Source organism: Zingiber officinale, chromosome 8A (assembly GCF_018446385.1).
Source record: "Zingiber officinale cultivar Zhangliang chromosome 8A, Zo_v1.1, whole genome shotgun sequence".
Lineage (NCBI taxonomy): Eukaryota > Viridiplantae > Streptophyta > Magnoliopsida > Zingiberales > Zingiberaceae > Zingiber > Zingiber officinale.
Window position 1 is genome coordinate 61,040,784 of NC_056000.1, and position 72,089 is coordinate 61,112,872.

The 72,089-nt window shown below is 34.6% G+C and overlaps 3 protein-coding genes and 1 non-coding gene across 4 annotated transcripts; 1 reads left to right on the forward strand and 3 right to left on the reverse strand.

The window, feature by feature from the left end:
* Window positions 1-2,766: 2,766 nt before the first annotated feature.
* LOC122009227 (AT-rich interactive domain-containing protein 6-like) lies at window positions 2,767-18,936 on the reverse strand. Its single transcript, XM_042565306.1, has 13 exons — window positions 18,687-18,936; window positions 17,097-18,090; window positions 16,969-17,008; window positions 10,969-11,021; window positions 10,306-10,351; window positions 8,198-8,290; window positions 5,346-5,468; window positions 5,246-5,285; window positions 5,086-5,164; window positions 4,011-4,077; window positions 3,812-3,862; window positions 3,605-3,697; window positions 2,767-3,302 (listed from the first exon to the last, which is right to left on the reverse strand). The coding sequence occupies exons 2-13, from the start codon at window positions 18,074-18,076 to the stop codon at window positions 3,198-3,200; spliced, it is 1,770 nt and encodes a 589-aa protein (XP_042421240.1). The 5' UTR covers window positions 18,077-18,090; window positions 18,687-18,936; the 3' UTR covers window positions 2,767-3,197.
* A 2,506-nt stretch (window positions 18,937-21,442) lies between these two features.
* On the reverse strand, window positions 21,443-29,304 carry LOC122009228 (RNA polymerase I-specific transcription initiation factor rrn3-like). Its single transcript, XM_042565307.1, has 16 exons — window positions 29,153-29,304; window positions 28,813-28,962; window positions 28,175-28,279; window positions 28,028-28,099; window positions 27,853-27,924; window positions 27,527-27,766; window positions 27,349-27,459; window positions 27,170-27,265; window positions 26,963-27,079; window positions 25,641-25,709; window positions 25,416-25,522; window positions 24,147-24,230; window positions 23,968-24,064; window positions 22,534-22,656; window positions 22,216-22,400; window positions 21,443-22,019 (listed from the first exon to the last, which is right to left on the reverse strand). Exons 2-16 carry the CDS (start codon window positions 28,924-28,926, stop codon window positions 21,683-21,685), a joined length of 1,929 nt encoding a protein of 642 aa, XP_042421241.1. The 5' UTR covers window positions 28,927-28,962; window positions 29,153-29,304; the 3' UTR covers window positions 21,443-21,682.
* LOC122010893 (exopolygalacturonase-like) lies at window positions 29,160-32,054 on the forward strand. The gene is made up of 8 exons (XM_042567361.1): window positions 29,160-29,321; window positions 29,684-29,828; window positions 30,034-30,107; window positions 30,342-30,482; window positions 30,599-30,775; window positions 30,856-31,145; window positions 31,255-31,483; window positions 31,573-32,054. Exons 1-8 carry the CDS (start codon window positions 29,160-29,162, stop codon window positions 31,795-31,797), a joined length of 1,443 nt encoding a protein of 480 aa, XP_042423295.1. The 3' UTR covers window positions 31,798-32,054.
* A 1,637-nt stretch (window positions 32,055-33,691) lies between these two features.
* Window positions 33,692-33,763, reverse strand: TRNAQ-CUG. The gene has a single exon. It is a non-coding gene; the product is annotated as a tRNA-Gln (tRNA).
* Between the last annotated feature and the right edge of the window lie 38,326 nt (window positions 33,764-72,089).

Genomic DNA, 72,089 nt, shown 5'->3' on the forward strand with positions numbered 1-72,089 from the left:
AAATCTAATTCATGTTTAAAAAATACTACTCTCAACAATTTAGTCAAACTAATATTTGAGAGCATGAAAATAATCATAAGAACTAGAGAAACTTATAGGACACAATTTTATGTCATTTTGAGCCCTCTAGGTTTATCAATCGATTTTTACTGAATAAACCTAAAAAGTTTCGGTCAAGATCGATTGATGAATCTAAAAAGCTCGGAATGACGTGAAACTATGTCTTATGAGATTGTCTAATTCTTTTGATTATATTCATATTTTTAAATATCAATTTGACCCAATATATCTAGAGCAGTGATTTTTTAAACATAAATTAGTTTTTTTCAGATATATTCGTGTTCAAAAAAATATTGTTCTCTATAAAGTGGATCAAATTGATGTTTGAGGGCATTTATATAATTAAAAGAATTAGACGAAGACATAGAATCTGATCTCATGTCATTACGAGCTCTCTAGGTTCATCAGTTGATTTTGATTGAATTTAGCTGATATGTCTAGAGAGCTCGGAATGACAAAAAATCAGTTCATATATGTTCGTCTAATTTTTCTGATTATATAAATACCCCTAAACATCAATTTAATTTACTATATTGAGAGTAATTATTTTTTAAATACAAATTGATCAATTTTTTAAATTGTTAAATTAATCAATTCAACTACTACAATTGCAGTAGTCAACTAGAAATAGTAATAGGGGTAAACATGGGTATATGATTTGATAAGTTTAAAATTAGAATATGTGATTTAAATATTTCAAAAACTTTCTTATATAGTTCGGTGAAAAGCTTTATTATAAGCAAGCATATGGGTAAATATTTTGAGGTCTTCTGATGGTTTTAAAAAAATAGATTTTTTGTTCATTTTATTAAAACAGATGAAGTTGACATCTTAATGACTCCTTCAGATCCTCATACTCTTCAGAAAGGGATAAATTATCAAGACATTTGTCCTAATAGAGCGATTTTTTATATAGGAAAGTTTGAGACACCCAACTAAATATTTTACATCAAATTAATTTTAAGATCTATTGGAGTCACTACCCGTGCATATATCAATTTCGTCAATATGTGAACACCTTTTATTCTAGAATGGATAAGTATATGTACTCATGAGACAAGCAGATAGTCATTGAATAGGGTATTGTCACCATACGGTTTAGGAGTCAATTTATGGTAGCAAAATAATTACTAGGTTTTTGCCCTCCCGTTCAATAATCACTGTGATAAAATCATCCATCATTTATCCCTCTCTCTATAAATGACTATGAGATGAATCACATGGGACGATCAACGTATAACCTTTCTACCATCTAGGATAAGTATACTTATTGGTGACCGTACATCGTTTAATGGTTTAAACTCTAAAGAAAAGACCCCGTTAATTATTTTTGATCGATTTTACCTCGCCTGATGCTGGCATTATGCTCCATGTAATCACAATAAAGCATATTGGTTTTTTTATTTCCTTTTACAGATTTAAATATTTTAATCCAATGAGATTTTTTTTATATATAAAAATATGAAAAAACATCTTTTTTTTATTAAAATTATCAAAGAGGCTTCTTCTAAAATTATTATCCAAAGACGTTTTCATCCCACGTCACTACATTATTTTTATTTTTTATTATAATAACTAGTGATCGTGCTAAAGTGATGGTTGTTAAGTAATTGGGTTTGTGATATTTTGTAAAATACATATGCTTGGGACAAGGAAGATAAATCGTAATAAGTATTTGAATTATTACTAGGATTAGAAAAGTCCTTTTCTTTTTCTATATTTTCTATAGTCGAAATAAAGTCGCGTGTGTAATATACCCTTTATAATGAAATTATATTAATTAAAATATTTTAATATTAAAATACTAAAGTAGAGTTAGGGTAAAGTACCTGACTTTTGAAATTTTAAATTATTTAGATTTTTGAAAATCTGAATTGTTTGGATTTTCAAGTGTTACCCTTACGGCTTCTCTATGAAAAAAAAATAATTTAAATTAATATTATACTTCTCTTAGTAAAAAAACTAAGAAAAGTATATTTTTTAACATTGTCGACCTAAAATCTTTATAGAAACTTCTTTGATAATAGTGTTATCAATTCTAAGATGTGGAACTAAAAATAACTATATTTTTTATATAAAACAACAAAAAAAAATTAATGATGAAAAAAATTCATATTAATATAAAATAGCTGAATCTCGAACTCAAAATCACTTATTATTTCGCTTGTGAAATTACTAATAAACTTTGAAATTATTTTTAATGTAAATAGAAAAAAAAATATTAACGTAAATTCATTTTAAGTTTCACCAAAGTTAGTTAGTAAAGAGGGAAATTTTTAATAAAATAGTAAGATTACTAATAACAATATAAATCAGCACCATATTATAGCAATCACAAAATCATCACTGTTAAAATACCACGGACAATTTATTTCTGATAAATGTTAATCAACATTATATCATAACTGAAATTGTAACCGCTAATAATTAGGTAGTGATTATAATTTTATAATTGTTACAATAAAATCAAAAAAAAAAATTCAAAACATAACATGTACAAAAGGAAGATGAAGTAATTTTGAAAAATAAAATGTACGAAAGAAAAATGAAATGTCATTTTGATAATAAGTCAAAAATAAGCGTCTTATTTTATGATTTCAATAAAAAAAATAGTATAAATAAATAAGATGTCATTTTGATTTTTACCTATCCCTCATTCGAGAATCCCGATGCATCTAGAACGCCAAAATAGCACCACTAAATGCATGCAACAGAATCAGCCAATCCATTAGATTAACACAAACTAGGAAGAACATGAGAGAAATAGAGCTGACTCAAGAGCCTCTAATAATCTTCTACAATGACAATCACAAATAGGACATCTGATGATGAATACAGCAACGCAATGATAATCATAACTACATTACTACATCTACGTTAGAGGAGTGACACAAAGGCAAAATCTTCACTCTTCACCTGCAGCCTATGAACCAAACTGGAGCTCGAGAAACTCCAAAGACAACCCTTTCCGAGCGACGACACCAGTTCGGATAGCCGAAGATTTCTCATCATTAGACTGATTTAGATGACCGGAGAATATAAACAAATGTGAAACCTGTAGTAAGCAGCCCAGTTTCTTTCATATATTAGACAGTTACATGAAGAGGTGATCTGAGAGGACGGCGATATCTTGAGCTTCAAGCATCTGAGAGGTCGATGGGCGCACGAACAAATAGCTGGCCGTGCAAGGTGACTACAGCAGATGTTTGATATGGGTCGATCCGAGTAGGCAGTGTTATTACCTATGAGCCATAGATCAAACACATGGATCATTGTCCATAGAAATTGTCGATTGCTCACTTAATCTTTAGGCACTGATTTGAATTTAATCGTACCGTGGATAAGATATTGGGGAAATAACAACTTATAATGAAATATAACATCAAAATTCTGATAAACAAAGATAAACAGGTAAATTCATCCGACCCATGATTTTTGAAATTAGGGCACGACTGAAACCAAAAACACAAATCTAGCGGCAAGGTTGACAGAAACAAAGGTTAAGGAGAAAACAGAAAAAGCATAGAACTTAATTTATACCAACCTTTTTAAAAGGGGTCACACCCCAGGGATTATCAGGATGCTCTGGCTCACCGGATATAATCAAACGACCTGCAGGATCCGACTGAACTTGAACCTAAACACACCGAAACAAAAAGAAAAATGACTTATCACACAAAACACAAAGGATTTCAAATCAGGAAGCTCAGAAAGATGGCTGAGGAATGATGAGAAGAATGGCATCTTGTACCTCTTCACGCAAAAGTCCAGGAACTAGCGCGTAGACTTCAAAGAACTCGTTCTGCAAAAATCAAAATTAACAATAAAGAGTGCAACAAAATGGCTACTTATAAGCCATTGTTAGTTGATTCAACTATCTCTCCGTGCGAGAAAAGATCCAATAAAACTGATGATAAAGACAAGCAAACAATTACACAGCATGAACTTACATTTCTTCGTACATTTATCTTCACCCAGTCAGCAGGAGCACCTACATCAGCAACCACTACATCTCCTCTGCATAAAGAAAACCCAACATAACATCTTCTGAGTGGAGAAATAAGATTCCTTAATAGAATGACTCTGATTCAAGCAAATCAAGTCCTATTATGTTAGTCCAGAATGGATAAACTCCTATAAGAACTTTCAATTGCAAATCAATTAAACTTAGAACACTGACTTCATCAAACTCAAACAGTTGAGACAAAATCAAACGTAACACAGATTTTGTGATCACAATACACCTGTTCAATGATGGCACGGAGCCCAACCATGGTTGAATTCATCGTTAACATGCCAGAGAAGTACATAGAATCATTCCCCTGAAAGTTTGCTTGTTCACAAACTTTTTTTTAATTTAAACAAAGCAATTCAGATATATGTTTTTTTTCCTGATGAGAAGAGCCCTCTAAGCAAGATCATTGTCAAAAGCAGGAAAACAGATATTTGTCAAGAGAAAGAGGAAGAAGGGGATTGCTTTCAACTGAAGTATGAACAGGTAGCAGAAAAAACAACATCAAGGGTGTTAGCTGATGATGCCAGAGGTGATTTTTTGCATGCAAAAGAGAGACACGACAAGGGGGATTTGATCACAAAGAACAGGAGACTGCTTGCAGCCATGCACGGACAAAGCAAACCGCACATGAAGGAGACTACATGTGTTCTTGTATTACAGAGATAATGCACACCATGTGTCATTCTAAATAAGCTACAACTTCAATAGAGATCATTGAGGAGTTGCAGCAGGTCACTACAAGGATCTTCAGGCAGTTTAGATGGGTCACCAGTGAAATACTTGAATCCAAGTTGTCCGGGGAAAAAAATGGTATGTCATATAAAAATTTTGAAGGATTCAAGTGAAATCAGGAATAACAGGAATCTGGAGAAATACAACATAAATTCACATTAACATGGTTGAAGCTAACTGATCAAGCATCAACATGCAAAATAAAATAAAATACAGCAAATATCGGCAATGTTAAGTACAAAGTCAGAAATAAGACCCAATTCCAAAACAAACTTAACTGTGCCTTAACAGGATCTGTCTTTGCAACTCTTCCAATCTGTTCTAGACTAGAAGAAGGCTTTCTCTTCTTCAATTTGCCTGGATAAAGTCTAGATAGATGAGTAAATCAAAGAATCTTCTTTTCTGAAGGAGAGTGGGTCTTAAGCAACAGGAACAAACCTTGTTTATCCTTTGCAGAAAACGGAGTAAAATTCTTGTCCTAAAAAGAAAAAGAGCAAGTCAGCACATGGAGGGAAAAACTAAAAAAGACAGAGAATACCTTAGCCATTGGATCCCCAGCCTCCCCAGTATCAAGTAGCCGCTCAGTATGCCATACCTGCATTGCTCGTGCTGCAGCATCCCGTTTACCTCTAACAGAACCTGATGCTTGGTTTACACCCACCTATAAGGAGATACTAGAAACATCACATCGACTAAACCATCACTGGAGAAGCATGGTAATTTTCAAAAATAAAAACTCATTTAAATGTTAGGTAATCTGAGTGATACCATCAAGTAATCAGATCTCTGGGCTAAGAATAATTTACAATAATAATATAAGAATATATCTACTAATATTTCATTGCTTAAGAAAGCTCCGAACAACAAAGAAGAGACCAGAGAGTTGTGCATGAGACAAGTGATGAAAAAGAAAATAAACAACTTCCATTAACAGAAATGAAATAATTAAAGTGGGGAAAAAATAAATGACTCCTATTAATAAATTTAATAGTTTAAGTGAAGAAAAAGAATTACATGAACATGTCACTTAAACTAGCTATTTTGGACAATCAATTCATAATTATTGTAATTTTAAATTTTGACTATACTTGTATAAAGTTAAAAGGTAGTCCACATGCAGCAATTAACCTATTAAATTATTAGCCATTCAGATGGGATAGAGATATGACAACTATGATATCGCAACATTACAGTCCTCAAGTAGAACCTGTTAAGCTGGTTTGGCAAGATTTCGTCTCAATAGCTAAAACTATTGAGAATGATATCAAAACATACATCCAGTGTTAACAGTTTCCAGTGAACTAAACCAAGGAAATACTAGTTTAAATGGATTTAAGATTCAAACACGTGATTTCATTCAGATATAATGTTGAATTTGACTAGTTAATCACTTATTCCAAATGCATGACCTAATAGCAAAGATATCAATATACAATTACCTATGATTAAAAATCTATTTAAGATTTGTCTTAAAAAGATGTATGCTTCTGTTTACTTCAAGGTGTGGATTGAAGAAGGAAAGGATTCCAAGGTGGAAAGGAAAAGGAAAGTAAATGAAAAAAAAATGAATCCCACGTCCAGTGAGTTCACAGCGGTTGGTGGCCGCCTGGCTAAATCTTGCAACGAGGCAGCTCGCGGCCCCCACAATCGACCTCGCAGCGCCGCTGCAAGAGATTTGAGCAAGACCAAGGCCACAAGTTTGCGGAAGGGAAGAAGAGTTCGTTCCACCCAATTTAAAAAAATAACAAAATGTTGATTCACAAACGACTTTTTAATTCATGCGCCCATTATTTTACAATGTGTACACAGAGGAAAAGATCTTGATTTCTATGTAATACATTCTTTCTCTAGTCTACACTTCCAAGTAAACAAAAGCACTAATGTAAGTGATGCTTCATAAAAGAGCCAATAACGTATTTAATGTTAATTGTGTTACAAATGCATGTCAAAGTAAGATCATATAAAAATAATATATGTTCATATTTTTATTGAAAACTCTATATGATGTAAGATTAGAAATAATACTAAAAATGAATTTATATAAAGAAAATAAGTATTAAAGTTTCTATTAACAAAAACTCTGCTTATTTGATAGATCAAGTCAACCTATTTATCATAATAGTGTTGTGTTATCATCTTTGTGTCCTCTTATCTGTTAACCATATTTCAGTGAGTTATGTAGGAAAGGGTTACCATTATCATGCCTCTAGCAAAAGGGCAGTGACCAATTAGGTGGATAAATTTGGCTAAAACATATATATTCGCTAGGCGCTAGTCGGACGCTAGACTAGCGCCTAGGGTACCTACGCAAGGACTAGGCACCACTAGACGGATTCTGCGGTATCAACATAAATTACATAATAAATCACATTCTATAACTCTACACTAAATCAAATTTAAAATGAGTTCAAAATTATACAACTAATAAAATATCACAAATTTATTCCACTTTTTCTTCTTCATAATTTTCAACAACTTGTTTTTCATCGGACACAAACTCAACATCATCATCGGACACAAACTCAAGGTTACATTTCAGGTTTTTTTTTAAATTGGGCTTTAAATTTAAAAGCCCAAACTAACAAAAAAATCATGAAGACCCTACACTATTTCCGTGCCGCCTAGACGATTCGACCAATTAGTCGGCGCCTAGGGCCGCCTAATCCTGCCTAGGCTCCAAAGCCGCCTAATCCTGCCTAGGCTCCAAAGTCGCCTAGGTTGGCCAATTAACATATTTTTGATGCGATTGGTTAGCGCCTAGGCAGCCACCTAGGCGCCCTGGATCCGCGTAGTCACGCAGCAACAAGTCCGCAGCAGCATAGCAATTTCATATATATATATATATATATATATATATATCAGGCTCAGTCACTGAGTTCAAGCACCAAACAATTAACAACTGAGTTCAAGTACCACAACAAGCTGCATGGCCCAAATGGATTATCCTTTCAATGAGCTCTAACCAAGGCTTTTATCAGAATGAATATTCTCAAACACTTTAGCAAAATCAATGAAGTTACAAAAATTCTATAATAATCTTCTAGAAAATCTTGTTAACAAGAGAGAACAAACACGGAAAAGGACAATCATTGATCATCATTATCGAGGTAGTTCTATCTTTTTTTCTTGACTATGTATGTGGCAAAAAATGATATGACACCTAGGGAACCCAAATAGTTGGGAGTCATAGCTTGTAATAGTTGTTTTTATAATGCCAAATCTTAGTGAACAACACAGATCATTGCTCTTCATGGGAGACCTAGATTATGAATTGGGTGTAATAATGTAGCATGATTTTGAATAGCCAGGCATGAAATTGGCAAGAACAGATAGGGACAAATTTATCCAGTCACAGTGCACTGCTTCCGGACAAGGCAAAAGTGATGGCACCTGATTGTCATCGCTGACAAAACTGGAAAGATTAATCATAGAAGTTTTGAGTTCACCAGTTTGGATCTTGTGCTTCTCATACTCAAGGAGCGCCTGCATATGGAGAAAACTCAAATAAAAGATGATGAAGAAAAAAAAAAATCTCAGATGATCCATTCTAACAGAAGGAAAATGAAGTAAATAAAAATTACTGTCAATTGAAGATCAACATAGAATTCTATGATTTATGTTGATTATATGGTACATAAAACATAATAACACAACACAATCACTCTATCCTTCAGTGCCACATAGGTATGCAGGAAATATAAACCAAGGTACGCAATCTAGCATTCAGTGTAGGCATAGCTCCGCTCCACACTGATTAGTACGTCACAAATCACTCAATGTCGAGCAATTTTTTAGCACAACCCATACCACCTCGCATGAGGTGTGAAATGCAAAGTCTCTCATACAACTGTCAAAAATAATTAATGTTATCGTTTTCATTTTTTTTATTTTACAAAAATGTATTTTAATTGATGATGAAAAACACATACTAAATTATAGAAAAATCATCAGGAGGAAAAAAAATTAGTACTATATAAGGAACATGGGTCTCCATTTTTTGGTAAAAGGATAATTTTTTTAATGAAGTGAAATTGTTAATCATCCTCCAGCACTGCATATGTAAAATTTTAGAATATATGGTAATCAAATGAGGAGAGAAAAGAGAGTATTCAAATTAGAAAACTGTTGAAATTCCAAAGATTATAGTGAGGATTAGAAGAATGAATCACAAAATGTAAAAGAGAGAAGATAATCCAGATTACGAGAACAAATAAAGTAAATTTTAGTTAGGAGTGTGATTCAAAGTGCAAAGCAAGATGTGCAATTTGACTCTAGAGTGCCATTATAAACTTGATAATCAAATATTAGCAGCAAGGAAATAACAGTAATGTCTTATTTCACATATTTACTAAGCCAAAATGCCTATAATTCAGAAATAAAACATATAATTTAGTCAATCACATGTCACTATATCTGCAAAAATACATCAATTAATATTGGACAATTATAACCAAGCTAACCAGGGATGGATACAAAACAATATAATATTCCATTTAGTAGCATAATAATAAATAGACTAAGTTGATGTTGATTCATAATAAAAATATATAAGTTCATATTTTCATTCAAACCAAATATTATTTATTTCATTTCACTGAGACTTGAAATGAATGAGCAATATGAGACTTTCTTATCAAACGCATTTAACATAAAAAAAATCATCAAATGGAAATCAACCTAGAGATGATATAACTTCTAATTCATTCTCAATCGATTTCGAACTTATTGCCATTCTATGTATTAATGTAACAAGACTTAAACTTCTATTAGGTCATTCTATGTCTTCAACTGACAAGGTATTTTTATATGTTACTACCAAACCAACTTTGAGATTTTATTTTTGTTTAATTATACTTCTATTATATAATATAAAATTCATCAATTTTTCTTTCTTTTATCATATATTCGCTTAATTTTTAGGATATTTAATTTCTAATTGGTTAAGATTTATTTTCAGTTGATTAGATTTAACTTTTAATACTCTTCTAATTTATAGATTCGTATAACAAGATTGGTATCGCATCATATTGAATTGTATGGTATCAAACTACTCATCATGGTTCTTTTCACTTCCAATTCACATGTACGAACCATATCATTTTATATGTGAAATGAATCATATCTAAGGAACAAGTCATGAATTGTTCCTGATTTTAATAACTATGATCATAAGTTTCTTACTCAGTAGAAATCATACGCAAATCTTTCAATTTTTCCCTATATTTTTCACTGGTCTTATTATAAAGATTAAAAAATACAATATCTAGCTTAATGCTAACAATTACTTGTAAAACCAAAGCCGCAAACATTAGTTTACATCAATTTCATTTTGAAGTGAAAGGTTCTAATATTGAAATATAGACCAGATAAATAACCAACAATTTCATCAAGCTCATTACTCAGCCCCTAGGTAGGAAAAGCCTGATTTCAACGTAGATGGCAAAATGTTGAGAAAATATGATCACATATGATGTAAGCATTAGTTCAAATACAATTACCTTCTCATAAAAATTTCGAAATGACCAAGAAATGGTTGTACAAGTCCTGCATAAGACATTCATTAATACAGAATTGTCATCTCTTAACAAAAAAAAAACTTTTATAGGCAGTGCAGCAACAAAGAACTTAAACAAATATGTAGCTTTGTTGTCCTTGTGGGTTAGTATAACACCATTCATATTTCCTCAAAGGAAGGTCAAACAAACAAAGACATTTAAATGAGGATAAATGCATCTATGCTTTTCAGCATTACCTTACATGAAAATAAATTAAAGTAGTTTAAAACAATTAAAAATAATATTCAGTTCCATTTTCTTTGGCAAAAATATTACTCAAGTGGGAAGTCATAGCTAACAGAATCATAAAAAAAAAAACTGATACTTCGAAATTGATGTTCCGTCTGTTTATTCAATTTTCCAGTTTTTATTGCTGATACTGAAAAACTACAACACTCAACTAATGCTCAAAGATTTTTCTTTTCAGAACTTTACAACAGGCAGCTACTTCATGTGATAACATTAGAAAAATGTGACTTTCTCATATGCAATAACATCAGTCCTCCAAATCAAACAAATAATCAGTTAATGTCTTCTAACTTATCGATCCATTAACTGTCTTAAAGTAACAAAACTGATACATGTAAAAGGTAAAGGATGTCTCACTTGGGAGGTTTAAAAGACTCTCCAACTTGACGCCAAAGCTTACATGCTGTCACCTGGCAGAAGTAGATCAACTATATCAGACCAAATTAGGGGTGTCAACATAAAATAAAGTCAGATGGAAAACAAAAAGGCTAGGTGGTGCAAAATGTGAATATATATATATATATATATATATATATATATATATATATATATTAAAAAACTACATGTCTTGTTATATCAGTAGTAATATTCAAGCAGTTGAAATTGTACCATCAACATGTTTATTAACTATATAAATTTTTGACAGTTTGGCTAAGATACAATGATCATTCATTGTATTAATTTATGTTAAAACTGTATTGATATATCCCACCAAAACTTTCTAGATCACAAAAACAGATTATCTAGAGCAAACAAGTCAGCAAATCCCAATAGGTAAACCCGTAATAAAAAGTAATTAAAGTTGATATGAATATTAATAGGGTGCAACCTTTTGTATAATTCAGCAAGGGGATAAGAGGGATGGCAATGGGTTGGGTATTGCAATTTTCCGTAGTACCCATACTCATTTAATTAATTGGCAATCTGACCCACTAAGTACCCCCAAAAATCTAAATGTTAAAATTCATACCCAACCCACCCTTTAATTAAGAGGATACCCATTGGGTACCAATACCTGCCATACAGTGAGTGAGTAGTTTATGAGTACCTGAATAAATGAGTATGTAACAACAATTACAGGTGATAAACCTTGTTTATTAACCAACTTACTAGTATTATAAATGGGCAAACAATTAAATTTTAAACTTTTTTTATTATAATGCTCAAACAATTGTGCATTGCAAACTATTGCATTAGATTGTCAACCAATATCAAACAAGGACAAGACAAATGTTATAAATGGATTCATCAAACTATTGTATTAATGTTATGTTGTTCCTCGCATTGTAGGATCCAATGTAATGTATCAGGAAGGATCACTACATCTCTATGAAAATTTGGGTATCGTATTAAATATGCAAGAGTTTTTACAACCTAAGTTGGATAAGAACAAATAGTATAGGAATTTCGATTATCTTAGATTTGGAACCGGTTTAAAATCTCGACCTGTATCAAGGTTTCGATCCTGGATTGGAAAGATACGATTTCGAAATCGTATACATAGTTTCGGTATTTCTTTAAATTTTAAATATAAATGTATATTAATTTTATTAATATTTGATTATTAAATATGCTTTATATTTTTGAGATGTTGAATTTATATTTCAATATTATCTCATAAGATAATACCGATTAAATTTTTATAAAAATTATTTTAAAAAATAAGTAATTCTCAAAATTTAAAATTATAAAATCATTTGAAAAACTAAAAATAATTTGAAAATTAAAAAAAATAAAAGAATTTGTAAATTTTAATTTAAAAAAATATATTTGAAATGTATAAGAATTATATTTTTTAAACAATTTTAGATTATTTAAAAATTTTGAAATAATTTTTAATATTTTATAACTATTATTAATAATAGTTTATTTATAAAAAAATGCATATTTTTAAAAAAAAAAAAATAATAATTAAACCAAAAAACTTTTTAAAATGACCCGCGAAGGTCGTCGCAGCAGACCCCCACGGAGGGTTTAGGAATATATAAAATTTTATTAGAATTTTTATATATTTTAATGGGATAATTTAATTAGGTTTTTAAGAAATATGTTTGGCTAGGTTGATTGGATCCATTAAAAATAATAATATCATAGCTAAGAGATAAATAAATAAAATTTATTATATATTTTTAGAATTAAAATAAATAAAATATATAATTAATTAGATAATTTTATTAGGGTTTAATTAGCCATTTGGATTATCCCGATCATAGCTAGGAGTTGATTGAGATAATAAACCTAAATTCAGTTTTCATTTAGTTTTAATTAAAAAATGTGACATCAATACCTCCCGCGCTGCCGCTGGGGTCGCGTGACCCCTCCAACGCAGCCGCAGGGTTTAGGCAAGCTTTTTGCGACGACCGCAAGGTTTGCGTGATACCTCCACAGCTGCTACCGGGCTTGGTGCTGGGCGAAAGGAAACATTTCGCCCATTTCAACCGGCTCAATATTTCAATCCTTATTTGGAACATAAAATATCGAAACGGTCACTGGTAAAGCAATAGATGTAGTAGATTGTAGCAAAGATAATTACGCTCACCTTAGGCGTCCCTCACAGTCTGTCTCCATGTTATATGAAGAGAGGTAAATCACGGAGTCAATTTATAACTGACCGCCAAGTGACTAGAGAGTGGGAGGGGTATTTTTTTACCCCAAGGGCATACGCCCGCCGGAAATTAACCTCTTGCCCCATTGTAGTAAAGTTGTTGTGATTAGAAGAAGAATTAATGTTTTGGGCTTACGAGAGACAAAATAGACAGGGGGATGATAGAGAAATTAGATTGCACACAAGAAAGAGTAAAATAAAGAATAGAGCAAGTATTATTCTAGATAGTTCATTTGGCGACAAAGAATTAGGTGTAATTAAGAGGGGAGATAAGATTATAACTCTCAAGATAGTGGTAGAAAAAAACTATTAATATAATTAGCATATATGTATCTCAACTAAAATCAAATAAAGTCACCAAATAAAAAATTTAACAAACGAGAATTTTAATAGATTTAAATGGGCATGTAGGAATAAGAAATGAGAAATATAAAAAGGTACAAAAGGGTCATGATTGTAGACTAAGAAATTTTTTTTTAAAAAAAAAGTCATTGGATTTCACAATAGTATATGAACTTATAATAGCTAATATGCAGGGAGCCTTGGTGCAATGGTAAAATAGCTACCACATGACCATGAGGTCAAGGATTCGAGTTGCTGAAATAATCTCTTGCAAAATACAAGGTAAAGTTGTGTACAATAGACCTAATGTAGCCTAACCTTTCCCTGGGACCCCATATTGGCGGGAACTTCATGCACTGAACTACCCTTATATGAACTTATAATAGCTAATACGTTTTTCAATAAAAGAGAAGAATATCTGTTTACGTTCAAAAGTGGAAATAATGTCGCAAATTGACTTTCTTATGAATAGGAAGAAGAATAGAAAAAATTATAAAGATTACAATGTCATCTCTAAAGAAAACTTAATCACCTATCGTACGTTAGTGGTGTTAGATACGCACCTCAAGCATGAATCAATAGAAAGAAAACATGTATGGCTCTTATGATTAGGTCGTGGAAGTTAAAGGATGGAAAATAAAACATCTTTAAAGAGAGAGTAGGAGCACAAGTGTTAAGAGAAATACATGGCGACTTAACTATGACATAGGATAAGATAACATCAAATTTGAAAACAATGACCAAGGTATTCAACAAGTCAAAAGATGACACCACTAAATAAAAAATCTTGGTAGTGAAATAAGTACAAGAGAAAGTGGGAAAAAAAACAAAAAGCAAGTTATTGTATAATTGTAAGAACGAAGAAAAATTAAAAACGTTATATAGCAGCCAAAAAAAATGCCAAGAAGACAGTGAGTGAAGCCATAAATGAAACTTTTAAACACTTGTATCGATAGTTTAATATAAAAGAGGGGGAATATACAATAGCTAAAGGGAGATAGAAAAAAAAACAAAGAATCTTACTCAAATAAAATGCAATAAAGATGAATTCAATAGTATATTAATGAAGGATGGAGAAATAAACGAGTGATGATAGAGGTATTTTCATTAACTTTTTAATAGAAATTTAAGTGACCAACTTAGCTTAGAAAATTGAAGTACCAAGGGTATACAACAACAGCAACAACAACCAAGTTTTATTCCACTAACAAGAGTATAAAAATTTAAATTTTTATCGGAGATTTCAAACTTCAGAAATAGAACAAACATTAAATGTGATGCAAAATGGAAAAGTGGTTAGACTGGATGATATTCAAATACAAGAATGGAAATGTCTAGAGAAATAGAGTATTGAATAGCTTACAAAGTTATTTTGACATTGAAAATGAAGAAAATGTTCAGTACTCTAATCGTCTTGGTAAAAAAAAACCAAGGAGATATACAAAATTGTGTTAATTATAGAGGCATTAAACTAATGAGTCATATGAAGGGCAAGTTCATTATAATAAAAATATGTTGCACCAAATGTTGCTACAATCGGTAATTTTAATATGTATATAACTACTAGTTCAAAGAGAGAAAGAAAAGTTACTACTTCATTGTACGATAACCTTTCATAAGCTCTTCCTTCGGCCGTTGAGTTCATTTTAATTGTTCAATCGTTTGAGCTTAGGAAAGAGTGATAGAAAAATATTAAGGATATGAGACCAAGATAACCGAAGATAATTTAGATTCGTGACTAAAAAGTCAACGATGGAAGTTATACATTTTCTTAAACAACTGATTGAATAGTATTGAGAAAGAAGCAAGATCTATGTATGATATTCATTGACTTAGAAAAAACTTATGACAGAGATTCAAAGAAAATTATATAGAGAATTCTAGAAAAGAAAAGTATGAGGTTGTAATGACAAGAGTGGAGTCCATGCACATTAATTGAAGTGTTTCCTATAATGATAGGATTACATCAATGATCGATTCTAAGTCCATGCATTGTTGTGGTTAATGAATGAAGAAGTAAATGCAAAGCTCGAATCTTGGTGGGAAACATTGGAAATAAAAGGTTTTAGGTTTAGTACATTAAAAAAATAGAATATATATAAAATTTAAATTTAATAGTAGATGTAGCAAGGTAATTGTTAAGGTAGGATAGGACGAATTACCTATAATTTAGAGCTTTAAATATTTAGGATTGGTTTTGTAAAAAAAAAAAAAAATAGAAGGGCGGTTAATAAAAATGTATTACATATAATACAAGTAGGATAATTAAAATGGAGAAGAGTGTCAATGTTCTTTGTGATCGTAAGATACCTCTAAAGCTTAAAGGGTAATTTTACAAAATGACAGTTAGACCTGCTATGTTATATTGAGTTAAATGTTAATATATGAAGCGAACACATGAGCATAGAGGTGTAGAGATGAGGCTATTAAAATAGATGTAGAGTTATACAATGATAAACAAAATGAAAAACAAAAGCATTAGAGAGAAAGTTGGAGTTGCGCCTAAAAGACACATTTAAGATGGTATAAACACGTAATTGGCATCTAATAAATGTCCTAGTTAGGCTATGATAGACTATGACAAATATGCATATTAACAAAGGAAAAAAAGAGACTAAAAAAGACTTGGTTAACAACAATAAAACAAGATAGAACTCATTTGAATATAGATGAGGATATAGTAGGAAATTGAATCCAATGGCGCAAAAGGATTCATATAGCTAATCCCATTTAGTGGGATAAAGGTTTTTTGTTGTTGTTGTTGTTGTATTATAATAAAATTAGTAGGATTGGGTTAGTATAGACAAGTTATTTACAATTTAAAAATTATCATAGTATTTATATATTTTTTTGTGCCTGCAAATAACTAATCTGGTCTAAGTATTTGCATATTTACCCACAAATACCAGGAGTATCAATATCTAAACCTGACTTGTCACAATATACAAATATCCAAATTTGATTCATTTATGTCAAGTATCAAGAGGTAGTAGTTTAAAACGGAGGGACTAGCACGGATGGCATTGTGCAGTTAAAAAAAATACAGTTAGGAATGAAACTAAACCTGAAAGGATCTCTTTGTTTGCTTGCTTGCTTATTCACATTCATGATAGAGTGTCTGACAGTCTCAGGCATATACTTCATGAGTATGTTTTATAATTTACTAATTAAATTCAACAAACTCAATTGTTGAATGCTTATCAAACAGATTTTTTATTCTTCCTAAAGATGAAGGAAAAAAAAAAGGTTCTAAGAAATAACATAAGATGACAGTTTGATCTATGCAAGAACCAAGAGAAAAAGCTGAAAGTAACTCCTTTTTTGTGTACAAAATTATCTCTTAAGTCATAAACAGAAGTATGCTCTAGAGGCTCAGGGAGAAAACCCACGGATGAAAATAGTACACATACCTGATCATAACCACCCAATCTAGTAACTGCTCTCCATAACCTGCCATAGAAGAAAACAAAAAACACTGCTTGCAGCTTGAATGTCACAGAAACACCAAGAAACAACCAATAAAAGATGTTCAATTTACTTGAGACAATTTAGTAGTTCGCCATAAAACTTTGGTGGTTTATATTCCATGTTCCTTTCCCGGTAGAAATCCTCCAACTCCTTCACAAAAGCAGCTTGTTCTTCCTCAGAACCAGATTCATCACCATCAAAGTAGGGTACAATGGTTAATGAGGTACTGGAACCTTCTATAGCCATTGAATCCTCTACTCCCATAATTTCCTCCTTTAATGGTGTTTTGCTAGCATTATCATTGGGGTAAGGCCCCTTCATATCATTATCTATTGGTCCTGTATTATTTTGAGACAATTCTGCCAAATCCTCTTTCATTTCTACAGCCTTGAGATCTGTAGCACTTATCTTAGTTGAATCAATCTCCATGGATGTAGCAGGCATGGTAGCATCATCATCAGTTTGTCCTCTTATGGGAATTAGATCAGTTTTCATCTCAAACGGCGCACAACCAGTTTGCATCTCCAATGGTGTGCCACCAATCTTATCTGATTCTGTAACCAAATTGTTCTCTAAAGATGCCTGGAAAGATTCAGACGAAACACCATCTTTTTGATTGACTAAGAATGTATCATCAATTGCCTTCTCTAAAGGTGTGCCATCATTTTCCTTCTCTAACAGGGTATCATGAGCTTTCTCAGAATTCTCGGCCAAAATATGTTCCGCAGATGGATGGATAGTAGTGGAGTGATCAGAGGATAGCACATGGAATTGCTCGTATGTTTCATTCTTTAAAACGGTACCATCAATCTTGTCATCCACGAGGGTGCCGTTAGGTTTCTCCTCCAAGGACAAACCATTAGCCTTGTCTGATTTCTCAGCCAAATTGTGTTCTGAAGATGGATTAACAGATCCAGAGTCAACAATCATTGTCACAGCCATTTGAGTATCAGTTTGCTTCTCCATGAGTGTGTCATCAGCTTCCTTCTCCAAGGGTGCACCATTTGACATCTTCTGAGGGCCCTTATCGCGATCCATATCTGTTTCCATAGCCAAATCAACCTCTGCAGATACATCAAAAGATTTCACGTTAGCAATAAAATAAGCTTGTTCATGCAGCAAAGAGCTCTGTTTTCCACATGTTTTCCACTCCAACGAAATCAATAAGCCTCGTCATTAAGTTTAGATTTTGTGTTTTCAGCAAGCTCATTTATTACATGCTCCCGACCAGCATTAACCAACAACACAGCATTGGTGACGGCATAAAGGCATGTCAGCAGATAAATAGTTAACTTACAATGCAATAAAATATATTGACCATGAAATCTGTGAGAAATAGAAAAAATAACAAAACCCGAGTTTTTGATGTAACCTATAATTATCTAAAAAGAACTAATTTAGTTCTCGGTAAAAAATAAAGTCTGGATGCTCCAAAGAGAGGAACTTAGAAAAGGGAAATAATGTCCATCCACAACATATAATATCTCGGGCTCAGATGATGACAAGAATCCAACCTAATCAACTTGATTTTTTCCGATAACCATGAAAAGGCCTACGCAAAAATCAACTTTGTTCCGTGACATAATGAACAGATAAATAACGCATCCTCAAATCCCTCAAAATTGCAACATGATCAATTCATTGATGCGACGGATCAAACCTGGAGGAACAAGGTAGTCTGGAGACGTCGGCGTGAGACTCACACCGCACCGCCGATTCTTCGGCGACGCAGAAGCGATATTTAGGAAGAACGTGCGCCTGTAGGTCACAGAAGCGTCGGAGGAACTCCAATGGCGAGGAAGCGCTTCGATTCGCACCAAAACCCTAGGCTTCGCAAAGGAAGAGAAAGGGAAGGGAAAGGAACACAAACTAACGCAAAACTCGAATCAGGAAACGGACGGGAGCCCAATTTGGGATACAAATACTATGCGTGTACTTACCGCGCGAGGCTTAGCAGTCGTCCTTGCTCAGCCGTAGGATTTATATCCAAACTGAGCCCCGAGCGTGTTAGATCGAAAGAACAACCACATCGCCACCGTACCACGATCTATCCACCACCAGTTCAAGATCTTATGTTTCATATTTAACTGGTCCCTCGAGACGTTACGATAATTAAGATATATATTATCATATGTGATATTAAGATTAAAATTTAATATATTTGATCATGCCTTTTTTTTATATCTAAGTCACTTGTATTAATAGTTATTAGTAATTTATCTCTTTCCTATTAATCTATGGATGGATTGATAAAGACGAGTGGATTATCTTTACCACGTATGTTTCATATTTAACTAGTCCCTGAATCAGATTGAATTGATTAGTACAAATCAGAATTATTATCATAGGATAAAATTTTGAATCTCAAGAAAGCCGAGGGCAAAAGCTCTTTCCGTACTTGTCAATTACAGTTTTTTAATTTATTTTCTCATGTATGATCGTAGAGTCGATCGTATGAGACTATTAGAATGACGGATTTCATCTTGCTATCATATGTTTCATATTTAACTTGCCTGGCATGTTGATACTTTGATGATTGTTCTAAGAAATTTTTGGATCAACTTTTAACCTATATAAAATGTGAATTAAGTTTTGTCGTGCTAAAGTTGTTTACTAAGATATTCGAGCCTAAAAATGAATTAAGCCAAATAGTTGAGCTTAATTATGATTTAAGTTTATCTGGAGCTAAAATGAATTAAGCTCTCAATTTAAGTTGTTTTTTATTATTGAGTTTGATAATATAAATTTATTTATTTATTTTAAAATTTTATTTATTTATTTAAAATTTATTTATTTATTTTAAAAATTTATTTATTTATTAATAAATATGGTTAAAGAACAATATTAATATGGCTAAAGAATATTATTTATGAATGTTATATCTATCAAGTTTATTAATTTAGTTTAACAATTATTTAAACTTGTTTATTTAATTAGCTTGTATGAATTGAATCGAAGGAATATAAATAAATTTTTACTAAATAAAACATAAAACTTGTTGAATGTTCCATTCATTATAGTCTTAACTGAGAAATAAAATCTCCGCCTAATTCAACCCAAGGTGGGTTGAGAAACAAGCAGTCAATCTACAATTTCATAAAAAAATATACACAGAGAGAAAAAATGTTGAAAATGTTAAATTTAAATTGTAGATTAGGTAAACGTTTAATGAGTTTTCTATTTTAGTTTTGAATTTTAGCAAAGAAAAAATATCTTCTCAACCAACGAATCAACCCGACTCAGTTGAACCCACAATCTACCTTTAACAAACTTTTTTAAAAAAATCTACAAAATATATCGTGTTACAGGGTGTTAGTGAGAGTATAACTTGATAACTTCTCATCACATATTCAATTTAATCCTAAGAATAACCGACTTTAATAAAATTTTCCACTTACGACCATTAACCCAATATTCTTAAATCAATATTGATTAAGAAAATTTTAACTGTTAATTCAGCTCTAATCTTATATACTTAAGAAACTGTAAAAGTAAATTACTGCACCATTGCTCTCTAATAAAAATATTAGAGAATTAAGATTTAAAATTGTACCGTTGCTACAAATATATATTAATATAAAACTATGATAAATATGTTCCAATCTCTAATAAAAAGATTAGAAAATCAAAATTTTAAATTATGCCATTGATACGAATATATATTAATATAAAATTATAATAAATACGTGTATTAATCGGAAAAAAAATAAAATAAAAAGACTAACTATAATAAATTTGTGTATTAATCGAAAAAAATAAAAGAAAAAGTCTTAATAGAATAAGACTTATTATTGTAATCCGAATCAACCCGACTCAGTTGAACCCACAATCTACCTTTAACAAACTTTTTTAAAAAAATCTACAAAATATATCGTGTTACAGGGTGTTAGTGAGAGTATAACTTGATAACTTCTCATCACATATTCAATTTAATCCTAAGAATAACCGACTTTAATAAAATTTTCCACTTACGACCATTAACCCAATATTCTTAAATCAATATTGATTAAGAAAATTTTAACTGTTAATTCAGCTCTAATCTTATATACTTAAGAAACTGTAAAAGTAAATTACTGCACCATTGCTCTCTAATAAAAATATTAGAGAATAGATATTGTACCGTTGATACAAATATATATTAATATAAAACTATGATAAATATGTTCCAATCTCTAATAAAAATATTAGAAAATCAAAATTTTAAATTATGCCATTGATACGAATATATATTAATATAAAATTATAATAAATACGTGTATTAATCGGAAAAAAATAAAATAAAAAGACTAACTATAATAAATTTGTGTATTAATCGAAAAAAATAAAAGAAAAAGACTTAATAGAATAGGACTTATTATTGTAATCGTAATGTCAATAAGTCATGCACTTCTTACATATTAGTAACTTAACACAAAATGGAGATAGAATCTCATGTGGTATTAAATAATTGGGACAAACATGGCTCAATGACGAGTGTGATTACAAGGACACGACTAATAAATTTTGGAAGGATAAAAAACAAAATTGCACTAGTTATTCAAACTATACATGTATCGTCTTATCCTAACCAATCTCAATGGACTCACCTAAAAATATTTAACACTACAACAATGATGTAGCAGCATACAAGATCTGCAAACTTTAGCGTCTGCTGCCTCAACCCCTCCACTCCCTCCTGGATAAAATCCCTTGTCGAGGTGATGGAGGGCTTTGAGACGGTCTTATTCTTGCGGGCATCAGCGAAGGCTGGCTGAAGTTGGTGGCTATCGGGTGCAGAAAGCTAGGCTTTGGGGTGATTGACATTTTGCTCATCGGTAGTTCGATGTCATCTTCATTGTCAAAGTCAATATCGTTATGCACTTCGTAGCCCCCTGCATCATCAGGGAAATTGGGAACATCAAGGTCCTCAAGCTCATCATCCACTTCGTCCCCGTCGAAGTTGCTGTATGTTGTCCTCACATTGTCCCAGAACTCAAAATTGGGGCGCATAAATCTGCAGAACAAAGATGGAATAGGATAGTGTGCCTCACAAGTATAAGATGACCTCGGTAAAAGAACGATCATGTTCTGAGTCGATCTCAAGGATGAATTAGTGCAGAGATACAACAATATTTTCAAACGATTTTTCTGGAGAGCATGTAAAATAAGCAGATCTAATGAATTTTTGTCACTAGGAATGAGTAATGGACCTGTCGGATTCTTTAAGAAGATATGGATCGAATGGGAAGAACATGTCCAAACGCTCGATTCCTCCAAAAGCCTTTGAGAATTCAGATTCAAACGAGTCGTCGTAGAAATAAGGCATGGGTTTCTTAAACAACCGGGCAGCACTTGCTTGTCTGAGGAACTCTTGAACGATCAAGGGCAAACACACCTGCATAAATGCACAAGCAACTGGCATCAGATCAATGGATGATTACTATTTTTACAAAAATAGTATTCCTTCCGCAGGACTCATAAGTCAGTTCAATATTTTGCTAAGGGAAAAATAAATTCTGTCCGCGTACCTTAAGAGGATCCAAGGTTGGATGGCACAGGATAGAATCCAGTGGCAGGTGAAAGAGCAGCTGCTTCAGGTGAGGAACATCTGAGATTGATCGCAATCGAAAACATAGAATGTACATCACAGCCTACAGACAAGAAAGAAACAGAATTTACAAAAATTAATAAACTACAACAATTGGCTATGATGATAGTATGTTTTACATGGCAATATAGTAAGCTACCCTCCCTCGAAAACTAAGTTATAGTGAAGGCTTAATTTTGGGTTATGAGAACGAATTTGCACACCTTCCAAGGTACAATATATACTATGGTTTATTCAAACCATAGTTTTTGCAAACTGACCGATATTGAACCAGGGCATCCAGATCGGTCAAGCTGAATCAAGAAAGGCCGGGGCCAATCCATAGTTTCTCAAAAGATTGGGGTAGGAATACACTGTAACAGGGAAACAGTTGGAATTGAAGAAAAGATGCTGTAAACTGTAATCTGAAAAAAAAAATACAAAAATACCAGGTTGATGGTGTTTTCTTAAAATTTTTAAAAATTGGTCAATTTAGGGTGGATCTGTGTAGCGTTTCCAATCATGGAATGATATGGAAAACAAGGCAGGTACTTTGTCAAATACGACTATACAACAATTTGATATATAGGTACAGTGCGCTTGTTTTAGTCAGAAAATGTCACAGATATAAATTTATAAATCCTATCAATACTAAATTTTATCATATTATTTTTTTCATTTTAAATTATTTTTTAAAATAGCATAAGTTGATTTATTGTTATTAAATTAGTGTATGATATTATTAAAATTAAGTTATGATATTATTAAAAAAATATTAGGATTTATTTTAAAGGCAAACCTAAACCTTAATTATTTTCCTCTTCTTTTTTTTTTCCTTTTATCATCTGATTCCATGCCACCCACCCATGTTGCCCAAGCCACGTCGCCTGCCTATTATCGTCGCTTGCGCCATGGCTCGTCGTCAAATACCTGGTACTCCATGCCTATCTCTCCTCTCTCCTCTCTCCTCTCGTATCACTTCCACTTCTCCCTCTCTGTTTACTCTTCTGCTGCACAAAGTCAGTGTTAAGGTTGTCTTGTGTGCAAGCAGAACAGTAAATTTTGTGGATGCCAACTGGCACGACTCAACACCGGAAACCATGAACCTATCATCTATATCGACAGGTTTAAGCGGTTGATAGGCGAAATTGTAAATTCAAACCTACGTTGAACACCCCAGCTTGAAAGTTTAATCCATGGTTTTAGTAAATTATAAATGCTTATAAAAGTAAGATATAGAAGAGCTAGTAACTCATAAGATCACTAACCAATCAGATCACCCATAAAATGGAAGATAATAAATAGCATTCTTAGCATAAAAGCTGAGGAATATTACACTGTCAAAGAGAGTAACAAGAAATAACTTATAACTGACCTGACATCCAGAATAAAAGATTCGGTCTGCTTGAGGGCTGATCATTTTTTCCCGACTCTCTTGCAATTGACAATACTCAAAACACCAATCCACCAATCTGAGTTGGGATTCCAAAATATCAACAAGATGAACATAAACACAAATCAATATAGAACAAAAGACAAGGAAATTAATAAAACCTTTGAAGTATACTTGTGACCAGGGAAGAAGAAATAAACTTAGCCCGGGATAGATAACTTGCAAGATACGCAACAGCCTTCATTCTGTATTTGAAACCAAAAATATGATGACACATTACAAGCATTCCCACTAAAATGAATCAAGAGAATTAGTGTATTTCGTAAAAAGGGCAGCACGAAGCTCCCACCAATGCGGGATCGGAGAAGGGTATATTGTACACAGCCTTACCTGCTTTGCAAATTGTTTTCGAGATTTGAACCTGTGACCTCTGGGTCACACGGGCAACAACTTTACCATTGCACCAAGGCTATTGTACACAACCTTATCCCAATTTCCGAGACTCGAACATGTGACCTCTCTAGGTCACATGGGTAACAAATTTACCATTGCACCAAAGTGCCCCTTCGAATCAATGTATTCCATAATATCTTAAAATGTGGCATTAATTTTTAGACAAAAATCCATGGTCAATAGCCAACTTGTCTAAGCAATGCCAAATAGTGTGTAAAAATGTATAAATAACCAAAGCAATAATATTGTGCCCTCCAACCTTATAAAACAAATGTACATGGAAAACCAATTGCATCTATGAAAATAGATGTGAAGCAACCGAGCATAAACCTTCATGTTCAAATACAAAAAACACCTATCAGATTCTAACAAAGATGATGATGGATGCCTGACAATCCAACAAATAGTTGATAATCAAAACCCTTCAGTCATACATAAAGTCAATGTACAATGTTTTAAATCTTTTCTGTGCTAGTGGAAGGCTACCACCTACTGGCAGGAAAATAACAATTGTCGACATGCTCATTCATTATGGCCCACACAGGTTGTCAATAGAACACCATGACAAACAAAGTGGAAGTTTGAATGTCAAAATCTAGGAACAACAATAGAAGCAAAACTTTGTACAGTTGGGGGGCACCTTCAGGGAATTAACAACTATAAGGTGTTGATTGGGTGAGACTACAAGTAATTCATAACAATCAATATATGTTTCTCTGACGTGATAGTCAATGGGCATCCTTCATCCCATAATTTATTCTAGCAGAAGAATTGCATTAAATCAAGATTCAAAATCTCAAATTTTGCCCTCATTTTATTCTGTTCCACTGCTACAGACAGATTGGACTTTGGGTTGCAAAATACAGCCAAAAAGGCAGTAACAAACATTTACAATGAAGTTTAAACAAAGTAACTAGAAAATACCCAGTTCATAGTAGGTTGTTAAATGGTAATTTCAGTATCAATCTCGAAATTACCTGGAATCTGGATCTTCATCTTTTGAAACAAAAATATCTGTTAGTAGAATAGCAAATTTCAAACCGCATGTGTCAGGATCCAACGAACAAGCATAAAATATCAGGAACTGTTCATTTAAAAAAAATCAAGATTAGCCTAGAGAATCAATTAGAGATACTAGAACAAAGATTCTAAGAAAATCTTAATAAATCAAAAAAGACAAAAGAAACAGAAAAGAAAGCTACCTGAGTAAATTTTGACTTGTGAAGTTTTAGCACCGCCCTTCGAAAGATTTCTGAGAGCCTATCAAATCCCTATTTCACAGATAGGGATGTGAATGTTTGCAAAAGATATTCCCAAAGTGTTCAAACGGAAACTATCACTAAATCATCATACAAAGGTCATCAAACAAGCCACTTATAGTTCTCTTGTTCCACAAATCTAATGAATGTTAAACACCTATTTCACAGGATAGGAATGTGAAATGGTTTGCAAAGTGCTCAAAGGCAAACTTCCACTAGTTCATCATACAAGGGTCATAAAACAAACCACTTATAGTTATCTTATTCTTGCCACTTAATAGTTATCCTATTCCACATGTCTAATAGACTGTTGGTTCATCTATATAACCAAGAGATAGAAACATAAGTTTGAGTTAATTGTCAGAGAATGAGCTTTCTGACTACAATTTGGGCAGCTGGGGATTACCTTTATGCCACCACTCATATTTTGTTTTCTTAGTTTACATAAATATTAACATACAATGAATTCCTACCGAGGGCCTACTTTAGCGAAATAGGAGGAAGAAAATAAGGAGAATATGAAAGTGTCTCTTGATGTGACAAACTTCTATATGCATAACTAACTTCTGTATTCTCCCTATTTCTTTCTACCATTTTTCATTAAGTAAATAATTTAATTGTGGAGCTGAAAAGCATTAGGATTGAGACTTGTTTGTATCAACTTGTTTAACTCTGATGATAAATGATAAGCAAGATGTCTTGCTGCATAAACATAAACTTCACAAGTAATCCTATAACTCTACAAGGATGCAAAAAAGAAGGATATTTCCATGCAATAAGTAATATAGTCGACCTAGAAACTCTATATATTGGAAGTTTCTACCTGACGAAACTTTTTTCCCTTTTCAAATCAAGTGCTTAATAAAATTTCAATCACCAAGAAACAATACACAAAACCTACAATAAACAATTCTCCAGTGCACTTAAAATCAGAACGGCATAATGACACCTTCAAATTTGCTGCTTAAATGGTTATAGAATTGCTAATATCTTTAAATATAGCATGTTTTTATCTCCTGATGCATATTTAATGCTTTGGTGCCTAAAACAATCTAAAAGGTAGATTTTTCATAGTCCAGGCAAAGAAACTCTAACATTAATATATTTATAAAGGAAAAGACACTTTTTCTGTGTACAATTGATCACATATTTTACATTCATCTTTAAAGAACCAAACATAATACAGAATTTCTATGTAAAACACTGATATATACTTATAGAAAGATTTCCAGTACTTCTAGAAGTAAAGAGGTTTAGAAGCTCACCTCTAATAAACAACCAGTGTCTGCACAGGATTTAAGATGCTCACAAACTACCACCATCAAGCCATCCAATTTGTCGGCAAAAACATTGCACTTTAAAACTCCATTTTGTTTGATGGACTAAAAATTAAGAAAATAAAAGGAAAACATATAAGTACCAATTTAAATATGGAAAATTAAACAAAACATATGTGGAATATCATATCCTACAGAATGCTCATCATCTTGATTAGAATCTCCAAGTTCAATCACAAATACACTTTTGTTCTGTTCTTCCTGTAGAATGTCTTCCCAAGGTATGTTTACCTGCCACACGAGACAACGAGAATTTTGCACCAATAATTTTATCATAAAAAAATGAAGAAAAAACCAAGATGAACAAGACTTACATCCAAGTCTGTGAGCAAATCTACTACTTTTGCCATTACTGTGCTTCCAAGGAATTTTCCAATTTCATTTTTTTCTAGTCCAAGCAAACCCTCCACATAAGTTACCATAATCTGCAAATTGTGACATTTATCAGTTTGTTTGACATATAACATTTCATTTCTCTGGTTGATAACTTACATATTTATCTTCAGTGACTCTGGACATCAGTTTTTCAATTAAACATTTCAGCCTCACTGGAGCAAGAGGTACTAAAGTAGTAATACAATGCAATGCCAAATGAAGTTCGCTATGAACTTCTTTCTTCCTCATAAGCCATCTTTTTGAGTGACAAAATGGCGCCTTTAGCCAATTGGGTGGGCGAAAGTTACACAAAAGCACATGTAAGCAATTTTCAAGAAATTTATCAGGTAGTGTAGCCTGGTATCATCAAACAAAATAGATAACATGAGCGATGCATATGGATTAAATTGGGAAATTTTTTCTCTCTATTTACAGATGCATACCATTGTAGTGATCAATTCCAAGAATGCATTCCTTGTCTCCAAATCATAGTCCCATATGGATGTTAGAAAAATCTTCAGGGGCATGCGGTAGAAAAACATAAGTTACTATTAAGTTTGGAGCATAGGGAGTGAGTGAAAATTTATATATTGATTCTACTTGACTATGTATACATACATTATTTAATAGAGCGCCATGGTACATAATGTCTATCTTGAAGACGGCTCTTGTTAGTGCCTTCAATGCTGTCTGAAAAATCAAGTGAGAAAATATCAGACTTCATAAAGTTTAAGAATAAATATCTGTGCGCATAAAAATACCAACCACTGTTAAAGCTTCATCAACTGGTCCAATTTTCCTTCCAGGATTCACCACAGAAACCAGGTAATAGTACTGCTCCTTATCAACCTGAGCAACTAAAGATGGAGCCTAGAAAGAAAATAAATGGGTTAATCACCATTGTGTAACTTAACAAATAATTTGAAGGCCAGAAGTACTAAAACTGGAGCATGGTTAAAAAGAAAAAAAAATAGATGGGCTATCATCTGTTGCTAAACAACTTTTGAAGTAATTAGATAGTTAAATGGCATAACAAAATACTACTCCATTAACAAAGATAATCCACAATGCCCGTAAAAATGTGCCAGTTAAGTCTTCCGTAAGACAACACAGAATGAATGTCTCTCTACAAAAGAAATATCAAATAATATACAATATCCAATGAATTAATCGTCACCCATCCTATACATATAAGGAAAAACGCTTTAGTAAAGGGAGAAGTTAGTTAATCTTAAATAGAGGCTAGAGGCGTAGCACCAACCTTATAGATGACTATTATGTTTAAATTATTTAACCATGGATCTTTTCCCCATTTCAAAAAATAATTGGTAATACATTGATTCTTAATAATTATTCTCACATAAAAATTGCAAAAAAAAAAAAAGGGAAAAGTTGCTCCTTACCATCCGAACACCATCGAGAACATTTATAACAGAAGCAAAAGCCTCAGAATCACTGATGAACCCCTCCTCTGCACCATCTACAGAAAATCCGTTTCCTTGTGGTTCCACCCCCATCGTCGAAAGTTCAATTCAACAAGCTCCTCTATTCAGCTGATTAAAACACCAAGAAATCAAACAATCGCCGTTTTAATGCGTGGATGCAGAAATTTAGTGAAACAAAAGCTCTTGATCCTACTAATAGACTGAAGACAGCACAAAGAGAATCCTTTCAAAGCAAAATCTAATTGAAATCGTAACCAGCTAACGAGCCAAAAACATAGGGGGGAATAACTGCTGCTACCTCGACGATGGAACAGAAGCAGTCGGCGCCGGTGAAACGATCTCGATGTCTGTGGGGAGGCAACTACGGCGAGAAGGAGGCGCGAGGGACGGAGTCAGAGCCGCAGGGGATTAGGGTTCTTGCCTTCTCGGTGGGAAGGCTTTTAAAGCGGCTATTGGATCACGTGGAGGTTGCTATCGCTCGACTCCCGAAGGACCGGAACGGAACCCTCGGTTCAGGCAAACAACTTGGTTTTTTCTAAACGCAACCCGTGACGTTTTCAAAATGCATGTTCGTCCTTACAAAGTTTTTCATTCTGGTCCTTAAAGTGTGTCCAATTTTACAATTATCCTCCCGAAGTTTCAAAATTCATCAAATTATTTAGGATAACTTTAAAAAAACTCCCATATTATATTAAATTCTAAATCCTAAACTTTACAACCCTAAACTTATCAAGAGTTAAAGACTTTTAATGTATGAAAATTCAAAATATATATATATATATATTTATTTATTTATTTATTTATTTTATTTAACTCTGGATAAGTTTAGGGTTGTAAAGTTCAGAGTATTATTAATAATACTTTTCCGCAGGAAGAACGGAGGGGAGCGCCATGTTGTCGCCATGGCGAGGAAAGCGTTTGCGATGATCAAGCAGCGCCCCCTACTCGCCTCTCAATTCGAGGCAGCCGAGCAGGTATAAAATCTCTCCTTTACGATCGATTTTATCACAGCTTCAACTCTCGATTCGATAAATAAAGAAATCGTAGAGATTTCAAAAAAAATAAAAATAAAAATAAAAAAGGGAAAGAAGAGGAGAGGAGAAATCACAGAGATGGTAATGGAAATGAAGCTAATCTCTCTTTGCCTCTGCTTCTACTTCGTGTGCCATGGAATTGCAGTGGCGAGGGCGAGCGGAACTTACAATGTGAGGGATTTCGGTGCCAAGGGCAACGGCGTGACTGATGACAGCCAGGTTCGGTATCTCTGCCCACCATGTGTTTGTGGTTTTGCCTAACTCAGTAGCTTTGAGCAGGATGCAAATTTCTATGATCTGAATTGTGAATATTGCTATAAGCTTTGGTTTCATTATAACTTTTACTTCTCTCTTTTTTTTCTTCTATCATTTAAATTATGGTATCAAAGTCTAGGAATGTGCTTGAATTCTCCATCAGGAATGTGTTTGCTAACACTTTCATGCTTGATCTAGGCATTTATGGAAGCATGGAAAAAAGCTTGTGCATCATCTGGACGAACAAAGGTTTTGGTTCCCGCTGGAACATACTTCCTCAACCCTATCGAATTCAGTGGCCCTTGCAAAGATGTCAATGACCTGATATTCCAGTTTCATGCAAGCTCACTGTCACCTCTTAAAATTCATTTACTTTACATTCATGATCCATGAGAAGCGCTTTAACTATGTAGCTTGAGCTAATTGTCCTGGCCATTGCTTGTTTGTGAATGTAGGGAACATTGAAAGCGTCGACGGACTTGAACAAATACGTGAATCGTCGTGGTTGGGTGGCGTTCGGATGGCTAGACCACTTGACCTTGACTGGCGGAGGGACGTTCGATGCTCAAGGAGAAGTGTCTTGGCCATTCAACAAATGCCCAACACAGAAGAACTGCAATCCACTACCATCGGTACTCATCCCTCTGCTGAATTTCTACTAATGCTAAGCTCTGTGTTTTTATTAAGATCTAATGCTTTTTTGTGTTTTCAGTCACTCATCATTGTAAACACGAACAACACTGTTGTCAAGGATATAACAACTGTGAACAGCAAGTTCTTCCACATAGTTTTGATGAATAACAATAACTTTAAAGGCAGTGGAATCACAATCAAGGCCCCAGTCAATAGCCCTAACACCGACGGTATTCACCTAGAGAGTAATTCCGGAGTGACCCTTTCCAATTCTCACATTGGCACGGGTGATGACTGTGTCTCCATTGGACAAGGCAACTCTTTCGTCACAATCAGTGGGATCGCTTGTGGTCCTGGCCATGGCATTAGGTTAGCTACCTCACACAATGTCGTCAATCTTTAATCATTGACATGTGTTTGATTGTTATAGTTGTATCATTTTGATGTTTCAGTCATATTAATTCCTTTTTTACAACAGTATTGGGAGCTTAGGAAGGTACAACACTGAGAAGGATGTCAAGAATATCATTGTGAGAGATAGTACTTTCGTTGACACGGTGATGGGAGTGCGCATCAAGACTTGGGAGAACTCGCCTGTTCAAACTACAGTTCAAAATGTAACCTTTGAAAATCTCATCATGAAGAATGTTGGAAGCCCTGTAGTCGTCGACCAAACTTATTGCCCCTTTGCCTATTGCGACCACTCGGTTTGTATAGAAGGCTACGGTTACATAGATCATGCTAACTTGCTTCATTAATATCACTAAAAGCAATTTCTTTGTGCACATTTTGATAGGCATCTTCGCGTGTGCAACTAAAAGACATCAAGTTCAAAGACATTCGAGGAACAGCAGCATATAGGGAGGCAATGATATTAAAATGCAGCAAAGGGCTACCGTGCCAAGGGCTTAAGCTCGAGAACATCGACCTCACGAGTTCAGGTCTCTACCAGGCAATGTCTGTCTGTCTTGATGTTCGAGCTCAATTTTCCGGCAAAATCAACCCTGAACCATGCAAGTGATGCGGATGAAAAGGTTCTTTGCTGAAGCCAAGGCTCATCGAGGATTGAGATTGTGGCTCAACGAAGGTTGATGTTATGACAGTGTTGTGAGTCGTGAAGAATTTCAAAAGTTAGAGTTGATGCATGAAGATAGTGGTGGCTTTCACTTAGTCACCCTTCTTCTTATGTTTGCTTTTTATTGATATTTGCAAGTATTTGTTATATAACTATATGTGCCTTATAGTATTCCTTTAATATTAACAAGATCCTTCAAAGAATTTTCTTTCTTTGCTAGATTGATATTTTCTTTTCCAATTATTATTTGCTAGACTGATGATCCTCGTCTACTCCACTAGACTGAATTTTGCTTGCTTCGAACGACACTTACTTACTTGGGTTAAGCTTTGACTTGATTTTTGCTCGAACGAAAGGGCGACATGATTCGAACATGTCCACCTTGAGGGAGTTGGCGATAGGGTATGAGGAGCTCAATCTCAAGATAGCTCAATTCATTTCTTCAATGCACTTCTTGATACTTTGAATGTTATCAATTTTTTTAGGATTTTCTGTATGAATATAAATTTTACTGTTAAAATAAGTACAAGTAGCTATTATAAATTAGATAAATTTTTAAAAAATATTTTGGGTTAACATTTTATTCTGAAAATTATTTTCATGTGAAAGACATTAATTATATTCAAATTACCAATTCATGTATCTATTTTCCGTTTTGATTAATGTCTTTCATCAGTCGAATCAATTTTATTTTGTGTTGAAACGTCAAAATTATCAAATTTTCATGTATATATTTCCCGTTTTATCTCTATCAGTTAATTAATTTTTTTCAACAGTGGAATCAATTTTGCTATGTGTTGAAATGTCAAAATTTTAAGTAAATTAGCCGATTGATTTACTTTTTTATTATCAAAGTCGATTTTAAATAAAATCGATTATAGACCAAACGAGTATATATGTAAATTATATTTATTTATTGTACGAAACACAATGAACTTAATATAAGTGCCTTGATAGAATACCCATCGGGGTAAATGAAAATCCCTTTGAGCTTTAATTTTTTTTTTAATTTTGAGGGAAGGTATCCTTAATGATTAATGGAAAACAATCTATTTGATTTTATTCAAATAAACTAAATTGCACACAATTTTTTTTTTTTTTTTTATGTAGGCCTTCTAGTTAATAAAATAAAAAGGAGAACGAGTAATACTCTTTTTTATTAAATTTATTGAAATTATATTCAATTTTTTTTAGCAAATTACATCATATTGATATGAAATTAATTTATATATATTTGTCTATTTTTCTGATTATATTCATGTCATCAAATATTAATTTAACTTAATATATTGAGAGTAATAATTTTTTGAACAATGAATATATTTTATTTTAAAAAAAATCATAACTCCTAGTATATTTGATAAAATTAATGTTTGAGAGCATAGATATAATCAGAAGAATTAGTTTTGATAATTAGCCGAACACATATGATTTAGTTTTGATTTGTCAATCGATATTCAAATAGATAATTTTAAAAATTTACCCAGGTTGTTTGGTAAAAAATTGTTAATTATATCATTTAGGATTATTATAAAGTTTTTTTTATCTTTCTTAAAATAAAAAAATAGAAAGTATTCTAGTTGCTTTTTCAAAATTTTCATAATTAGAAAATGGAAAAATATATTTTTTATAGTAAATTTAATTTTTTATTGTTTCATCAACTGGTGCCTAAACCGATAATTTTTAGCTGTTAATTATATCTCTTAGGATTATTATTAAGTTTTTTTTATCTTCTAAGAAAGTAAGTATTCTTTTTTTTTTGACATTTCAATAATTAGAAAAAGAAAAAATATATATTTTATAGTAAATCTTTTAAATTATTTATTTGAGTTACAAAAACAGGTCCCACCGAGATTTGAACTCGGGTTACTGGATTCAGAGTCCAATGTCCTAACCACTAGACCATGGGACCATTGCGAAGGATAGTAGAATTAAATTATAAATATACAAATTATTATTTTTTATATTTCTGCAATTCTTGTATTTGAAAATTAAAAAGGAAAGTAAATTAATATTTATCTTTATTTTGCCTTTTACGCATTTAACGATAGATAATCTAAAAAATATTGACTATTATTAAAAATTTTGTCTCATGTAAAATGTATTCCTTATTTGTTATTCTAATAATTAATATATTTGTTTTAAACTATGCGCTAATCTTCTTCATTTATATTAATAGTTATAAAAAAAACCTTCCAATAAAGTACCACGAGTATCTTCATAGCAATAGTTTTATTCTATTTTATTATCATTTTTCTTAAACCGTGTCAATGATGATACTTGTCGGTGCAAAAGATATCAACTTCTTGATTTTATATGAAATTTAAAAACCTACTAAAAATAAATTTAAATAGAGGGGATGAATGTAAATTGGCCAATAGAAATTGAGATATTAATTTTTATCTTTTATTTTTTTTATTACTAAAATAGGACATAAAATTGGAGAACTATAAATATGACTAAAATCAAACTGAAAGAGTTCGCTCTCAGGTTCAATTATGTAGCGTTTTGAAAATCAAACGAATTACTGAACTAGTGGCCGCACGACTTATCGATTGACCGGTCCAAGCAAATCCTCTCTTACTAGCTACAAAATTGTGACTAAAATTAAATCAAAAAAGTTCACTCTTTGATTTTGTGATTGCTCTTTGAAAATCAAACGAATCGATGAACCAATGGTCGCACGATTTATCGATTGAACCGAACGATCCAACTAAATCCCCTGTTTCTAAGATATAAAATTGTGACTAAAATTAAACCGAAAGAGTTCAATCTTTTGTTCGATTATTAGCTCGTTTACTAATGATGTATGATAGCGATTTGAAATTCAAATGAATCGATGAACCGGTGGATACGCGACTTATCCGTCTATTCGTTTAATCGATTGAACCGGCCGGTCCGAACTAGTTTTGCGAAGCTCAAACCCGTGTGCTGGGTAGCCCTCTGTTTTCGACTCTATATATAGTCCCTTCTTCTTTTCCTCCCCTCTCTCTCTCTCTCTCTCTCTCTCTCTCTCTGTTCAGACTTCTTCCTTCCTTTCTCTCTCTTCGTTCTCATGGACGATTTCGCGTTCTACCTCGAGCTCCTCAACTGCGACGACGAAGTGGTCACTCAGGCGGGTTTATTCGGCGCTGCCCCTCCACCCCCCGCCACGACATACCCCCAAATGGACGGCGCGACCGCCGCCGCGGCCTTCAATTTGCCCCCGCCTCCTCCTCTACCACTCTCAGACAATCCATCAAACACCTCACCCGCACCGCTGTTCGATCCCCTGCCCCCGGTCGACTCCATCGGGGCGACGCCTCCCCTGGCGGCGCAGCCGAGGGTGGAAAGGCAGGCCCTCGTGGACGCCCTCCTCGCCTTCCACCAGAAGCCGACGTACCTGAGCCCCAGCGCCGCCGGCGATCCTCTGGATCCCAACTGGGAGGCGATCGGGTCCTACCTGGTGGGCCAGGTCCGGCCGGGCCCCGACGTGGCCCGCGTCTACAAGTGCGAGCGCTGCGGCCTCGAGTTCCCCAACGCGCAGGCCTTCGGCGGCCACATGAGCTCCCACAGCAAGACTAGGAAGGGGCGGAGCGACAGCGCGAGGGAGGCGGAGGGCCGGGCGGGGCTAGGCGTCAGATCGAAGGGGCAGGGGTTCAAGAAGGCGGAGAGAAGCAAAAGGTCGAAGCTTTCGGCGAAGAAGAAGAAAAAGAAGAGGGAGATGGAGGCGGCGGCGGAGGAGGCGAACGGGTTCGCTGGCGCCGGCGAGGTAGTGAGCGAGGAGCTCATCTACTTGGAGTCGATTGATATCGACGAGGAGTTTAGTGGCTAAAATAAAAAAGATTGACTTTCTGTTGTATAAATAAATACTTGAAGGACTTCTCTATAAATGTTATAGAATATGAAATTTAAATACCAAATTGACTTGGACATCTTTGCAAAGTTAGTTAGAATTTTATTATTTTTAAGGATAGTCAGTCAGATTAATTAAGATTATTATTTTTTTATATAGAATTTTTATTCACAAGTTATTGTTTTGGACAGTTGAGGATATAAGTTATACCAAATTATTAGTAGTTTGTCAACTAATTCTGAAGATCTAATTAATTTTATAAAATTTTATCTTATTATTTTTAATAATTGCGGATTCGAGATATATCAAATTGCTAGTTTGTTCGTTTTTAGAGTTGTAACTTTAGATAATTTGTCTCTAGTGATATGGTACATCCCCAAAAAATACTTTTTAAAATCTATAAATAATAATAATAATATTAATATTAATGATTATTGCTTAAAGTATTGATAAAAGAAACTTTGGTACTATAAGTAGTATTTATATCAACTTGATAGAAAATATAATAAATAATTTGTGTTTTAAGTCATATCATTTTACAGATTATATTCAGCACCTCAAAAGATAATATTAAATTTGTATTTAAATAACTAAATTATTTTAATTTGTTTTTTTAACACTGAAAATCTAAGATTAGATTATATATATATATATATATATCATGTCTAAAGAAGAAAATTATAAATCTATTACTAATTATAATTAGTCATGCAATTTTTTTCATAGTTCATTGCACCTTATCGATAAGAATCCCTCTGATTTTGAGGCATATGGAGCAATATTATGAAATTAATGATTTTATCGTCAAAGATTACCTTAATTTGCAAGGAAAAGATTTCAAATATACATTTGATTTCACATGTATCAAAAATATTTTTTAAAAAAAATAAAATAAGACAAAATAGAGGGATGAACTAAAAAAATGCTGATTTATGATATCAAGTGCATTTCTAAAAATTATAAAATAATATTTGTTATTTTTATATTTTATTTTTCTTTTGGTTCATGAACTTATTTATTCATTTTGAGAATTTTTTATTATAATTTTGATAAACGCCCATAAACTTTGTTGATAAATTTTATTCATGAATATTTCATATTTTTTTTATTCATGAATATTAACTATGTGTACGATTAGTTATTTAAATTTTTACTTAATTGACTATATATAATGAACAAATTGTTAGGATAGTTGATAGAATAGTGATTTGTGATTTCATCCAAGTCAATCTTATTTGTTTAATCGTTGTTCTCGTCTATAAAAGATTAATGCAACAAAAATGCAAATAAACACAAAATAATAAAAGACCAGCACAACACAAACTGATTTAAGTTAAAAACTCCTGTTTTTACTCCACTATCTATCATCCTAGTAAAATCATTACTAGCTCTCTCTTTGCTAGATACCTTCTCAAATGGAAAAACCTCTCACAACACTTATTTTTTACGAGCAACAGGATCAAGAAAATAAGAATAAATGTAAACCATAATTTACACAAATGAATCTCACTTTGCTTCATTTTACTTGATTTGTAGTTGCTTTAGAATGCCTTTCAAAAGTCTAAAATGTTACATCACTTTCTTCCAAAACTCTCATGAATCAGCTTTGAAAACCTCTCGAAACCCTTTTTTTATAACCTTCAAGTCGGGATTGATTTTTAGCTTATTAGTTGACAATTCATCACCATCAATCAATTACTCTATTGAATTCGATCGTTACACTTGTAAAATGACTCTGAACAACTTTATTTGACCGTTGCACTATTATTATTCATCAATAGATTGATACCAAAATAGTAGAATGCCGTAGTTGACTCAGACACTTTTTGTTAACTAATATAGTATCATCATTCGATTGATCAAACTCATCAATCAATTGATGGACGATTAGTTGAGTCCCCAAGTTATGAGCTTTCTGTTTGCTCGAATAATGACATCAATTGACAAATAAACTCGATTGATCAATATCAATCAAGTTGATTAATTGATTTCCTAACATTCTATTTACTATGGTAACAATAATAGTCAACTAATCAAATTCATCAATCAATTATTACGGTAGCAAAACATTGTTTATCGTTGAGTTCCAATCTTTTTTGCTTGTTGCTACAGTATTATCAGTTGATAATTAAACCCATTGAGCTACTCTACAATATATCATCTTGGTGAAATTATTACTAGCTCTCTTCTTTCTAGATACCTTTTGAAGGTGGAAAAATCTCTTACAACACCTATTTTTTTTACTAGCAACATGATCAAGAAAACAAGAATAAATATAAACCATAATTTACACAAATGAATCTCATTTTGCTTGATTGGAAGTTGCTTTAGAATGTCTTTTAAAAGTCTAGAAATGCTACAACACTCTTTTCCAAAACCCTCAGGAACCAGTTCTGAAAACTTCCTCAAAATCTTTCTTTTATAACTTTCAAGTCGGGATTGATTTTTATTTATTAGTAGACTATTCATCAACATCAGTCGATTGCTCCATTGAATTCAACCGTTTTATATGCAAAATGACTCTGAACAACTTTATTTGACCATGAATAGTTAACTATTATTGTTCATCAATCGATTGATGCCTAAACAATAGAATGTCGTAGCCGACTCAAAAACTTTTTGTTAACTAATATAGTATCATTATTCAATTGATCAAACTCATCAACTAACTAATGGACAATTAGTTGAATCCTCAGGTTATGAACTTTATGTTCGCTTGAATAATAACAGCAATTGACTAATAAACTCGATTAATCAACATAAGTCAAGTTGATTAATCAATTTCCTAACATTCTGTTTACTATATTAACAATAATAGTCGACTAATCAAACTCATCAATCAATTATTAATGTAGCAAAACATTGTTTATTGTCTAATCCCATCCAGAAGCTGAGGTAGATGGAATGCCGGTGATGTAGCTAGAATGTTGACCGAGTCACCATGACCCAGAGGGAGAGGCGGAGGATGAACTATCTTCTATGTTTACTGAGTCGAACATACTGAGTCGCTGGATCCCTAAAAAAAAGGACCGAAGATGTTCGAAAGTCTTCGGTTGGTGCCTGCAAGGTTGTTAAAAAATAGAAAATAAACAGTCAGTTGGTGCACTCCGACGCTCAAGTCAACATTAAGATAGGCAATCTAGGTATTTTATTTATGCTAATTTGTCATGCTTGTTTGCCCATCATATGTCATGACATCATATTTATTTTTGCATTCATGATTATTATGAAAAATACAAAAATATCATGTCATGTCATACATACATCATGTAGTTATAGGAAATTTCCTTTTGAAAATTTTTTCTTTTTGATGTATGTCATAACATATCATACATCATGTTTAATTCCTTGTAATTAAGGACAAAAGATATTTATCATAAATGGTAAATATCTCAACAAGTGGGATGACACCAAGTGACATCCTAGGTGGATGATCACAAGGTTCATAATGCCTAGATAGTTATGTATGATCCCTTAGTTTAGGGCAAAACCAAATATACATCTCATAAAGAACCATAAGGTGACTTGTATGTATTTTAATATACATTAGATACAAGTGAGATGTTAGGATGGTGAACAAAACTCAAGATGTTGATTTAGTGCATCTTGTTGAGTTTTAGGTTCATCAAAACACATAGTTATGTGTTTTCTAATCATTGGGAAAGCTATGTACAAGTCATATGCATTGAGCCCAAAGAACATGGTTGGATATTGGTTTTTAAAATGTTTTTAAAATACTTTTGAAAACCTTGGTGAAGACTATCTTTTGATAGTATTCATTATTGAAAAGTTAAACACAAACTAGGAGAAAACTTAAGTTTTCAAGAGTTTTCAAATTTGTGTCACTCTTTGAAAATAGGAAGTATTTTCATAGAAAACTATTTTTCTTTGATAGAGTATACCCTAAATAATGTCTACATGAGTTTTTATGATTTTTAGATGTTTGTAGAATTTTTGGAGAGTTTCTGAAGTCTGCTGAAATTGAATTTCAGAGAAATCAGAAACTCAATCGATCAGCCGATCGATTAGGATGGTTTTAATCGATCAGTCGATCGATTGGGAAGCCAATTCCTATGAACAGAGAGTCAGTGGATCGATCAGTCGATCGATTGACCCAAGCTGGATCGATCAACCGATCGATTCAGAGGGAATTTCTGCGAGCAGTAGCTTGCAGAATCGATTAATGGATTGATTGAAGTAGCTTCAATCGATTGAGTCTCAACTTCAATCGATGGGAAGTCTGATTATGGCTTGAAAAGCCTGATTTCATCACATTAATCCACTTCAAGTTCCAATAATCATTCCAATTCCCTTGAAATACATTTGTATACATTTAGGGGAAGTTTTCTTGATGAAAACATGTATGGATTGGTTAAGATAAATCAAAGTGAAGTTTAGGATGAGGTTTAGTTTCAATTTCAAATTTTAGAACCTCAAAACTTCAAGTTTTGATTTTCAAGGGTTATTAACCATTCCTAACCCTTTAGAATACACTTGTATACATTTAGAGGAAGTTTTCATGATGAAAGCAATTATGGATTGGTTAAGATAGACTTAGGTGAAGTTTAGGTTGAGGTTTAGTTTCATTATTGAATTTTGAACTTCAAAACTTCAAATTTTGGCTTTCCTAACTGTTTAGGAACTCCAAGTCATTGTTGGTGCAATGACAGAAGTTTAACCATGTTTATAGGGGGAGTTACTCCTTGAATGCATGAATATTTATCTTCAAGGACTTTGGAAGGGGGTTAAACCTTCGTGATGGATAATACTCAGGGTCGAGTATTGGGAAACAATGAAAGATTAGTTATCTTCATTGTTAGGATGATAAATGCTCTCGGATGAGTATTGTGGAGTAGGTTACTGCTCAAGGGGGAGCATTGGATTAATGAAGGGGATCGAACCTTCATTGGTAAAGTGAAAAATGCTCTTGGATGAGCATTGAGAAGAAGATTATTGCTCAAGGGGGAGCATTGGATTAATGAAGGGGATCAGACCTTCATTGGTAAAGTGAAAAATGCTCTTGGATGAACATTGAGAAGAAGATTACTGCTCAAGGGGGAGCATTGAATATAATGAGTGGGAGTTTCATTGGGAAGTTGATGCATGCTCTAAGATGAGCAGTGTGAAGTGAAGTAGAGTTCAAGGGGGAGTTTTGGCGGCAATGAAGAATATGAGATCTTCATTGAGAGGTTGTAAACAACGTAGAGTTAACTCTTATGAAGAAGAGTTTATTTTTTATGGAAGTTTTCAGTTTTTGATGTGTAACAAAGGGGGAGAATGGAAGGTTAAGTTAGGCCTTCATCCCAAGCAGGGGGAGTTTGCACTCTAGGAAAGGGAGAGAATGAAGGAAACCTTTATTCAAGCTTTGTGATAAAGAATAGGTTAAGGCTATGGGATTTAGCCTAACTTAGAGGTATTGTCAAACATCAAAAAGGGGGAGAATGTTGGGGTAATTTTTCAAGGGCAAGTTTGACCAGTTTGACTAAGCTTGAGTTGAGTCAAGCTTAAGTCAAGATTTGAGTTTTGATATTGGACAATATAAGGAGATTACTGGAGTAATCATCCGGTTATGGAGATGGTCAAAGGGTTGACCAGGTTGATGAGAATACAAGTCAAGTAGGTCAAGGTTGACAGGAGACTTGACTGGGAAAGTCCTAACTGGATGTTAGACATTTGGAAAGTCCTGGTGAGGAGCCAGACAATTGGAAAGTCCAAGTGTGATCTTGGCAAAGGGTGTAAGTTCAAGTGTGTGGTCTTGACAAGATAAGTCCTAGTGTAACTTAGCAAGGCGAACCCGACAACTAGGATGAGGCCGAAGAAAGCTCCTGAAGGCAAGGCGTGAAGGATGGGGAGATATCCAAGGGACGCAAGGCTGATGGAGGAGGTTAGAAGGCTAGTTCGAGGTTGGTTGGGTGTGTCCAAATGCTAGGCATGGAGATCCAACAGGTCACGGTTGACCAGGAGTTGGGTTGGAGACTTTGGACTTGAGATTGAGTCAAGTCCAAGTTGGTCAATCAATTGGGGAATCGATTGAACCAGGGTCCAATCTATCAGCCGATCGATTGAAGTGTGCTGTGAAGTAAGAAATGACCGAATCGATTGGTCGATCGATTGGGAGCATAAGTCGCGAGCACAGCGACCTTCCCAATCGATCGAGCAATCGATTGAGAATCTCCAATCGATCGGTCGATCGATTGGAGTTGGGAGTTCTCGCGAGATTGGCAGATCGATTGGGATTAGACCGTTGCGCAGAATGCAGGTGATGGGCAGCTGCGATGGAGCGGTGCTGACGTGGCAATCTATTGGGGATGAATTCGATCGATTGGGAGCATTGTTTAAAGTCTGGGCGGAGCGTTTTCTCCGGAGATCTTTTTGCGATTTCTCTCCTGCGATTTTTCGGCGATCTTTAGCGAGCTTCTCCGACTTTCACCGCCAGTTCTTGAAGGCTCTTGAGGGTGTTCTCTCAAGATTCAAGAGGCAACAACAAGCAACAAGTAAGCAAGAAGAAGGGTGTATTGTAGTTGTATCTTGTATTTTCTTCTTGTGTGAGTTGTGTTGTTGCGTGTGGATTTATACGAGGCTTCTCCGCCTCCGCCTGCGACCGAGATGGAGTTGTTCATAGTGGAGGAGCATGTCGTGTGTGGATCCTTGGATTAGTCACCTCTTCCTGAAGTGGATACCAAGTAAACCCTACGTGTTAGCATTGTGAATGTTTATCTTTGAGTATTCCGTTGCACAACAACAAGACGAAGCAAACCGACGCAAGCGCGATGAAATGCTATTCACCCCTCCTCTAGCGGGCACAAAGGTCTCAACAGTGGCGTGGGATGCCGAACCGATATATGATGTTCTACCAAACGAACTTAATGACTATATGCTCAGTTATTCTTGCAAGCGGCTCGGCTTCCACCCACTTTGAGAAGTAGTCCAGCACGATGAGCAGAAATCTCAGTTAACCTGTTGTCATGGGGAATGGCCTAATGATGTCCATACCCCATTAGTCAAATGGGAAGATACTATGGACGCCTTCATTTCCTCGGTCGGTCAGTGCGAAAGGTTGTGATACTTTTAGCAAGACAGGAGGGTGGCTACCGTTCGAGCGGCATCTTCTTGGAGGGTCGGCCAAAAATATCCAGCTAGAAGTATCTTTCGAGCTAACGTACAACCGCCCGGATGTCCTCCGTAGGAACCTTGGTGCACCTCCCTTATAATGCATTTGACATCTTCTGATTCAACGCATTTGAGTAGGGACCTGGAGAAGACTCTCTTATAAAGCTGGTCTCTGACTAAAGTGAACCGTCCGACCCTCTTCTTCAGCTAGTGAGCTTCTTCCTGATCGGCAAGTGTAACTCCCGACCGTAAAAATTCTATTAGAGCCGTTCTCTAGTCATTCGGGATGGTCATTCCTTCCATTCGGTTAATAAGTACCACGAGCGAGACCTGTTCGATCGGTTGCCCAATGACGATTGGTGATAACGAACTAACTAATTTTGTCAACTCATCTGCTGCCTGGTTCTCCGATCGGGGGATTTTTTATATAATAATCTTCTGAAAGTTCGTCTTCAGCTTCTCAAAAGCTTCCTCATAGAGCCTGAGTCGGGCATTGCTTATCTTGAATGTCCTGGATAGCTGTTGAGCGACCAACTAAGAGTCCGAGTGAATGAGGACTTTAACAGCTCCCACATGTTAGTTAGAGCCCTAGAGCCAATCATTTGATGATTGTATTATGGACTTGTTGTATCATATTCTATATATTTAAAGGCATTTGGTTTTTGGTTATTATACTTACTTGTATTGATGTCAAATAAACTAAGTATAATAACGTCCTTGAGTAGAAGGTTCTTACCTGTATCAATCGATTGGTTGAATCGATAGTGAGATGATATAGGGAACACTACTCTTAATCATTCCTAGTCGAGTATTAACATTCAGGGACAATGTTAATGCAATAAGACTAGCATGTAGGTCAACTCGATGACTTGATCTCACAAGTCATGGATATAGAGATATCAAGTTGACACATGGGTATGCATTAGAGAATACATACTGAATGACCCACCATGAGAAAGTATCATGGATCGTTATATGAGTGTCATATACTTTCTCATGTGGCTATTAGTATGACTACTAGTCCTTAGACCTGAAGTCACTATGGTTCCCTACATAAGGAGTTATGTACTTTGGTTTCGTCAAACGTCACTCGTAACTGGGTGGACTATAAAGGCGATTACTGGGTATGTAACAAATTATGCGGAGGAATGTGAGTGATGTAGATGGGATCTATCCCTCCTATATGACGGGAGAGACATCGGTATTCTTGATAGAGTGAGACCACGAAGTGCATGCCCATGCCCAAATGAGTCAATATGAGATATTGAGCTCATTTGATTTAGTGAGTCTACTTGGAGTTCAAGATTTAGATTGGTCAAAGGATGACACGGTCTATACCTCACATTGATCAATCTAGATGTCTAGGATAGAAGAACGCTTGTCATATATTGTGAGGAGTTACAATTAGTAGTCACAAGGTGATGTTGGATCTCAACATTCTTGTAACTTGGGTAGCAATGATGTATTGCTAGATGCCGCTCATTGCTTATGTTTCTAAAGGGGTTTAGAAACATTGCCAATGTTATAAGAACTTATTGGGTTACACACAAAGAACAAGTGGATGGATATTGTTGGTTGCTACTCGGAAAACCTAATGGTTCCACTGTACAAAAATTTTCTACAAAGGTCTGAACCTTTTCCTAGCTACCATGTGTTCTTTTAAATTAAACTTGGATCGCCTGCGGAACTTAACACGTTTGATCCAAAGTTTAATCTATTTGTTCTTTTAGGTTAAGACTTGGATCTCCTGCGGAACTTAACACGTTCGATCCAAATCACCTAGGTTATTAATTTCATTAAATATTAGTTTCCAGAATTAGCTTCCAGGACTACATGGCGAGGCACATGGCCTTCTTGGATATGGGAACAACCACCACCGCCTAGACAAAGCCTTTTAAGGAAAGTTAATATTTAATTTCCTTAAATAACTTTAGATCAACCGAAAAGAACAATCAAATCACAAGGAAAATAAAAACAAAAGAACACAACATCGAAAACAAATTCGAAATACTAGAATCGCATGCCTCTTGTATTTGGTATTTTTAACATGAAGATAAAACTAGTATGATGCGGAAATTAAATACTAGTATACCTTTTCTTTTGCAAGCAAAAACCTCTAGGTCTTCTACCGTATTCCTCTTCTAACCTCGGATGTTGTGTGGGCAACGATCTTCCGAGATGAGAAACCACCAAAGCACCTTCTTCTCCTCCTTGCAAGGTTTGGCCACAATAAGAGCTCCTCCAAGGATGAAGAGAAAACACCATCAATGCTCCAAGGGATACAAGCTTTCTCTCCTTCTTCTCCAAGCTAGAATCCGGCCACCACTTGATCTCCAAGAAGATGTGAGGTTCGGCCACAAGGATGGAGAGAAGAGAAAGGATGAGGCCGACCACACCAAAGAAGAAAAGAGGGAGAAGAATAATAAGAATTGTGTGTCATGAAGGCACCCCAACCCCCTCTTTTATAATCCTTAGCTTTGGTAAATAAGAAAATTTAATTACAATAAAATTTCCTTAACTTTCCTTGACATGAATTAATTAAGAAAAATTAAACAAAAATTTCCTAAACCTTCATGTCATGGCCGGCCACATCAATAAGAGCAAACAAGGCAATTTCAATCAACAATTAAAATTCCTTATTTGTCTTCGAAAATTTTTAAAAAATAAAATTTCCCTTTAAAATCCCTTCATGGTTGATAAAAAGAAATTTCTATAATTTTAATTTTTCAACATGTGAATAATTTACAAAGAAGAAAAATAAAATATCTTTCCAATCTACAAATAAGGAAAGAGATCTAATCTCTTTCTTTAATCTTTTGTAGATCCTTTTAAAATAGATATTTTAATTTTTAATCTCTCCAATAAATTATATCTTTCACAAAAGAAAATTTTAAAATTAAAATTCTTTTTAATTTAATGGGGGCCGGCCACATAAGCTTGGGTTCAAGCTAGGGCCGGCCACCCATGAACCAAGGCTTGGCCGGCCCTAGCTTGATCCACAAGCTAGCTTGGCCGGCTCCTATATCATGGGTATGAAGGTGGGTATAGGTGGGTATAGTACTCTATAAATAAGAGGCTACGATAGGGACCGAGAGGAGGAATTAGTTTTGGTCTCCCGATAAAATTAAGCATCCCGTGTTCGCCCGGAACACACAACTTAATTTTATCAATAATAATTCATTCCACTAGAGAACTATTATTGAACTACCGCACCAATCCCAAATTACATTTTTGGGCTCCTTCTTATTATGAGTGTGTTAGTCTGCCTGTGTTTAAGATGTCGAATGTCCACTAATTAGTGAGTTACTGACAACTCATTTAATTAATATCTTAGTCCAAGAATAGTACCACTCAACCTTATCATCATGTCGAACTAAGTTCACCTGCAGGGTTTAACATGGCAATCCTTATGAGCTCATCTTGGGGACATTATCAACCTAGATCACTAGGACACAGTTTCCTTTTATAATCAACAACACACACTATAAGTGATATCATTTCCCAATTTATCGGGCTTATTGATTTATCGAACTAAATCTCACCCATTGATAAATTAAAGAAATAAATATCAAATATATGTGCTTGTTATTATATTAGGAGTAAGAGCACACACTTCCACAATAACTAAGGTCTTTGTTCCTTTATAAAGTCAGTATAAAAGAAACGACCTCTAATGGTCCTACTCAATAAGTGTACTAGTGTAACTATATAGTTAAGATAAACTAATTCCTAATTACACTGTGACCTTCTAATGGTTTGTTCCCTTCCATTTTGGTCGTGAGCAACTGTTTATAATTTATAAGGTACTGATAACATCATCTTCTGTATGTGACACCACATACTATGTTATCTACAATATAAATTAATTGAACAACTACAAACAAATGTAGACAATTTGACCAAATGTGATTCTTTATTCAAAATAAATATTTACAAAAGCTTAGGCTTTCAGTATACACTCTAACAATCTCTCACTTATACTAATGACTAAGCTGCCATATCTTCTGCCATACATCTGATTCTCATTCCTTCCACATGCCGATCGAAAGCTTTTGCCGAAAGGACCTTAGTGAAAGGATCTACTAGGTTATCTGCTGATGCAATCTTGGCGATGACAACTTCTCCTCGCTTCACGATATCTCGTATCAGGTGGTACTTGCGCTCTATATGTTTACTTGCCTTATGGGCTCGTGGTTCCTTCGAGTTTGCAACTGCACCGCTATTATCACAATAAATTGTGATGATTTTGGGCAAACCAGGAATCACATCTAAGTCCATTAGAAAGTTCCTGAGCCATACTGCCTCTTTAGCTGCCTTAGAGGCTGCTACATACTCAGCTTCCATGGTTGAGTCCGAAACGCATTTCTGCTTAACACTCCTCCATGCAATGGCTCCACCTCCTAAAGTAAACACATAGCCTGATGTAGACTTACTGTTGTCCCTATCTGATTGGAAATCTGAATTCGTGTAACCCACAGGGAGCAAATCATCTGCTTGGTAAACTAGCATATAATCTATAGTCCTTGTCAGGTACTTTAATATATGCTTTACCGCAGTCCAATGTCCTTGTCCAGGGTTACTCTGATATCTGCTAACCATGCCCACGGCAAAACAGATATCAGGTCTCGTACATAGCATTGCATACATTAGGCTTCCTACAGCCGAAGCATAAGGAACTGCTTTCATGTCCTCTATCTCCTTTGATATCTTCGGAGACATCTCTTTAGATAGAGCTACTCCATGCCTAAAAGGTAAGAAACCATTCTTGGAATCTTACATGCTAAAACGAGCAAGGATTGTATCTATATATGAAGCTTGGGACAGACACACCATTCTTTTCTTGCGATCCCTTATAACTTTGATCCCAAGAATGTGTGCACAATCTCCTAAGTCCTTCATATCAAATTGTTTGGACAACCATACCCTTACGTCCGATAATACCTTGACATTGTTGCCAATTAACAAAATATCATCTACGTATAGTACAAGAAATACCACCACGTTTCCGTTACACTTCTTGTATACACAAGACTCATCCGGACACTGAATAAATTCATATGACTGAATTACTTCATTAAACCGGATGTTCCAAGACCTTGAAGCTTGCTTTAATCCATAAATGGACCGATTGAGCTTGCACACTAGATGCTCTTTGCCTTTTTCAATGAACCCCTCTGGTTGCTTCATATGGATGTTCTCTTTAAGACTTCCATTAAGGAAAACTGTCTTGACATCCATTTGCCAAATCTCATAATCCATATGAGCAGCAATGGATAATAGTATCCGGATAGACTTAAGCATGGCTACCGATGAAAAGGTCTCCTCATAATCGATTCCCTCTTTCTGAGTGTACCCTTTCGCAACAAGCCTAGCTTTGAAGGTTTCTACCTTCCCGTCTGTCCCTCTTTTCCTTTTGTAAATCCACTTGCATCCAACGACTTTTACACCATCGGGTGGTTCTACAAGCTCCCAGACCTTATTAGAGTACATAGATTCTATTTCATAATTCATTGCTTTTCGCCCAGATACTGCATCTATATCTTGAAGTGCTTCGTCATATGTACGGGGATCATGTTCATGTTTACCCGGGATCAAGTCTGAAGACTCTCCCAAAAACATAAATCTCTCAGGTTCCCTTACCACTCTCCCACTACGACGAGGCACCGTCTGTGGTTGTGTATCATGTGTGACACGTGTTGCAGTCTCTTGTGGTACTTCATCTTGTACTGTTGGTACTAAAGTAGACGTGCCCTCTCTTAGTTCTTTTAAAACAACTTTGTTACTGGGCTTGTGATCCATTATATAGTCTTCTTCTAAAAACTGGGCATTGGTGCTAACAATGACCTTCTGGTCTTTAGGACTATAAAATAAACCACCTTTCGTTCCTCTGGGATAACCCACAAACACGCGAACTTCTGTACGAGATTCTAACTTATCAGTATCTGGTTTCAGCACATGTGCTAGACTACCCCAAATCCGAATATGTCTTAGACTGGGTTTTCGCTCATTCCATAATTCTGTGGGAGTAGAAGAAACTGATTTAGAAGGTACTAAGTTCAGAATGTACACTGCTATTTCTAGAGCGTATCCCCAAAACGAATTTGGTAATTCTGAATAACTCATCATCGATCTAACCATCTCCATAAGAGTCCTATTCCTTTGTTCTGCCACACCATTCTGTTGGGGTGTACCAGGTGCGGACAGTTGGGATTAAATCTCGTCCTCTGATAAGTAATTCCTAAACTCTCCTAAGAGGTATTCGCCACCACGATCAGACCGTAGTGTCTTGATACTTTTACCTAGTCATTTTTCCACATCAGCCTTGTATTCTTTGAACTTATCAAAGCACTCAGACTTACGGCGCATTAGGTAAATGTATCCGTATCTTGAATAATCATCTATAAAAGAGACAAAATATTCAAAACCACCTTTTGCCTGGACAGACATAGGACAACACAAATCAGAATGAACCAATTCTAACACTTCTTTAGCTCTATACCCCTTGGCCTTGAACGACCTCTTGGTCATTTTACCTTCCAAGCAAGAATCACAAGTTGGAAAATTTTCCAACTCTAATGAACCCAAGAGTCCATCGGCTATAAGCCTCTGAATCCTACTTAAGTTAATATGACCAAGCCTTAGATGCCAAAGATATGCTTGGTTCATTTTCGAAGGTTCTTTTCTCTTATTTGAGTTAGAAGATGTGTTATTAATTTCCATATTATGCTTTGTGGGAGAAATTAGATTTAAAGTATACAAATTACCAACTAATGCACCAGAACAGATAATCACTTTATTTCTCTTAATAACTACATCATTACTAAAGGAAACTGAATATCCATCCATAAACAGTTTAGAAACTGAAATTAAATTCTTTCTAAAACTGGGTACATAAAGACAATTTCTTAAAACCAAATTTCTATTTCTATTAAAAGATAAGTAGACGTCTCCCACTGCAATAGCCGCCACCTTAGTAGCATTGCCCATGTAGACTGTAATCTCTCATTCAGTTAGTCGTCGGGTTTCCTGGAACCCCTGCAAGGAATTGCAGACATGATCAGTGGCTTCTGTATTTACACACCAGGTGCTGGTAGATAACACCGCTAAACATGTTTCAACAACTAGAGCATGAGATATACCTTTGTTGTTTTGATTCCTACGAGGACAGTCCGCCTTCCAATGCCTTGACTGCTTGCAGATGAAGCACTTGCCCTTCGGCTTCTTCATTCCAGCTTTAGGTCCTGTACTCTGAGATTTATTCACTTTCTTTGCTGAGCTAACTTGTTTCTTCTTCTTCTTTCCTTTCGGTTTAGAAGTAGAACCATTTTCAGCATAGTGAATATGAGAATTATGACGGAACAAACCTTCTGCTGCCTGAAGTTCTGTCAGCAATTCTGCCAATGAATATACCCTTTTGTTCATATTGTAATTCAGGCAGAATTGCTCAAAATTTCTAGGTAGTGTTTGGAGGATCATATCAATCTGGGTTTCCCCATATTTCTCCTCCAAGGATTTGTATTTCATTTAGATAAGTCATCATCTTTAGGATATGATCCCTCACGGGAGTACCCTCTTGCATGGTGGCTGTCATTATCTTTCTCATGGCTTCTTGTCTAGAAGCCCGATCCTGATGACCAAAGAGTTCCTTGACATTGTTCATAATATCATAAGTCGTTGGTAAATCTTGATGCTGATGTTGCAATACATTTGACATTGAAGCCAAAATGTAACATCGCGCCATCTCATCTGCTTTTACCCATTTCCTATGATATTCAATCTCCTCTTGGGTCGATTCACCAGTGGGTGCATCAGGGCAAGGCTCAGTCAGTACAAACTTATAGTTTTCAGCAGTAAGAACAATGTCTAGGTTCCTTTTCCGATCTATGTAGTTATGACCAGTAAGTCTATTCTCTTTTAGTATGATGGCCAGTGGGTTGAAAGTCATCCTAAGAATCACAAATAACTTTTGGTCAGAACTCTAAATTTAGAATAATATTGATTCCTCAAACAATACTATTTTAAATTAACCAACACCTCAAAACACCGAGAATTTTGTATGCCACGATAGTGTGGACGTATACAAATTCAACATTTGTAAAAGGAGGGTTTAACCCATTAATTTTATTATCTTGTCAACATAACTTTTTGAAAATAAAATTAATAGTTGGTTTCCTTTGGTCACACGAATAATATCAGTGACTCTGATGGGGAGGATACTATTAGACATGCCTAAGTGTATACAATTACTTGACACTAAGTCCATTAATAAGATTGTGCCCCTTCCGATGGGGAAGATCACACGCTCTTAATTAACTTCCTATAGTCATCCAAAATGGAAGTTTGTTCTAGTGATCCACAAACAAGCTCATCCGATATGGAGGAAGGCACTCAGAGCCAACGAGCAAGCTTGTCTGCATCACTTACAAACCAGTAATGGAGACCGTGGAATTTATTTAAAATCTCTCTCCCACTTAGTTATTTAAAAATGAGGAATTTTGACTATGCTAGCCTACTTAACATGCATACTAACAAGCACACACAGTCACAGCATAAAAGGCAATAAATAGAAAAACTAATTTTCAACTATTATGACTTTTATCTATTGCTGTCCTCCGTGTGTCACCAACCCTAGCTGCTGCCATCTTTGGCCACCGCCACCGGGTCTAGATGTCGCATCCATCTTGCTCCTTGTTCCGCTGCGCCTCTGGTCCTCAAAAGGTTCCACGCCTTGCAAGATTCGATCCGCGACATAAATAGAATTTTACATTTTTCGATCCTATATTCCTCAAAGAAATGTACATGTAAACTAGATCGAACATAAAATAAAATTTACATCCATCGATCCTATATTCCATAAAAGGAATATACATGTAACTAGATCAAAAATAAAATCCTAATAAAACTAAATACAGCTCCTGCTATATTTTATAATACAATCATGCACACACAATAAATGCCCTTGACATGTCCAAGGGTCCAATCACACACATAAAAACTATAAGCCATTATAGTTGGATCCTGCATCCACAAAGTTAGCACATCCTACTATTAACCTACCTAAATTATGTATGACATGTGCATAATTAAACTAATACCAAATACACAGAGGCAAAACCCTAGCTCTGATATCACTTGTTGGTTGCTACTCGGAAAACCTAATGGTTCCACTGTACAAAAATTTTGTACAAAGGTCTGAACCTTTTCCTAGCTACCATGTGTTCTTTTAAATTAAACTTGGATCGCCTGCGGAACTTAACACGTTTGATCCAAAGTTTAATCTATTTGTTCTTTTAGGTTAAGACTTGGATCTCCTGCGGAACTTAACACGTTCGATCCAAATCACCTAGGTTATTAATTTCATTAAATATTAGTTTCCAAAATTGGCTTCGAGGACTGCATAGCAAGGCACATGACCTTCTTGGATATGGGAACAACCACCACCGCCTAGACAAAGCCTTTTAAGGAAAGTTAATATTTAATTTCCTTAAATAACTTTAGGTCAATCAAAAAGAATAATCAAATCACAAGGAAAAGAAAAACAAAAGAACACAACATCGAAAACAAATTCGAAATTCTAGAATCACATGCCTCTTGTATTTGGTATTTTTAACATGAAGATAAAACTAGTATGATGCGGAAATTAAATACTAGTATACATTTTCTTTTGCAAGCAAAAACCTCTAGGTATTCTACCATATTCCTCTTCTAACCTCGGACGTTGTGTGGGCAACGATCTTCCGAGATGAGAAACCACCAAAGCACCTTCTTCTCCTCCTTGCAAGGTTCGTCCACAACAAGAGCTCCTCCAAGGATGAAGAGAAAACACCACCAATGTTCCAAGGGATACAAGCTTTCTCTCCTTCTCCAAGCTAGAATCTGGCCACCACTTGATCTCCAAGAAGATGTGAGGTTCGACCACAAGGATGGAGAGAAGAGAAAGGATGAGGCCGGCCACACCAAAGAAGAAAAGAGGGAGAAGAATAATAAGAATTGTGTGTCATGAAGGCACCCCAACCTCCTCTTTTATAATCCTTAGCTTTGGTAAATAAGAAAATTTAATTACAATAAAATTTCCTTAACTTTCCATGACATGAATTAATTAAGAAAAATTAAACAAAAATTTCCTAAACCTTCATGTCATGGTCGGCCACATCAATAAGAGCAAACAAGGCAATTTCAATCAACAATAAAAATTCCTTATTTGTCTTCGAAAATTTTAAAAAAATAAAATTTCCCTTTAAAATCCCTTCATGGTTGATAAAAAGAAATTTCTATAATTTTAATTTTTCAACATGTGAATAATTTACAAAGAAGAAAAATAAAATATCTTTCCAATCTACAAATAAGGAAAGAGATCTAATCTCTTTCTTTAATCTTTTGTAGATCCTTTTAAAACAGATATTTTAATTTTTAATCTCTCCAATAAATTATATCTTTCACATAAGAAAAAATTAAAATTAAAATTCTTTTTAATTTAATGGGGGCCGGCCACCTAAGCTTGGGTTCAAGCTAGGGCCGGTCACCCATGAACCAAGGCTTGGCCGACCCTAGTTTGATCCACAAGCTAGCTTGGTCGACTCCTATATCATGGGTATGAAGGTGTGTATAGTACTCTATAAATAAGAGGCTACGATAGGGACCGAGAGGAGGAATTGATTTTGGTCTCCCGATAAAATTAAGCATCTCGTGTTCGCCCCAAACACACAACTTAATTTTATCAATAATAATTCATTCCACTAGAGAACTATTATTGAACTACCGCAACAATCCCAAATTACATTTTTGGGCTCCTTCTTATTATGAGTGTGTTAGTCTCCCTGTGTTTAAGATGTCGAATGTCCACTAATTAGGTGAGTTACTGACGACTCATTTAATTAATATCTTAGTTCAAGAATAGTACCACTCAACCTTATCATCATGTCGAACTAAGTCCACCTGCAGGATTTAACATGACAATCCTTATGAGCTCATCTTAGGGACATTATCAACCTAGATCACTAGGACACAGTTTCCTTTTATAATCAACAACACACACTAAAAGTGATATCATTTCCCAATTTATCGGGCTTATTGATTTATCGAACTAAATCTCACCCATTGATAAATTAAAGAAATAAATATCAAATATATGTGCTTGTTATTATATTAGAATTAAGAGCACACACTTCCACAATAACTGAGGTCTTTGTTCCTTTATAAAGTCAGTATAAAAGAAACGTCCTCTAATGGTCATACTCAATACACTCTAAGTGTACTAGTGTAACTATATAGTTAAGATAAACTAATTCCTAATTACACTACGACCTTCCAAAGGTTTGTTCCCTTCCATTTTGGTCGTGAGCAACTGTTTATAATTTATAAGGTACTGATAACATCATCTTCTATATGTGACACCACATACTATGTTATCTACAATATAAATTAATTGAACAACTACAAACAAATGTAGACAATTTGACCAAATGTGATTCTTTATTCAAAATAAATGTTTACAAAAGCTTAGGCTTTCAGTATACACTCTAACAGAGATTAGGTTCATATGATGAACCAATTGGATTAGGTTTATATGATGCACCAAAGATTGGATTCGGATTAATTCAAATTAGACTTATTGAGTTAGACTCAATTAGATTCAATTGTTGAATGAGTCTAATTTAAATTTGATTCATTGAGTCAATTTATATTAATGAATTGAGATTTATTAGATTAAAATTGACTTGAACCAAAGGTTGGTTTTAACTCAACAAGGAAGAGAATTGGTCAATTTTGACTTGACCAAATGGAATTTGAAACATTAAGCTTGACTTGATGTATTACCACGTCATGAAGGTTGACTCATCCTACATGGCATGACTAACCTTGCCACATCATCTCCACCTCATCATGGTGTGCCACCTCATGGAGGTTACACATCCATTCCATTTAATGTGGTCGGCCACATTAAATGAAGGGGTTACAAGATGTGGTTGGCCACACAAATGTTAGAGGAGTTTTTGTTTTGTGGCATTCAAGTGTGGTTATGGTTGCATCTTCTTCCTTGGGTTTTTTCTCCTTTTTGGCTGTGGTTGCCGTGGGTTTCAAGCAAGGGAGAAGAAAGGTGAGTGAGTCTAATCCAAGAAGAAAGGTTAGTGAAAGTCACATAGAGTTTTTAGAGGAGTGTGTTCTCTTCTTTTTCCTTTCTTCATCTTCCAATCCTATCCGAGAGCATCAAGAAGTGCTAGTACACTTGTGGTGTTCTCTTCTCCATCCTTGAGTGTTAGAGAACACTTCTTGTTCATGTGGATACTGTTGGTTGCTACTCGGAAAACCTATAGGTTCCACTGTACAAAAATTTTGTACAAAGGTCTGAACCTTTTCCTAGCTACCATGTGTTCTTTTAAATTAAATTTTGGATCGCCTGCGGAACTTAACACGTTTGATCCAAAACTTAATCTATTTGTTCTTTTAGGTTTTGACTTGGATCTCCTGCGGAACTTTACACGTTCGACCCAAGTCTCCTTAAGTTATTAATTCCATTAAATATTAATTTCCATAATTGGTTCCCAGTACTGACGTGGCGAGGCACATGGCCTTCTTGGATATGGGAGCAACCACCACCGACTAGACAAAACCTTTTATAGAAAGCTAATATTTAATTTCCTAAAATAACTTTAGGTTAACCAAAGAGAACAATCAAATCACAAGGAAAAAAAAACAAAAGAACACAGCATCGAAAAAAAACATATTCGAAATTCTAGAACGTAAGCCTCTTGTATTTGGTATTATTTCCATAAATAACTAGCATGATGCGGAAATAAAAATTACTAGTTATACTTTGTAGAAAAACCTCTTGATCTTCTACCGTATTCCTCTTCTAACCTCGGACGTTGTGTGGGCAACGATCTACCGAGATGAGAAACCACCAACCACCTTCTTCTCCTCTAAGCAAGGTTCGGCCACAAAGGAAGAACTTCACCAAAGAAGAAAACCAAAATACTAACCAAGCTCCAAGAGATGTTAGCTTTTTCTCCTTCTTCTTCTTCTTCTAAGTAGTATCCGGCCACCACAAGAACTCCAAGAGGGATGAAGTATTCGGCCACCACAAGAGGAAGAGAGGGAGAGGATGATGGCCGGCCACAACACTAAGGAAAAGAGGGAGAGAAAACAATAGAGGTTGTATCTCATGAGGGCACCCTCACCCCTTCTTTTATATTCCTTGGCCTAGGCAAATTAGGAAATTTAATTACAATAAAATTTCCTCAATTTCCTTGACATGATTTAATTAAGAAAAATAAAATAAAATTTCCCAAATAAACCTACCTTGGTCGGCCACATCATTGGAGAACAAATTGGACAAGTTTCAATCAACAATTAAAACTTCCTAATTTGTTTTCGGAAATTTTAAAAAATAAAATTTCTCTTTAAAAATCTCTTCATGGTTGATAAAAGGAAATTTCTATAATTTTAATTTTATCAACATGTGAATAATTTTAAAGAGAAAATAAAATATCTCACCAATCTACAAATAAGGAAAGAGATCTAATCTCTTTCTTTAATCTTTTGTAGATCTTTTATAAGAGAGATATTTTAATTTAAATTCTCTTTAATAAATTATTTCTTCCACATAATAAAAATTAAAATTAAAATTCCTTTTTAATTTAATTTGGCCAGCCCCCACTAGCTTGGGTTCAAGCTAGGGCCGGCCACCCAAATTCATACCTAGGCCGGCCCTAGCTTGTTCCCAAGCTAGCTTGGCCGGCCCCTATTGGGTGGGTATAAAAGGTGGGTATAGAACTCTATAACTAAGAGGCTACGATAGGGACCGAGAGGAGGAATTGGTTTTGGTCTCCTGATAAAATTAAGCATCCCGTGTTCGCCCCGAACACACAACTTAATTTTATCAATGATAATTCATTCCACTAGAGAACTATCATTGAACTACCGCACCAATCCCAAATTACATTTTTGGGCTCCTTCTTATTATGAGTGTGTTAGTCTCCCTGTGTTTAAGATATCGAATGTCCACTAATTAAGTGAGTTACTGACAACTCATTTAATTAATATCTAAGTCCAAGAGTAGTACCACTCAACCTTATTATCATGTCGGACTAAGTCCACCTACAGGGTTTAACATGACAATCTTTATGAGCTCCTCTTGGGGACATTATCAACCTAGTATCTCTAGGACACAGTTTCCTTCTATAATCAACAACACACACTATAAGTGATATCATTTCCCAACTTATCGGGCTTATTGATTCATCGAACTAAATCTCACCCATTGATAAATTAAAGAAATAAATATCAAATATATGTGCTTGTTATTATATCAGGATTAAGAGCACACACTTCCATAATAACCGAGGTCTTTGTTTCTTTATAAAGTCAGTATAAAAGAAACGACCTCAAATGGTCCTACTCAATACACTCTAAGTGTACTAGTGTAATTATACAGTCAAGATAAACTGATACCTAATTACACTACGACCTTCTAATGGTTTGTTCCTTTCCATTTTGGTCGTGAGCTACTGTTTATAATTTATAAGGTACTGATAACATTATCTTCTATATGTGACACCACATACTATGTTATCTACAGTATAAATTAATTGAACAACTACAACTAAATGTAGACAATTTAACCAAATGTGATTCTTTATTCAAAATGAATGTTTACAAAGCTTAGGCTTTCAGTATACACTCCAACAGATACTACTAGAGGTGTGTACATTTGAACACACTCGAGATCCGGCGTACCTTGGACGAGCAGGATTTGTAAAGGGCACGCAACAAGGGTAACTTTCTAAACATGTAGATCTAAGTGTAGATCTAGTTAGTAAACTCGTACATGTAAATTTTTGTTCTATACTCTTCGCACGGATCCGGTGGCATGGGGGTTTCAGGGTTTCCGCGATGCGAAAAAGCGATTTTCGCGGCCCGAAAAACCCAACAGTGGTATCAGAGCCACGTGCGAAGACATGTACGATTTTATTCACTACAAGAAAAAAGTCAAACAACAACGGTTTTTCACCGTTGTCGTAGGCCATTTTGAACTGTTGTTAAAGGCCGTGTTGTTAAAAGGGGTGGCCAAAGACAACAGTTTTTAACTGTTATCTTTGAAGGCAAAGACAACATTTTTTACAACGGTGAAAAACTGTTGTCTTTTCCTTCAAAGATAACAGTTTTTCACCGTTGTCTTAGAGCGTATGCCTAGGCTCTTCAACAATAGTTTTGAACTGTCTACGACAATGGCTAAAAAGCGTTGTCTTTTTTGCCAATGACATCGGTTTGACAACGGTTAAAAACCGTTGTCTTTTTAGCGAACAATGTTAAATAACATCAGTTTATCACTATTGTCTTTTAACGCCATTGACAACAGTTTGACATATTTAAACTGATGTCTTTGGGTACAATATACAACATTTTGACAATAAATAAAAAACTTATTAATCTTTTCCTACTCAATGGTTTATAAAAAACATCCAGTGCAAATTTCATTGATAAAAAACCTACATAATCAATATTTACAATGCAAATTTCATTAAAGTACCAAACATCATCATCCAAACATCATTAAAGTACCAAACATCAACATTCAAACATCACAAAAGTTTACACAGCCAAAAGTTTATATATATCACACATATATATAAAGTCCAAAATATCATGTTTTGTTGGAGCACGTCTTCTCTACCTGTGCATCTTCTAAACAGCCTGTACATCTTCTAAACTGCAGTCTTTTCTGGTTTCTCCTCCCTCCTAGCTTCTCTTTTCTTCTCCTTTCACAGAAACGGGTCATTATCTTTTCCCTGAGGTAAATAGCATATGATTGCAAGTTAATTCATTTCCCAGGAGCAAATGGCATAAAAAATGGATCTCTTGGAAATTTCACACCTGACTTTATTACAGTTTTACAAAAACTCAAAGAGTAGTATGTCTTAAAAGACCAGCTATATGGCTTTACAAGTAAACCAAACCTATCAACTTTACATATACCAAAAAAAATTCTATCCAATTTGAAGTCTAGCGAATGGCTTTACAAGTTTACATATGGATTTACAAGTTTACATATGTCTTTTCAACTGCTTTGTTAGCGAGATAATCCGCCAACAACTTAGTGTTCAAAAATCAAGATAAGATAAGAATTCTAATGTAGAATATTAATTTCTTTCCCCCTTTTCCTTTTTCCTGTCTTGTAAAACACAACCCACAAGTTATTCTGTCTTGAGAATCAAACACAACCCACTAAACACCGCACTCAGATGTCTCTGATTTATGGAATTAGAGAGCTGAAGCTAACAATGGTTATCAAGACCACACATTCTTCATCTACGATCACTTAGGTAATGCACAAATTATGAGAGATTTGTGAAAGTTTAATAAACAGGTCCGCATTTTCAATCAAAATTTTCTTTAGTAAATTAGCATAATTATTTAAATTAATCTAAAAATCGAAGACTTGCAGATCTACATATAGCATTTGCTTAATTAATAGCAAATTCAGGAAAATCTACTTGCAGAAATGGCTTAGAGCAACAACCAGATTCTGGTTCTATCATCGAGCATCAAAAAAGCGTTATAGAATCTAGCTAAATTAGACATGAAAAATCAAGTCCCAACTTATTTCCGGAGTATACAAAATCATAAATACAAACAAGGGTTGAAGCAACAAAGCAGCACACAGAGAATTAAGCAAACAAGCTTTACTAATTTAAATTCACAGAGCAAGCAAATTGATCAACCCACAATTATCATAAGGATCTACTCTCTTGATACTCAAATAGACTCAGTAAACGACCTAACTTCTAGCAGGAATCAAAATTCCTAACTATATTAGCATTTTTCCCAATTCATATTCGAATAAAATTCTCCGACAATCATACAAAAGCATAGAGACGGTTTATTTAGTTTTTACACGGAATAGAGAGTAGAAAAGAGCAATCCAAACTTCCGACAACATCATAGAGGATACCGCTAATTAGATCATGGAAATCACACAGATAGAACTAGTAAAGAACATAAAAGCCCAAGATTTAACGATGAGACCGAGGGATTTAACAAAGGACCTGCAGAAACAAGATGCTGCAGAAACAAGATTATTACCCTTCTAAATAAAGACATCTACATTATAAAATTGAGATCCAAATTGTTTGTTATGTAAACCAAAATACAGTATAAATATTTGACAAAGGATTAAGGTTAATCATTTTTTATATTTGACAAAGGATTAAGTTATCGGTTTGTATTTGATGTTGGTGCATCAAGTGTGCAGTTTAGTCATGCCGATTGGATTTGGTAAATGGACTCAGAGACAGATATCTCCAAATCAAGTGCAATCAAGTATAAGCAGCATGTATTCAATTTAACTGAATATTATTATTGTCAAATGCAATAAGATGAACTCATGTATATACCTATTCATAAATATGATCTTGTATGCATTCGGCTATCTCAGAGCGCACTTCATCAATTTCTTCTTGAGAGTACTCTGCTTTTGTGAACTGTGAACACACATAAATTATATGATCTTAAAGAACAAAATATAATTAATTGGAAAAAAATAATAACTAAATAACTTCTAATTATTTGAGATGATAAAGATAATATTACTATCGATGGTAGTGTATCCCCCTCGATCATTGCATTTTCTTCAGTAATTTGTCTCATAAATCTCATCACGTAATAACCACATTGTTTCGCATCTGGCTGCCTAGGAACCTACGTTAAAGGCAATTGATATTGTTAATGATAAATATACACATACCTTGATTGATTGAAATAGAAGTACTCATACCTTGATTACTTCCCATTGTACATGCTTTCTTCCTTTCCTTCCATTGTTCGAATTAAACAATATTAACGCCCTTCATATATACATTCAACATAATTGATATATAAGTGTTTTATGACTAAATTAAATACATAATAAAAAGCATATATAAACTCACATTTCCACAACATATTTCCAATCTTCATCACGAATGCGATGACTTAAAGAATCCAACAAGTAAACAATCTCCTTATGAGGTTTAATGACAGTCAAATTCCAATGGAAACTACACACAAATACAAAATTAGTGCATACAATTCACTAAAATAATCAATTGAAAATGATATTAAAGATGTTCATTACCCATTGCAACTTGGCACCAAAACTAATTGATTAATTGATGCACCACTCATCCTATCTGCTAAAAAACTCGCCCTCTGGTTCAACCGTTCAGTTTTACCTATTTTGTCTTGTGTGGTTTTTTGAAAGTTTGGGATGCTATGCGGATTTACAAATATGAATTTATCAATCTTATTTTCTTTTACCAACTTTTTATAAAGATGCTTGCCATTTGAAATAAAAAAAATCAGAACTACATTAGATATTAAATACTGATCTAATAAAGTATGTGCTTCTTATATACTAAATTTTAAAAAGAACAAACAATACTGCAAGGTAATTCGAAGACTTACCATATGTAAACAACCACACAATTTCCTGAAATTGGCTCCAAGTGATACAAAGCACTAATGTCCTCAAGATGCAAGTTCAGTTCATAATCATCTTGAAATACCTCATGATCTAAAGCAATTGACAATTTCCTTCCATTCTCAAGAGCACGCTTACAATAACAATACACCACGCGCAATGATCTTGGCACACTTGATAACAAAGTCTGGTTATTTTCTACATGTGCCGTTTTCTTCATTTGACGCTTCTAATAATTGTAATTGTAAACTTTTTAGATAGGTGCAATACTAAATAGTTTCACAGATATTTACTTTGAAATATTATCTTAGATGTACCTTTTTTCGTAGCATTAGCAGGTGTTTTGGCCAAGCCACATGGGTTCCAACAGCATCACCATAATGTGCACAAAATCATATTCAAAAACAAGATACATATCAATATTGTCTACAAACATATCTTCAAAAAAATATATAATTGGTTAAACATTTTCAACCCAAGTCCCATCACAATCTTCACGAAGGCATTGGGGTTCATTGTCATCTACTCCGTAAGCATCCATTGATGGTAACTCTCTGGTAAAAGATTGATAGTGGACTATAGTGTCTTCCAATTCATCCCCATTTGCATATTCAAATGACTCTCTAGTAGGAGTTGCAAGTACAATACTCCATACAGGATCTTCAGGATCTTCAATATAAAATACTTGCTTCGCTTGACTTCCCAAGATAAAAGAATCTGATTTGAATCCATTTCGTTTCAAATTTACCAATGTGAAACCAAGATCATCTACTTTTATACCATTATTATTCTCCACCCAATTACATTTGAACATTGGAATTTGAAATTTGTGGTAATCAAGTAACCATATTTCTTCAATAACTCCATAAAAAATCATGTCCGACACAATTGGATTTTTATCCTTTGCATTGGCAACTTGCATTATCTTTGCGACTAAGCTTACTCCAGAATTTTGAGCAACTCGTACATCATCACGTTCTTTCGTAGCATAAGTAATCCCATCAATCAAATAACTAGAATACTTTAACGCTTTCTTGCTAGGTCCACGCGCTATCCACTTTAATCTTTCAGATATTTGAAGGGTCGAATGGTCAACCGCACGTTCAACCTATAGTTAACAATATAATAAAATTTAAATTTTTGCGTAAGATACCAAGAGTTGTATGTATGCTAATACATAGTAGTTTTGGAACGTACAATATCATGCAACCAGTTAATAAATGTTCGGTTATGCTCATCTTGTAGCCACTTTTTGGACTTAGCTTTTTGAGGAAATCTTGCTCTCAACTCCACCATGTGTGCCCTAATAGAATTATTTTAAATAAATAAACCAATAGAATGAATTCAAATTGCATAAAAGTATTGATAAGTTAGAGAACATACTCGATATATGGATCAATCTCATCATCATTTGTCAATATGTAACGATGTGCTTGTTGCAACTCATCATGCCTAGCGGAGTGCACTATTGCACCCGATAAAGGCTTAGTACGTTCTACTTTGTGATGACTTGATGGTATCCCAATTGTGTGGACATTAGATAGATAGTCTGAGCAAAATTCGACAGTCTCTTCTTCTATTTAAAAAAAAAATATACACCCTTCAGGCCGATTGTGATTGCGCACATAACCTTTCAAAATCTTCATGTATCTTTCAAATGGGTACATGTGTCTATACCAAACGGGTCCGCACAATTTGACCTCTCGCACGAGATGAACAGTTAAATGAATCATTATATCAAAAAATGAAGGAGGGAAATACTTTTCAAGCAAACACAATATCATTGCAATCTCTCTTTGCAAGCCATCCATCTTTAAAACGTCTATTACTTTACTATATAACGCATTGAAGAAGAAACACAACCGAGTGATAGTATCTCTGACATGTTTTGGCAAGACACCACGAATAACCACTGGAAGCAATTGTTGCATTAAAGTGTGATAGTCATGTGACTTAAGGCCAACAAGTTTCAAATCCTTCATCGACACAAGGTTTTTAACATTAGATGAGTAACCTTCAGGGACCTTTATTCCTGACAAAGAATTGCAAATACTTCTTTTCTCAGCTTTACTTAGAGTGTAACAGGCAGCTGGCAGAAACGTTCTTTTCTCCCCAATCCTTGGTGTCAATTCAGTTCTTAAATTCATTTCCATAAGGTCTAATCTTGCTGCGACTCCATCCTTTGTTTTTCCTGGAATGTCAAATAATGTACCGATGAGACTTTCACAGACATTTTTTTCAATGTGCATCACATCAAGAACATGTCGAACATGTAGCTCTTTCCAATATTCAAGTTCAAAGAATATTGATTTCTTTTTCCAACATGTTTCTCCATCATTCCTCTTTGATGATAGCTTTCCACTGATTTTTCCCAACTGATAATTAATTCTTTCAACTCTTTTCAAAACTTCATGGCCACTCAATGGCTTTGGTGCAAGGTTAAATTCTTGATTCCCATTAAATGCCTTCTTTTGACTTCGATAAGGATGACATAAAGGTAGAAACCTTCTATGGCCTGTATATGACATTTTTCTACAATGCTTCAACCTTGTTGAATAAGTTTTTTCTGCATAAATAGGGCATGCATGATATCCCTTCACAACACATCCTGACATGTTCCCATATGCAGGAAAATCATTGATTGTCCATAGCAGAACAGCTTTAAGAGAGAAACTTTCTTCTCGATATGCATCATATGTTTCGACACCTTTATCCCATAAACATTTTAAATCATCAATCAGAGGTGCTAAGTAAACATCAATATCATTTCCTGGTTGTCTAGGACCAGATATCAACAAAGTGAGCATAATAAATTTTCTCTTCATACACAACCATGGTGGAAGGTTGTATGTGATCATTAAAACTGGCCAACAACTATATGTAGAACTCAACAAACTGTGGGGATTAATCTCGTCTGCTGATATAGCCAATCTCATATTTCTGGGCTCAGAAGCAAAATCAGGCCACATGCGATCAACTAATTTCCAAGAAGGTGCGTCAGCTGGATGACGTAAGTATCCATCATGAATTCTTTTATCAGTATGCCAAGTTAACTCCTTGGATATCGCCTTATTCCGAAACATTCTTTGAAATCTTGGCATGGGTGGGAAATACCACAAGACCTTTGCAGGAACTCCTTCTTTTATCTTGGATTTGTTGCTCAACTTCCACCTTGATGTCCCGCAAGTAGGGCAATTGGCAAAATCTTCGTACTCCTTCTGGTATAAGATACAATCATTAGGACAAGCATGAATTTTCACGTAATCCATCCCTAATGTACGTAAGCTTTTCTTTGCGTCATACAAAGATAAAGGTAATTCATTGTCATCTGGAAGCATTTCTCCTAACAAAATAAGTAAATCGGTAAAACTTTTATCACTCCAACTATATTTTGCCTTCAAGTTAAATAATTTCACAACTGCAGATAACTTTGTGAATTTTGTGCATCCAGGATATAAACATTTCTCGGCATCTTCAAGTAGCTTATTGAACTCGCTTGGATTCTCAGCATAACTATCATATACAGCTTGCACCATATCTATAGGCTCCTCGGCAAAATATTTGTATTCATCTTGCCCCACGCGATCATTACTGTTCATTGAGTTTTCTATCATAGTTCTTTCCCCATGCCATATCCATGTATGATATGTCAAATCTATACCATTACAATACAAATGTGCCCTTATAGTTTCAACATTTTTCTTCTTTATGTTACCACATCTTGCACATGGGCAAGGTATTGCATTAGGATCGTTAGCGTTTTCCAGTGCAAATTGCAAGAAAGACTCTACTCCAATATCATATTCACTAGATAGTCTATCCTTTGACATCCATTCTTGTTATAAGTACTAATCAGCTAGAAATGAGATAACACCTACCTTCAAAACAATTGTACAGTATACAACAAGATCTTAACACAATGAATAAGAAACATAAGATATTCTTAGCATACAATCTATACAATCAAGTAACTAAATTATTAAAATAAGCGAATATGCTAATAAGAGAAAAACTATCTATGGATGTGAAGAAAGGGAAGGGTTTAGTGCAAAAACGTGAAGGGTTCAAAACCACCTTAGATGAAAAAATATTTGAAATAAACTATAACGTGAACTCTAGCTCAAAGATAGGACTATTAATGAATACCAAAAGCAGATTAAAAATTTGTCAAGCAAGCAAGCATATTGAAAAACTTGAGGCAACTATTGTTTCATTGAAGAATAAAGAAATAGGAAGCTAGTCTGCAGGCAACTATGAGAAACTTGAGGTAACAATTTGTCAATTAACATTCAATATATGGTGAAATCCTCTAATATTCAGCATATTGAGAAACTACAAGAGGAAGCTATTCTACAAGCTAGGAGGTTGTCTAGTGCCACTGAAACTATTACATAGATTGCTTGACACTTTTAATTTTCCAATATCATACTGATCTTATTTTACATTCATAGATGACCAAAATCTTGTGCCTATCATGTTTGAATAACATCTAGTGTAGGTATATAAGAGCAAATCATTGACAAGAAAAACAAGCTCATGACACATCTTGAAATAAAAGAAGATAATGGAAATTCAGTGGAAACCCTGAAGGAAGCTAGGCAGGAACCATGCTCAAAGAAAGAGTCATCTATGTCTCAGAAATTTGTATCTGGGCTGGTAGTTGATGAAGATACAGATGAAATTGGAGGAAACTCAATGAACCGAAAAGAAACTGGAGTTATGCTATATGAAGAACACAATAATGCAAAAGCAGGCGGTGCTTTCTCACAAGATTGCAATGAATTCAGGGCAAATCAACTACCAGGTGAAGACCATAAGTATGATAAGATGCCACAGGCAGTTCATGATCCTAGTTTGCTAGAAAAATCTATGAAGTAAACAATGCTGCAAGGAGACAAGGAAGTTAGCAGAAATGAAAAGATTGAAAGGATCCTTGCAAACCCAGCAAATCCAGATGTTTCAGCTAGCAGTGACATTTTAAACATAGATTCAGATGCCAGGGGAAGCCTTTTGTTCAAAGATTTGGATGTCCACCCAGAAAATGATGATGATTTAGAATTACAATTGGCTAAAGATGCTGCACACATTGACAATGTTGGGCCCTCAAAGTTTACTTCAAACTTTAAGAAGACTGAAGATTATGAAAGCGGAAGAATGGAAAAAGATATATGTAATACATGGCACGTAGGCTGTAGGAAAGATATGTGGTTCATGATGCTTCTGATGGTGTGTTCTTTGGCAGTGTGGTTTCAAGGAAATGATATATTGACTAAAAGAGAACAAGACACTTTTATGCCTCCGAGAAAAGCGCAAAGAAGAGAGAAAAGCGTTCGGGAGCTATGATTCTTCACCAGATTAGAAGAAGAAAAACGCACCTCGGGACAAAATGAGCCACGGCGATCGCGAACTTGTGAACGGCGTGGACTGGAAGGAGAGAAGATGGCGGTCGCCGTCGGGGAGAAGATCGCGATTAGGGTTAGCGCGGGTTTTTGGTGGCGGTGCGCGCGATGTGGTAAAAAGAAAACGAAATTAATAAAGGGATATAAATCCATCCATCTTAAAATAGACCATAAATTTTATCTTAGAGACAACATAGTTTCAACATAGGCAAATAACTATGTTGATTAAAACTAATAGACAACATAGTTTCAACATAGTTTTAAACAACACTAATAGACAACGGTTGATTAAACTGTTGTCGTATGCCAACTAAAGATACCTCATAGACAACAATGTTTAAAAAACCGTTGTCTTATGTATGTCAAAGACAACGGTTTTTTAAACATTGTTGTCTTATTTTAAAAAACACGACTAGCAACAACAGTTTTCAACAAAACCGTTGTTAAATAACAAAAAGACAACAGTTTCTCAAAAAACTGTTGTCTATTAGGTGTGGTTAAATCTATAATTTCTTGTAGTGATTTTGTATTTTTATGAAAAATATAGCTTTTGTGAATTTCTGTAATTTCATGATTTTATAGTTTTAAAGGGTATTTTTCTTGTAGAAGCGAAGCACAAGTGTTTAGACACTTGTAGGCTTCGACTACCGAGAAGATTTTTCGGTAACGGCAATGTTTCGACCCAAAACCTTTTGGGACAGCGGGCTAAGGCGCTGTAGGATCGCTTAGGAGCAACTCACGATGGTTAGATCACGGGTAGGGGTACTGCCCCTAACCCCGCAAGGGGATTTGCTCCGCGATTGCGCCCGAAATCGCTAATCGGGTCCGCCGGGAAAAATTTACTCATAAAATTGTAAAAATTATGAAAAATTATAGAAAATTATGAAAAATATATAATTTAGAATTATATATTATTTTTGTGATAGTCATGGCCCAAAAAGACCCAATATGATTGGATTTGTGTTGTAATTTATAATACGACCTGCGTGCCGTCATGTGTTTGTGTGTGCTGTATTTGATACGCGACCTGCGCGTCGTGCCTCCCTATTTATATTCTAGTTGTAAATTAGATTTAGACTCGAATGTAACTTGAGTTTCAAAATTATAATGTAAATTTTGAAGCGGTGGAAGGTCCACTTAAGACGGAGTTACAAGGAAGGCGCAAGCAACACAAGGTGGTCAAAAGGAAGGCGCTTGAGAAGCTGTTGACCTTAGGTTGACCATCCGATCTTCTCATTGGCTTGAGAAGATCGTAGTAGGGCCATGACATAATCACAAAATTAATTTAATTAATTGATTTTGTGTGTATGTGATGCACGCTAGTAAAATAGTAATTAATTAGTGCCTAACGATTAGATTAGATCTAAATCGTGCAAATGATGCACCCCACGATTAGATTAGATCTAAATCAAGTATATGATACGCATCATTGATTAGATTAGATCTAAATCACGTCAACTCTAATGCCTACCGTGTCGTGATACCTATCACTACCTCGATCCATGTGTTGTTGAATCTGCCAAAGCAGAGCAACACATATTATCTTGGTAGGGTACGGAGGTGTTGGAGTGTATACTAAAAGCCTAGCTTTTGTATATACATTTATAAGAATCACATTGGTCAAGTGTCTACATTTGTATATACCAAATGTAGATGTTCAATTAATTTATATTGTAGATAACATGGTGTGTGGTGTCACACACAGAGGATCATGTTATCAGTACCTTATAAATTATAAACAGTAGCTCACGACCAAGATGGAAAGGAACAAACCATTGGAAGGTCGTAGTGTAATTAGATATTAGTTTATCTTAACTATATAATTACACTAGTACACTTAGAGTGTATTGAGTAGGACCATTAGAGGTCGTTTCTTTTATACTGACTTTATAAAAAAACAAAGACCTCAGTTATTATGGAAGTGTGTGCTCTTAATCCTAATATAATAACAAGCACATATATTTGATATTTATTTCTTTAATTTATCAATGGGTGAGATTTAGTTCGATAAATCAATAAGCCCGATAAGTTGGAAAATGATATCACTTATAGTGTGTGTTGTTGATTATAGAAGGAAACTGTGTCCTAGTGATCTAGGTTGATAATGTTCCCAAGAGGAGCTCATAAAGATTGTCATGTTAAACCCTGCAGGTGGACTTAGTCCGACATGATGATAAGGTTGAGTGGTTCTACTCTTGGACTAAGATATTAATTAAATGAGTTGTCAGTAACTCACTTAATTAGTGGACATTTGACATCTTAAACACAGGGAGACTAACACACTCATAATAAGAAGGAGCCCAAAATGTAATTTGGGATTGGTGCGGTAGTTCAATAATAGTTCTTTAGTGGAATGAATTATTATTGATGGAATTAAGTTGTGTGTTCGGGGCGAACACGGGAAGCTTAATTTCATCGGAGACCAAACCAATTCCTCCTCTCGGTCCTATCGTAGCTTCTTGTATATAGAGATTTATACCCACCACATACCACCTTCTTACCCAACCAATAGGGCCAAGCTAAGCTTGAAGCTCAAGTTTAGGGCCGCCAAGCCTAAAGGTTGAGGTGGTTGTCCAATAGCTTGGAGCCCAAGCTTAGGTGGCCGACCACATCATATTAAAAAAGATTTTTTTATTAAAATTATTTCTTATGTGGATATCATAGTTTTAAAAGAGAGTTTAAAAATTAAATCTTTCCTTTTAAAGCTTTCTACAAAAGATTAAGAAAAGATTTAAAATCTTTCCTTATTTGTAGATTGAAAGGAGATTTTATTTTTAAGAAAAACTTTTCTTTTTAACCATGATAATAATTTAAAAGAGAAGTTTAAAAATTAAATATTCTCTTTTATTAGTTTCTACAAAAGATTAAGAAAAGATTTGATATCTTTCATTATTTGTAGATTGAAAAGAGATTTTAATTTTTAGAGATAACTTTCCTTTTGGAAATTATCCACATGTTTAAAAGAAGAATTTTAATTTCCTTTTTATTAACCAATCATGCAGGGATAAAAATTATTGGAGAAATTTTTATAAATTTCTAGAAACAAATTAGGATGTTTTAATTCTTGTGTGAATTAAATTTTCCTTATTTTGGGGAATTAGAAGTGGTCGGCCATTATTATTAAAAGAAGAAAATTATTTTTTAATTAAAATAATTTTTCTTTTTTATGACAAAAGAATTAAGGAATTTTTATTAAAATTTCCTTATTTGCCAAGACCAAGGATTATAAAAGAGGGGGTAGAGGTGCCTTCACGGGTGATCAACTCTATTATTCTTCTCCTCTCTTTTCCTCCTTGGTGGCCGGCCCTAGTTTCTTCCTCTTCTCTTCTTCTTATGGCCGGCGGCAACCTCTATTGGAGCTCTTGATGGTGGCCGGTTCTAGCTAGGAGAAGAAGGAGAGAAAGGTGGTTTTGTTTCTTGCATCCCTTGGAGCTTGGTGGTGGTGGCCGGACCTTTACTTCACTTGGAGAATTGTGGTGGCCGAAACTTGCAAGGAAGAAGAAGGTGCTTGGTGGTTCTCATCTCGAAAGATCGTTGCCCACACAATGTCCGAGGTTAGAAGAGGAATACGGTAGAAGATCAAGAGGTTATTTTTGCTTACAAAGAAAGGTATAACTAGTAATTGTTTTCCGCGTCATACTAGTTTTTCTTTGTATAGTTATTTATGGAAATACCAAACACAAGAGACATATGATTCTAGAGTTTTCGAAATAGTTTTCTTTTCGAGTTTGTGTTTTCTTCTTTTTCGAATTTGTGATTCGATTGTTCTTTTTGGTTAACCTAGAGTTATTTAAGGAAATAAATATTAGCTTTCCTTAAAAGGCTTTGCCTAGGCGGTGGTGGTTGCTCCCATATCCAAGAAGGCCATGTGCCTCGCCATGCAGTCCTGGAAGCCAATTTTGGAAATTAATATTTATGGAATTAATAACTTAGGTAGATTTGAATCAATAGTGTTAAGTTCCGCTTGCGATTCAAATCTAAACCATTAAGAACAGATAAGTTAAATTTGGAATCAATGATGTTAAGTTCCGTCTGCGATTTCTAATTTAACTTTTAAAGAACACAATAGGTTATTTAAGGAAAGGTTCGACACTTGTACAAAAATTTTTTGTACAGTGGAACCAGTACGTTTTCCTATGACTAACCAACAATTGGTATCAGAGCTAGCGTTTGCCTCTGTGTGTTTGGTTTTCAAATTAGGTTATACACATGGCATACATAATTTAGGCAGGATAATAGTAGGATGTGCTAACTTTGTGGTTGCAGGCTCCAACTATTATGGCATATTTTTATTGTGTGTGATTGGACCCTTGGACATGTCAAGGGCATTTAATTGTGTGTGCATGATTGTATGTAACTAATATAGCAGGAGCTGTATTAGCCCTAGGTTTTAGAATTTTATTTTTCGATCTAGATTACATGTACATTCCATTTATGGAATATAGGATCGATATATGTAAAGTTCTATATTTGTCGCGGATCGTATCCTTGCGAGGCGTGGTGCTATCGGAGGACCAGAGGCGCAGCGGAATAAGACGCAAGATAGATGCGACAACTTGACCCGATGGCGGTGGCTAAAGATGGCAGCAGCTAGGGTTGGAGCACATGGAGGACAGTGATGAAAATGCCATAATAGTTGGAAAATTAATTTCCATGTTTATTGCTTTTATTTACTGTGATGTGTGTATGCATGTGTTATATGCTACCATAGGTTAAAATTCCTCACCTTAAATAACTAAGTGGGAGAGGGATTAGTATATTAATCCCACGGCTCCATTACTGGTTTGTAAGTGATGCAACAAGCTTGCGTGTTGGCTCTGAGTGCCTCCCTCCACAACGGATGAGTTTGTTTGCGGATCACTAGATCAAACTTCCTTAATGGATGGTTATAGGAAGTTATTTAGGATGTGTGTGATCTTCTCCAACTGAAGGGGCACAATTCTATTTAATGGACTTAGTATCAAGTAATGGTGTACACTTAGACACATTTAATAGTATCCTCCCCAACGGAGTCACTACTATCACTTGTGTGACCAAAGGGAAACCAACTATTGATTTGTCATTGGCAAGAAAATAAAATTGATAAACCCCTCTTACAAATGTTTGAATTTGTATACGTCCACACTAACGTGGCATACAAGATTCATGGTGTTTGAGGTAATTTTATTTGTCAAAAAGTTATATTGACAAGATAGTCAATGGGTAAAACCCTCCTCTTACAAATGTTGATTTTGTATACGTCCACACTAACGTGGCATGCAAAACTCACGGTGTTTTGAGGTGTTGGTAAATTAAAATAGTATTGTTTGAGGAATCAATATTATTTTAAATTTAGAGTCTTGACCAAATATTTGATCAAAGACAGACCAACCATTAATTTTATTTGTCATAGGTTGACAAGATAATAAAATTAATGGATAAAATCTCCTTTTAGAAT

Bases quoted from the DNA above. Each gene is read 5' to 3' on its own strand.
- LOC122009227 (XM_042565306.1), bottom strand. From the start codon at position 18,076: ATGGAAACAGATATGGATCGCGATAAGGGCCCTCAGAAGATGTCAAAT. The intron at 4,078-5,085 runs GTTAAGTTTGTT...TTCTTTATGCAG, and splicing joins ACAGATCCTGTTAAGGCACA to AGGAGATGTAGTGGTTGCTG. The intron at 3,863-4,010 runs GTAAGTTCATGC...TGATTTTTGCAG, and splicing joins AGATAAATGTACGAAGAAAT to AACGAGTTCTTTGAAGTCTA.
- LOC122009228 (XM_042565307.1), bottom strand. From the start codon at position 28,926: ATGGGGGTGGAACCACAAGGAAACGGATTTTCTGTAGATGGTGCAGAG. The intron at 28,280-28,812 runs GTAAGGAGCAAC...TTTTCTTTCTAG, and splicing joins TTCTCGATGGTGTTCGGATG to GCTCCATCTTTAGTTGCTCA. The intron at 27,925-28,027 runs GTATGTATACAT...ATGCCCCTGAAG, and splicing joins ATGGCGCTCTATTAAATAAT to ATTTTTCTAACATCCATATG.
- LOC122010893 (XM_042567361.1), top strand. From the start codon at position 29,160: ATGGAACAGAAGCAGTCGGCGCCGGTGAAACGATCTCGATGTCTGTGG. The intron at 31,146-31,254 runs GTTAGCTACCTC...TTTTTACAACAG, and splicing joins GGTCCTGGCCATGGCATTAG to TATTGGGAGCTTAGGAAGGT. The intron at 31,484-31,572 runs GTTTGTATAGAA...ACATTTTGATAG, and splicing joins TTGCCTATTGCGACCACTCG to GCATCTTCGCGTGTGCAACT.